Genomic DNA, 61,044 nt, shown 5'->3' on the forward strand with positions numbered 1-61,044 from the left:
CAGTGAAAGGTATTTCAAATTTGTTAGGTTTTTAAATGGAGTTACGATTTTTGAGGTTATGTTGGTGCCACAGCTCAAAAACTGACCATTTACAACGTGGTTCATGATTATTGTTTCCATTTTTTTGTTCAAACTGCTCGCCGCCTTTGTCAGACCATTCAATCCTAATTCAAAATTTTCAGACAAATCAAGATAAACCAAATGCGTCATGTTTACAAAAGCGTCTGCTGCAATATCTTTTACGCCACATTTTAAAACCGACAAGTGTGTCACGTAAATCAAATTTTCAAATGACGTTCTCAATATGTCTGTTTCACAAAACTCCAAGTATCGCCACGGCGGTAGAACCATATCCCCCGATATCCGCACCGTATTAAGCTTTGACATTTCTTGAAACACAGGACCAAATGAAATATTTGTCATACCATCAAGCCATAGTTCTTCCAAACTGTTTTGAAGCTTCGATATGGCCATCTCAGGGTAACCGTTTCCAAGAAGGGCTCCCGTTGTTGCGTACATTCTTAATTCTTTTAGTGATTTTAAATGTCCAAACAAGTTCTCGCTTGTGTTAGTTGTCAATGTCATCTGGTCGTTGTTTGATATATTTAAATACAATAGGTTTTTTAGTCCTGTGAAAGTTGTGTTTTGAATTGTAGCGTTCTTTATTCCCAATGTTGTATTAAACAGATCTAATACTTTGAGTGACACATAGTTCTCAAATGGCGTGCTTGTATAAGTCACCAAGTCTTCGAGTCTTGTGGATGACATATTTAGGACCAGGGTAATAGCAGCTGGTATCTGCGTCGGCACATATGTTACGTTGGTGAATGAGCAGTCCACGATAATACCATTTTCAGTTGGGTGTTTCTCGCAGGCGCAGAATGTGTCATTGCATGACAAATCACAGTAAACAAATTCCACTGACAGGAAGATCACTAGTAGAAGGCTTGCAATCCACATCGCGAATGATCTGAAAGGCGATGATTGTCTTTGTTATAATTAAAATAAAATGCGAAATCAAGTTCACATGATGTAAGATGTATCCTTTACTTGAAAAACAACCATTTTCAGTTGTGTTATTATTTACATCGCACTGATCAATATGCACTGTGTTAAACAAAGATGGTTAAAGAAATACCAAAATAGAAACGAGGCAGTAAAGAATTATACATTAAAAGCTACATGTAAAGCGCGTTTTTCCTCACCATCCCATCGAAACTGTAACCAAACGCTAGTTTGATTATTATAATAGACAGGAAGATAATGATGAGTGGCTAGTTGAACTTTGTGCATTACAAGTTCAAACTCGCATTTAATTTCCTTGATTTTATTGTTCAAGGTCTTAATACTAAAAATAAGACTGGTGGTTTATTTCCTGTTCAATTTTCTAATTTGAACGTGTTTTTGTTGTTGTTTTAAAAGGTCTGTATAATTTTAATATTTTTTATTATTTGTCTATTTCGGCCAAAATGGAAATTAAAAAATAAATAAATGATAATGTTGGTCGTAATAACATCTATCCGTGTTGTTATACGTATTAAAGGGACTCGCTCATGATTTTTGATATTTTTTTCACGGTATTGCTGAAACCACTGATATTATAATCATATTCTCTTTAATACCGATATTCAAGAAAAATATTAAATCTAAGTATAAAAACGCTGGTTTAGTTGGGGAGCATCTCCACGCTGGAACAGTCAAGAACAAATTTGAAAACTGACAACAAAACTCTCGCCCACGAGGACTCATATATAACCCCAGGGATGAATTAACCTTGAAGCCTTTTGTTGTAAAGCGTTACCAACGCTATTCAAAATCGTGGACAATATTAGATCATCAACTTCAGTAGCTTAATGTCTTAACAATCCTATTGACTTTCCACTCATAGAGTCGTCATAAAAAGTGCAGTTTACAAAACATGAGCGAGTCAATTTAAAGCTATGGGAGAGACCATCATTCCTAAACTAATAAGGACAACTTAAATCGTTGTTCCTTTTGATCTAATTAAGATTAATATCAAGCGCTAATCCATTTGCTTAAGCCGACAGCTCAATTTTGGTATACATTTGTAGGGATAAAGTTCAATACAATTATAAATACCCAAATAATCGGAGATTAATATATTATAATATCAAAATCAGCTCATTTTTTTCAAAATGGAGTTTTTAAGAGGATCAGTTTTCTAAAATGATACACTTCACACAGTTAAATATAAGCATCCTTTCTTCAATATGAGTATTGGATGGACGATACCAGATGCACAAAAACGAATCGAGCCTTGGAAATATGAAACATTTCGCGGTTATTTTACGGACATCCGTCGCGCAGCTAGGAAATCCTTGCCTAGTCATCCCGACAAAGATCTATGCAATTTGCTATGTTTGTCAACAAGGCCTGCTGAGTTAGCCGCTACACGTGTAAAAGTTCCCCGCCACGTGGACCCTGTGATAGTATCGCCGCCAAAAGATCTAGTTCCGGTCAGCAAATCTACCAGACGACCACGGAATACACCAAGAGTAGATAGAAGGCAAACGGTTAGTATACAACAATATAACACTTACTGTGCATTTATCTTTTTTTATCTTACGTTTATTTCTTTATTCAGGATTTTTGGGATAAGAGTGAGGTTTGTGCACGTAAACTGGTTTAAACCCTCAGTAAGTTTACCTTTTAGGGACCGTTCCAGGGCGGTACCTAACATCCCTTGATAAACATACCTAGTTTTTTATATCATATATATGCGCTGTGCTGTTTGTGGACTTTTGTGCTGTTGTTCCATGTTTGTTGTTTGTGACTTTTTTGTTCTATGTCTTTTGCGTTTTCCCTGTGCCATTAAACGGGGTTAATGTTTAAACCTTTGGCTTCGGAACTGGTTTCTGTAGTTTTTTCCACAAGATTTATGATTTCAGGAATTATTTCCAGAAAGCAATCGTTCATGTGGGCGAATTATTACTAGTATACGATACAATGTTTCGAGATTAATCAATCATAATACACACTTTACTAAAAATAATCTTAAATATCGAATAAACATATACAACAAGATTGTATGTTAAGTAAATCTAAATATTTCATTGTTATCGATGCATATATAATTCAATATGACAATACATGTATAAGTACGTACAACTCATTGTCTTGTACGGTTATGGTGTTTGTATTAATTTAATGTGTTGATATACATTTAAAATTACTCGATAACTACAGCAATTGTTCAACTGATATAGTAGAATGTTAAATACTTGTCTCTTTAGTAAAAAAAAATATATATACATGCGTCTCAATTGTATTAAGTAGAAACATTGAAAAGGGAAACTATTATACTTTCAGAGAAGGTGGACGGATATTAAAGATGCCCTCCTTTGTAGAAAGGGAAATGAAAACGACCAATGTACACAGAGAGAAAAGGCGATATTTGGTTTCTCTGTTTACTTCGCCTTTGTCACTATCATCCTGCTGATAATCATTATCATTCTAGTTTCGACTTTGTCATCAAACAACAGCAGTGTAAGTCTACATGTCCCCATTACAGTTTTAGACATGGTCAAGCTAAGCTTGCATTAAACAAGCACACAGTGTGCAGTTCTGAAATCTTAAACAACCCCCTTATTAAGTGAAGTAATGTCGACAATTTTAAGTAAATTAAGGTTATTGATTGAAATTTAAAGGCCATTTTATCAAATCGATTAAAATAGTTTTGGATATGTATTGACCGACGCAATCGTTTATTTACAGAATAATTCCTCTGCAAACCATGGATCAATAACAGGCCCCGAATTACCTGATTTGGGGTCAACGTCAAATCCAAATGACGGTAAAACAAACGTTTATAGGACTACAGCCGACAAATCAACAAACAATCCAATTACAATGTCAGCAACATCGGAACTCGCCAACACAAAGTCATTAAGCAACATGAAAACAAGTAAAAATGCACCAGATATTGAGTCGACCGTATCGCATTCCTTTTTCGCCAATATAAGTTTGCCAAATTCAAACCTCACAACGGAAGCTTTTACTGAAACTAAAACTACTGCAACAACCTTTCACACTCTTACAGAAGTAAAGAACAGACTATCAACGCAAAACAGTCCGCGAAGTAATTTCACAAAGTCACCCATAACTCAATTTAGCAAATCATCTACATTTAAACCACCGTTAGCTCATACGACAAGTTCTCCCTTAATCACAAATAGTTCTTACGTTTCAACAACAATGTCTCTTACTGTTAACACAACTATTCAACCATCAAATGTAACAGCTGTTCCAATTGAAAAACAGATGGTATCTCCATCCTGCTGGAACCATGTGTGCAATGCAAGCAGAGAAACTTTGAGCAAAGTTGATTTTTCAACGTCTCCTTGTGATGACCTCGTTCAGCATGCATGTGGGAAGTGGGAAGACAATGTTCGCTCATCAATCGACGTTTCTTCCAATAGCCCTTCAACCTCTGTCCGAGTAGAAATACAACATAACATGCTGCCCTATATAAAAGGTATAACCCTATTAAAGCTCTTGCAGTTTTCTGTGTACCACTTTCACAGGCTCAGGTTATCATTAGATTCGTATTTATGATCCTTGTTTATTTGTTAATATTATATTTTAGAAATTGTTGAACTCCCGCATTCGGAAAAAGATAGCTTTGCAGTGCTGTTGGTCAAGTCTGTCTACAAACGATGTATGCAAGCCAACACAGAGGGAACAGGAATCCCGCAACACGACGGTAATACTATCATAATTGGCATTCGGGGCAAATCCAATGCATGACTAGATAAATTTTCATGCAAAACTTAATGTAATGGAAATGAATGTGCATAAATACATTATATTTTTATTATATTTTTTTTTATTATATATTATATTAAAACGATTTTATTAAAAAAAGAGGTATAAGCATGTGGAATCAAGTTGCTTGCTTGTAAAGTACCGCATCATACTACACTTCTACTGAACAAGTATATTTTATGAAGTTGCGCAGGATCGACTGTAATTTTTCTTTGATATATTGCAACCTGTAACATTCTTACACACACACACTCGTTTTATTGATCATATAGCAATGCAGGATGTAAGGACCATAATTGCCGTAATAGACTTGCACAAAAACGCTTCGCTTGATATCAGTGTTCCGGAATTACTGAGGGTTGTGCTAAATAGATTTCGAGTCACTCCTTTCTTTCAACTATCATACCAACCGTTGTTCAACTCAAAAGATCAGCAGGAATTCGGTCTAAAGGTACTTGTACCAAATCACGTTTGTATTGCTACAGTTACATCTCGATTATTAGAAGTAGTGCATTTTGCAAATACATGGAAGGCGATTCATAATGCAGTTGTATATATGGAGCAAGTCCAGCAAGCAACTTTATAGGGATCTTGGTTAACAACACATGTCATCGTTAAATCATCCTGTATGGTAAAGTGTTTTGTAATTATACTCTTCTTCCGGTATTCAGATTGAGCCTCCAACAGCAGACGCCGACTTGGAACTACACGTCGTAAATGGGACTTTAGTGGTAACACCCCAAGACTCTAATATAACTTGCAATATCAAATATATGCATTGGCAATGTGAACAATATAGGCATATCTTATGCGGTCAAGGAAACTGTTCAAACAAACAATATACATTACGAGTATGTGTAATTCACATTTAGTTTGAACGCTTTAAACGAAGTAGATGATTCTAATTACTCGTGGAAACAAACATCAGCAAATGCAAGTTATCGTGTTTTATTATTATAAATATTATTATAATTATTTAGCTTGCTGTTTTTGAAAATGTCTTCCACTTAATGTCCAACAGTTTATTTGTAGTTTATTGCATGCAGACAACTTGTCTTTGATTGGACATCATGAATGCATGTCTTAACTGTTTTCAGACATCAGATACCTACATACACGGTGTCACAACAATAATCACCAAGTTTCTTCGTTCTGTTAATACAGGTCAACAAGGTAAGCCACACACTTTGTTTCATTTAGAGTTCTCAATGCCAAAACGGCTAGATTTGCTGAATTTTCTATCCAACTGTAGTACTTTCTTTAGTAAAAACAGAGTATATTGGTCTTTGAAATGCCAAAAAAAGTTGATTATTTTCATGTTTGTCTTATTGCTTTGCAATATATTGTTTTTAATAGAGACTCCATTCTATTTGTAGATGATATAACAAGTAAAATAGCGGCAAAGATGGCTTCTGCGTTCGTCTACATAAAATTGCAATTGGTAAAGGTAAGAAATATATGCTTAAGAAGTCATGATAATGCTTGTTTCGCAAAATATATAGGCATCTTCGCCTAATTATCACATATTTTTGTGTTTTTAGTTGCAATTATTTGGTTTGGTTTTGCAAAATAATTCATATTATCTAAAGCAGACACTTATGACTGTTTTAATACATTCCAGGTTCTGAATAATCGGGACATTACAGTGAAGCGTCAACATGGTATTAAGTTAGAAACAACAACTGTGATGGCATTAGACTTAAATACTATGTTCCCTTTTTTCAATTGGAGTTATGCTTTAGATATGGAGGACGGAGAAGTGTTAGTAGAACTTATAGACAGTGGGTACTTTGCCGAACTTGAATCTTTACTTGCCGATGTAGATAGGGATGAAGTTAAATGGTACATCTTCATTTCAGCGTTGTTGGAAATGTGGAAATTCGTTCCATACGAAGATAAACTAGATATTCCCAGTGTTAAATTAAACAAGCAGTTAACAAGCGTCGATTGTGTTAATGTTGCACATGAACTAGCCAAAGAGGAGATGCATGCCGCATTCATCTCACAGTTCACAAAGAAGGTTTTAGATGATCGCTTAATTATTACAGTTGTTCACCAGTCAGTGAGCCAAGCCTTCCAACAGCTGCTTTCAGAATCCACATCCGTCCCGCCAACTTTCGTACTGGTAGCATTAGCGCTGGCCAAACAGCTGAGACTCTACTTTTCACCCTTAAAATCCAACATTCAAGATACACCTATACTGAGAAACAACTTGGTTTCTTTTCTTGTTTTTGTTGCGAATTTGAAACAGCAAAATCATAACGTCGAGCACAGAAAACTGGGCAGTCGATTGAACCAAATTGAAATGGACTGGTCTGATTCTCATATGCACTATGATCCACAGTTTCATACATTGGGTAGGTATTTGATAAAACTAACTATTTTCACTTATGGATTAGTGTAATATGTATTTACGTTTGCGAAGCCGTAGAAGTTTATGGTTATCATGATCGTAATGCCATTTTATAAAAGCAAAGCAAAATCAAACGGTTACTGGTAAATTCGTAAAATAAGTAACACATTACTTGGTAAACAATGAAAGTAAAGTTTATAAAATTATTTCTTACAGGTATTCCGACAGGTGTGACGGTGTTCCTTGAAAAACACAACCCAGACTTTTTGACATATGGTCGCTTGGGAATGTTGATGGCAGAAGAATTCATAAAGATTCTGACAGGTACAATATAGTTTATACATGAAGTAGTTTTTTAGCTCGACTGTGCAGATTGCTGTTACCTTAAATATGAGTTACTCTCAGACTAGAGTCAGTACTAGATATCTTAAGAGAGGCCAAGAGAACATGCCTCTAATGTGGGTTGAGCCCAATTATGCCAATACCTCTTGAAAAGGTGCGTATTCCTGTACCACGAGATAACTCAACAATTAGTGTATACATGTACATTTACCGACACCTGTACGTTATTTAACATTTCGAAATACTCCAATAAATGTCCTTATCGATTTCCCTACCCTACGTCAGCAGGCATAGCTTTCAAGTGTGTTCCCATTTTATTATTGTAGTGTGTGTCGATTATCTAAGTCAAGATTTGAAAAAGCTAAACTGTTACCCCATTCACTTCCATCAGGTGATCTTGACGACGGAGCGCCACCTACATGGTGGGGATCAAGCAACATCTTGGCTTTTCAAGACACGTTGGGGTGCTTTCAGAACCAGCGTACCAAAATCATGGTAAACAAACTAAATTAACAGATATTATTTTTGGAGTTCTTGGATCTAAATGTTCAATCTTCTATACACCTTGTTTGCCTGACACGATGCTATGATACCAACAGTAATTCGGACATGGACATTGGTCAGTGATGGGGATATATTCAACAACACTTTAGATTTAGCTTCATTTTAAGATTAGATTCCAAGTGTTTTGATTGGACTGTATAAATAACCGACCAATGGTATGATATGAATCAGTAAGGTATATCAAGTGATAAGAATAATAATTATATTGAATGTTGCCCCGATTGTTTTATTTGTAGGTATATTTTAACGAAACCAGTCAGAACGTTCTTATTGACGGAGCGTTACAAGTTGCTCACAAGGTACTTGTTGTTTCCATTTTGCCACTTGATTGTATTTGAATATGCGTTTTTGTCAGCTGGTGGGTAGCTAAAATACAAATGAAAATGACAGAGCCAAGGTATGCTTGCGTATTTCTGAAACCTTATTAAACTTCCAGTGGTCTTCTTATTTCCTTTTTTCAGGCTTATGTTACACAAAGCACAGCAAAGGATTCGGCTGTTCCCGTAAAAAGTTTAACGGAAGAGACCCTTTTCTTTCTTAATGCGATTCAGGTATGCACGGCTTCGTTATTTCGTTGGCTATTTGATACAAAAGAAATAGGGCCGATCGTTCAAACTATCGTGATTTACAAAATTGCTGTAACCTTTTAAACGTGAAACACCTGATGATATACTCATATATTAAAATAAAACAAGTACAGCTGAAATGTTTGTCTCAAATCTAGTAAGAATTACTGCAGATCACATGTGTATCGCTTCCAGAGCAGAAAACAGTTGAACATCAATGACGTTAACAGCGTTGTTAGATTGAACTAAGTGCAGGACCACAAAGGCTCATTGCTGGCACCGCAAATTTGAAAGAATGAAAGTTAATGTTGTACTGATAAAATGAATATTTTGGTTACGCTTTAAACTACAAACGAAGGAATAGTTCATTAAAATAAGGTACAGATGGCATAGAAACTAGTGTTTTTGCCATTTTCATAGAACTCGTGGGTGTGTGTGCGTGCGTGTGTTCGCGCGCGCGGATGTGTGTATGTGTGTGTATTTCTTCTGCTAGTGGCTGCAAACTTCAACCGCGTTCATATTTTCTCACCTATTGCGAATGTGCTGGGCTAAATATAAATATAGCCACTACCCCGTTCAATATTTATTACTTGTTTATGTACGACATATTGCTTTTTTCAGATACACTGCAAATTCCACGGAGATTCACACCTGAATATTTAAACAGAGAAAGGTTTGTATTTTGCGTGGACGCTTTGTTAGTACTCAAGCTTATATGATTTGCAATTCATTATTTAAAACCTCCCTGTACAAGAAAAATATTGTCAACGTTTATATTTTAGGTTGAAGAATATAGCGAAGAACCGGGTGCCTTTCCAACTCTTCAACTGTAAAAGGAACTCCAAAATGATTGTTACCGATAAGTGTTCCTTGCTATAAAAATGAAAATAAAATATCAAAACGTACAGTATCATTCACTTTGTTTTTTGACAATAGTAAACATATATGGAATGTATATGTAAAATCGTAAAACACATAATATAAATGCTTATAATTAATGTGTATATAACATAAATGAACACGCATGCGGACAAAGCATCACAAATATAAGTATCACAAGTCAAATGTATGAATGATACGAGTATTTTAACACTCAAGGGCTATCACATGTTATGAGATTCTCAGACTGGAGAATGATTGAAGATTGTATTCCGCTTTGATTGACGCTCTGTCTTGGCAGACACGTGACCTACGCTTCAGCCGTCCCGTCCTGAAAATATGAATTACTACTAGTACCATTATTTGAGAAATTAGCTTCTACTACTATGTTAATGCGATAATCATTACCGAGTACCCACAACGACAACCACGTATAGTAATAAAACTATTTAATGAAAAAAAATTAAAAAATATTAACACTATAACCGGGCGTCAAGGTTTCTCTAAATGCAAATACATCATCTGCTCTCACCGTGACGCCGTGCATGTGTTGTATGGTTACAGTGGGTGTGTCGTCAAGGTTCTGGTAGGAGAACGCCACCCCGTGGTTCTAGTCCTCCGGATCCACGATGAACCCCGGAACGTGCTTCACCAACTTCCGGTGCTATACCAGCGCTGGGCCCCACTCCCGCGACGGCCGCATTAAATGGCGTATTCTCTGAGAAAATAATTTTAAAATATTTATAGAAATACGCTTTGCATGACCTCTAGTCGTCTGTTTGAAGAACGGCCAGCGTGTAACCATTTCTAAATCAGTCCCTCAAAAAACTAACAACATGCGCAAACGCACAAAATATCTCGAAAAATATCAAATTAAAGGTTGACATTTTATGTCGGTCAAACAGACCTAACTCTTGACAACTCAGACAGGGTCGAAATTAAAACCGTCAGAACCATCAGATCGACGGTTTTCACGATCCCTGGATTACAACTATGGAATCGCCTTTTTGGAGAAAAGACAACGTGTAACAACGTAGACCTCACAATTGTCTGATATCTATACCATAGTATTCCTTTTTAAAAAGAGATGCCAAGGACATGACGCTAAATTGCTGTAACCCTTAAAGTCATTCCGTAGGAGAATGAGTTCTTAGTTATAAAGAATCACAAAAAGATTTACTTCGCCTATTGACATATCCTTCTTATAAGTAGCAACTTTGAACACAGCGACGATGGGTACTGAAGATGTTGCAGCAAATGATATAAGCCAGCCAAGGTTCTCCGCCCAGGCCGGGTAGAAGTACGTGTTGTATGACACAGGCCGGTAGTCGATCCACGATATCAGCAAGATAAACTGGAATTAAAGACATAAATATTATGTACTAACATTGTTAATATCATTTGGTAGATGTCAAGATCCGACACTTTCAATATCGTCTTGACATTGTATTGCTTTTTTCCATGTTCGAATTTAAAATGGCGCGAAAATAAGGTCTAATAAAATCTATAAAATGCAACTTTACCGAGATAAACCCTAAAACACCGCGGAACTATGAAGGATAACACTGGTGTATATATTTAATAGATTTACAGTTATACTCACAATGGTTCCAGCCGGAGTTATGAAGACCCAACATAGTTTCCAGTACCATGTCCGCCATGGGCCGATCATTACCGCCAGTTCCGTGCAGAACCGGTCTACACCTGCAAATGAACAAACAGCATGTGTGTGCCGTTTGAAATAACTATATTTCATTTGTTTACGAGATCATGCGTACACGACATCAGTTTGAGCGAGAATGTACATGTGTGCGGGGAATGTACTTGTGTGCGAGGAATGTACTTGTGTGCGGGGAATGTACTTGTGTGCGGGGAATGTACTTGTGTTCGAAGGATTTACTTGTGTGCGGGGAATGTACTTGTGTGCGAAGGATGTGTATGTGTATTTCTTCAGACCTTGTGGTCTAGCCCCCACACACAACAGTGTACAGGTGGTTGTGGGTTCTAGCCATGCAACAGGCACTTTCCATACAGGTTAACTTGACTGGTGTTGAAAGTAAAAGGCCAGTGTGTCTGCAATGGGAGAAGGAAAATATTGTATGCTGTTGAAAGAATCGGCCTCCCTGTTAGGTGAATTGGTTATTATAAGTGTTACTATGGTTGTGATTTGAACCCCACACGGGGTGTACCTCTCCTCGGGAGGTTAAACTTAACTTACTATTTTGAGAAAATACACAGATCGTTCTCACACTAAATGGAGTTGCAGACATTCTCTAGTCATGTTATATATTCTCAGACTTAAACATTAATTCTCATCAGGATAGTTGAATCAAAGAAAACGTCTCAATTATGAGATGTACAAGTACAACAAAATCAACCAATAATTTGTCAATTAAGTATCAAACACATAAACTTACTAAGGGTTTCAGAAAAAGTCAAGATGAGAATCTTTATGATAATATTTTTCACTGCGAAATAGAGACACAAAACTGTAAAAGACAGAGATGAGCGATTTGTAAGTATGAAGTATACATGGAAAATCAGTATATTTATCATGTTTGTAGAAAAATATTTAATAGTATACATGTTGATTAATTTTAATTCTCATTTATAGTGGCAGTTCTGCAGATTTTTCATATATCATCTGAAAAACTGTTTGTGTATTAAATTTACATCAACACTGACCACACAACTATATAAATGAACTTACTCTTAACTGTTTGCAAACAAGCAAAGCGTTCTGGTCAATAAGTTAAAAAAAAATCATTTTAAAAATGTCATTTGGCTATGAAAACTTCATGAACAATATGAAAAACAACTGTCAGAATTTTGTTTATTCAAGCATGACGTAGGTCAATTTTCAATGGTGTTACTTATGCTTTGAATAAAGCATTCACTGTCATATTTTTAAATAACTGACAAAAGACTTATTCTTAATAATTTGTTGATATTTTATATTGTAACAAGCATTTTGTTCACATTTCAAATAAAATTAAGTTGTTCGATGTCTGACCCAATTAATCTTGAACAAGGCCCTTGAAGCGACGTTAATTGGTGAATTGTATTTATGTCTTTATAATTTTGTTTCATATATTTCAGTGCTACTATATTGGAGGGGCTGAGACCTCAGCAACAAACATCCTATAGATTATGTCTTCACCGTTCAAGAACCATCTCCCTCTTGTGAAAGTCTGTGAAAAATTGCAAGACGCTGACCCTCAGATATATGCTCTGAAATATGGTGAGAATGCTTGAACTCAAACAAGAAATAAGATGGGCTTTAAACAAAATCAGTCTAAGAGACATTGATATTACAATCATTAAGATCTGTTTTACTTTCACTGCAAGATTAACAGTTATGCAGTAAAATTAGTGAAGTCAGAAAGGTGCATGAAGACAGAAGTGTGCACATGCTGGTCTCCATGTGGGCAAAAAGGTGCTCATACTGGTCTCTATGTGGGCAAAAAGGTGCACATGCTGGTCTGTATGGGGGCACTAAGGTGCACATGCTGGTCTCTATGTGGGCAAAAAGGTGCTCATGCTGGTCTGTATGAGGGCACTAAGGTGCTCATGCTGGTCTGTATGGGGGCAAAAAGGTGCTCATGCTGGTCTCTATGTGGGCAAAAAGGTGCACATGCTGGTCTGTATGAGGGCACTAAGGTGCACATGCTGGTCTGTATGGGGGCAAAAAGGTGCTCATGCTGGTCTCTATGTGGGCAGAAAGGTGCACATGCTGGTCTGTATGAGGGCAGAAAGGTGCATATGCTGGTCTGTATGGGGGCAAAAAGGTGCACATGCTGGTCTCTATGTGGGCAAAAAGGTGCACATGCTGGTCTCTATGTGGGCAGAAAGGTGCACATGCTGGTCTCTATGTGGGCAGAAAGGTGCACATGCTGGTCTGTATGGGGGCACTAAGGTGCACATGCTGGTCTGTATGGGGGCAAAAAGGTGCACATACTGGTCTCTATGAAGACAGAAAGGTGCTCATGATGGTCTGTATGAAGACAGAATGGTGCACATACTGGTCTTTATGTGGGCAAAAAGGTGCTCATGCTGGTCTGCAAAAAGGACAGAATGGTACACATACTGGTCTGTATGAAGACAGAAAGGTGCACATGCTGGTCTGTATGAGGGCACTAAGGTGCACATGCTGGTCTCTATGTGGGCAGAAAGGTGCACATGCTGGTCTGTATGGGGGCACTAAGGTGCACATGCTGGTCTGTATGGGGGCAAAAAGGTGCACATACTGGTCTCTATGAAGACAGAAAGGTGCTCATGATGGTCTGTATGAAGACAGAATGGTGCACATGCTGGTCTTTATGTGGGCAAAAAGGTGCTCATGCTGGTCTGCAAAAAGGACAGAATGGTGCACATACTGGTCTGTATGAAGACAGAAAGGTGCACATGCTGGTCTGTATGAGGGCACTAAGGTGCACATACTGGCCTCTATGTGGGCAAAAAAGTGCTCATGCTGGTCTCTTTGTGGGCAAAAAGGTGCTCATGCTGGTCTGCAAAAAGGACAGAATGGTGCACATACTGGTCTGTATGAAGACAGAATGGTGCACATACTGTTCTCTATGAAGACAGAAAGGTGCTCATGATGGTCTCTATGAAGACAGAATGGTGCACATACTGGTCTCTATGAATACAGAATGATCCACATACTGGTCTGTATGAAGAAAGAATTGTGCATATGCTGTTCTCTATGAAGACAGAATGGTGCACATACTGGTCTCTATGTGGGCAGAATGGTGCACATACTGGTCTCTAAGAAGACAGAATGGTTCATATGATGGTCTGTATGAAGACAGAATGGTGCACATGCTGGTCTCTTTGAAGACAGAAAGGTGCATATGCTGGTCTGTATGAATACAGAATGGTGCACATGCTGGTCTCTATGTGGGCAGAAACGAACACATGCTGGTCTGTATGAAGACTGAATTGTGCACATGCTGATCTCTATGTGGGCAGAAAGGTGCTCATGCTGGTCTCTATGTGGGCAGAAAGGTGCACATGATGGTCTGTATGAAGGCAAAATTTTGCACATGCTGGTCTCCATGAGGACAGAATTGTGCACATGCTGGTCTCTATGTGGGCAGAAAGGTGCTCATGCTGGTCTTATTAGGGCAGAGAGGAACACATGCTGGTCTCTATGAAGACATAATTGTGCATATGCTGGTCTCTATGTGGGCAGAAAGGTGCACATGCTGGTCTCTATGTGGGCAGAAAGGTGCTCATGCTGGTCTTATAAGGGCAGAGAGGAACACATGCTGGTCTCTATGAAGACATAATTGTGCACATGCTGATCTCTATGTGGGCAGAAAGGTGCACTTGCTGGTCTCTATGTGGGCAGAAAGGTGCTCATGCTGGTCTCTATATAGGCAAAAAGGTGCACATGATGGTCTGTATGAAGGCAAAATTTTGCACATGCTGGTCTCCATGAGGACAGAATTGTGCACATGCTGGTCTCTATGTGGGCAGAAAGGTGCTCATGCTGGTCTTATAAGGGCAGAGAGGAACACATGCTGGTCTCTATGAAGACATAATTGTGCATATGCTGGTCTCTATGTGGGCAGAAAGGTGCACATGCTGGTCTGTATGAGGGCAGAAATGTGCTGACAAAAAAGGACAGGGTGCAGCACCTTTTCATAATTCTTTAGTTAAATGTTTAACTCTATTAGCTATTCCATTTGTTTTTCAGAGAAGAAGTTGGACCTTTCTGAGGTTGAATTCAAGAAGCTCAAGGTTAAGGACCTGAAGAAGATTCTATCCGACTGGGACGAGGAACGAGCATGCAGGGGCTGCTCCGAGAAGTCTGACTTTGTACGAGCTGTGAAAGAGCTTATGCCCAAACATGCACCCGAGGCTTATGCTAAACTTAAAGCCAGGGATGAGCTTTGATGACTGCTTTATTAGTGCCTAGGTTTCTTAAATATGATTATAGCGGGAATTGGAGATCCATAACTCAGTTTGCAGTAGTCATATGAAATCAAAGCAACTATAGAGTTTATACAGAATTATAAGAGTTCTATTTTGTTTCATGCACTCTCTATAATGACGGATCTTTTAATATTCTCCCGTCCAGGTGGTCAATTTAGCAAAATTATAGACATACATGTATGAAAAAGACTCAAATGTGAAGTGTAATTACTTCTTTAAAATATTATCACATTTGCTCTGCATTCATTACCAACAAGAGTAAAAACATTCCTTTTTATATATTCAGTTAAAACTATGGTATTTTAGTCTAACATGTTAAATTAACTTCATTAGTCTAAAAAAAATTCATAAGAATGATATTAGGTTATGATTAAATTTGTGATGAGGGTAGAATTATATATATGAATTTAAATATTCGAATAATCTTTAAACAGTATATTGATTTTAATGAATATAAGTTGGAAAATGCGAATTTATATAAAAATGAATTTATAATTGACCAATGCTTACCATTGTCTTCAATCATTAATCATTGTTATACTCCACCATGGAAGATCTTCATGTTTGAACTTCAAATCATATGATAACAAGTGTGTGTTACATTACTATGCACGTTATGTTTATGTATGTTGTATTTTAAAATAGCAAATTTGTTAAAACTCCATTAAACAAAATGTAAAATGCTTTATGTTGAATGTGTTGTTACCTGTTCTTGAAAAATGAGTTATGTGGAAGGACATCAGTTGTCAGGTCTTCGAGTTGTTAGTTTTTCCTCAAGGAAGTTTGACACAAACTAGTTGAGCCACTAATTTTTACAATAAACCATTCATTACTCAGGCCTTGTCAGGTGTCTATATTGCATAATGTTTTCTCTTGATTTAATATATATAAATATAATATAAATTGGACACTGTGTACTGTAATAATCATCATCGTGTTAAATCTTTGCGAATTTCTTTAGTGACCACTTTTTGTACAGGGTGATGACAGTATACTACATTCAAATGATTCAATTAGTATGTTTGTTTTATTGTATTGTTTACATACATACTCCTTCTGACATGAATATTTCCAAGAAAGTAACTCGATACAAGAAAAGTAAACTGTATCATCGTGTACAAATCATGGGACCACATGGTTGATATTTCCAATTATAATGAATTATGTAATGCAAAGTGGGTAGTCCTTCATGTAAAACTGTGTGTATTGTACTGTCAGAGTGAGTAATGTATGTTCAAGTATTTTGCTGTGACTGTGACATGTAGTACCTGAAGCAATGTCAATAAGCTGTAAATGCTGAATGTTTTCATTGCTGTACATGTATATTGTTCCTAATTGTTATTTTGAAGATAGATATTTATGAAAATAAAATGAGAACAAATTAATATACTTCTTTAAACAATTTTCTTTCAGTTCCATTTGCAATTAAGCTGGTCTTTTCAAGAGAAGAAAAGTCCCTTATTATCACAAAATTGAGTCGTCGTCTTTATACACCACTGCTTCACAATGAGAAGTGGGGGCTATATTGGAATCATACGCGTCCTCACGTCTGTCCGTCAGTCGGTCCATCCCGTTTTTGTCCGCTCCATATCCGTCTCATTCATGATGGCCAGATCTTTTTTATTGATAGGCGGAAATGACCAACATAGCATGAGTGCAAAATACCAGTGTGACAGTGTCCCTATCTTTAGATCAAGGTCACAGCATCTTTCTGGACTTGGATTGTGTTGCTATATAACTGGGTTCCCATGGTCAGGGAAGTGGGGTTTTTTTTACTTTTTCAAGGTCAAGGAAAATTTGGTATATTTTATTTGTTTAGGGTTATATTTAACCTGAGACCGAGGGTCGTGGAAATGATTTGGAAAATAGCGGAAAAAAGGAACTAAATTTGAAAAAAATAACAAAAAATGGTGACTTAAAAAGTCTATATATTATACAAGGAGAGGTGGTCAGGGTTTGTTGGCGTACAAGACCCGAGCCCCTTCAAGGAAAGGTCACATTAACTTTCTGAACTTGGTGTGGTCCATCCCGTTTTTTTACTCTTTCACGGTCTGATTTAAGCATTATTTGGCAGAAGTGACCACCACAGCCTAAGATGTGTCCCGCACAGGACCCATGTCCTTGCAATCAAGGTCAAGGTCACAGCAAATTTGTGAAATTTGTATGTTTTACAATATAAGCCATACTGATAATAGTTATATCCGGTTCATATCTTTGTATACGAATGTCCGACTTTAAAATTATTAGAAGAAGTGACCACCATAGAATGAAGACATGTTGGGCACAAAACCCGTGTCCCTACCTTCGACGTAAAAGTCACAACGACCTTCTGAACTTCGTATGGTATGTCTGTCGGTTTCTCATTTATGACAGAAGTGACCACCAGACCAACCTTCTGAATGTACTATGTTTTGCGTTTCCTCGTTCATTTTAGTATATATATATATATATATATATATATATATATATATATATATATATATATATATATATATATATGAGGGCATTACTCAAAATGTATTACTTATTTATTTAAAAGAATATTAATACAAAGCATAACAAGCATGGTATGGAAACTATTGGACGGATTTAAATTTTGAACATTGATATATAGTAATGTCAAATTGTTCATACTGCAGGAATTGATACTTTTGGGACACACTTATGTCATGTTATCTCCCTTTGTACGTAGATTTTATTGCATGGGGATGTGCACCTTGCAAGAAAGATAACTCTCGGACCAATTGTTGCAATCTTAACACGTGAGTTTGTGCCCTGAAAACAAAATGTTTGTCCGAGTCAAACCTTAGAACCAACTTGAAGGAATTGAATAATACTGGACCAAATGTTGCAACATAACCTCGCCTTAATTCTTGATTTCTTAATAAATAAATTGTTGCATTTTATTCCCCTAGTGTTTTTTTTCGGCACTCCATGCAAATTTGCTTTTGCTATAGCATTTCTTCAAACATGGCAAATTAAATTAAAGGCATATATCATCTTTTCGTTTGCGGCACTTGAAAAAGAACAATTGTAGTTACTTTGCGTTTTCCCCTTGTTCGGCTTTATAACAAACTTTCTTCAAAAGCGTTTGTCTGAAGCAAGAGAACGTGAGCACAGGGAGAAATTGAAAGAAACTTTGAACACCAATAGATGGCAATGTAGAGGCGCGCGCTATGGAGAAATTGTTATTCTTAAATGGACTTTCTTGAAAAGTTATCCAAAGCGATTTTCGTTATTAAATTCAATGTAACTTTGGGCAGGGGCTGATCCAGGATTTGACGGGAGCGGGGCGTAACTTAGGGGCGTATTGTTTTTACTTGCCACCTCCCTTCCTCAGAACATAAATTTATTTGATTTAAATGTTGGCAGGTGGGATTAGGGTAGTCCATATAAACAGCTGCGTCAGAGTCTTTGACGATTTTTTGATTTGGCGACAAGATATATTTAGGGAACAAGATGAATATTCAAATGTAAAAAGGTTCCCTAAATTTGCATTCTTGTGACTAGGTTTGGCGGTACTCTTTTCTTTCAGATATATTTTGGCTTCACATAAATGTTATTATATTTAGGTCGACTTTTTTCCCAACTTAACAACGTCATCTGCTTTAACTCATCTCCCTTACTGTTACTACAGTGAATTTGCACACTATGCCAGACGAACAGAAGCTGAAATTTTAATTACCTTAAGTCTATTTTACTTTTGGATATACATGAAAACATTTATAAAAGCATTTTAGTTATTTTATTTATATAATTTACAATTTACCTGTAGTCTACAAGTTCACCCAAGACTTTTGTAACACTGATCGAAGAAAAGGATGAAAATATTTTGATTTGCATATATACACATATTTACATTAAAGACATTAGTTTAGGCATTATTTATGTCATGAAGATACATTGGAACAACACAAAGTATACATATACAGTAAGAACTCGCTATTTCGAAGTCGTTGGGGCCTCGATAATGACTTCGAGGTAACGAACACTCGATATAACAGAAATACAATCAGTGTATGACTGAGCCCAAAATATTAGAAAACAGTTTGACAAAACCATAACATCGAAATAACAGAGTTCGACATAGCGAGTTTCCACTGTGTCATCATAAGGATAGAGGAGATAGGTTACATCTCATTTTAAAACCACTCCCTTGTTGTAATATATTTCAATAAATGATGTTTACAGTATTAACAAAAGTAAATCAAACTGAAGAAGGCATTACAGAAATTGTGAAATTCCATTATTTGTTTTAAATATTTTAGCCTATGAAAAATGAAATCAATTCGGATCCAACGTGAAATGGTTGAAGGTATGGGTGGGTTTGCAAGCTTTTTGTCCAGTATAAGTAATTCCTTATAGTAGTAGAGTTACATAGAATGTATAATAATACACTTTGTCTTGGACGAGATTTGATAGATTATTCCAGAAAGTTGTCTTCTTGTTACACATGGTTCTCGTCGTGACTTCAGTATTTCAAAACCAAACCTCCGAAGCAAGTTGAGTTCCTCCAGTGAAAATTATGTGTGCATCAAGCTGGACTTTCTCAAATAAAGTTTTATTTAGTAGTGCCGGACACATTCCAAAGTTTGTCTTATGAATGACTTTCACATTATGTCAAATGATTGCCTGTCAATGATGGATTTTAATGACCTCAATGCATGAACAAACGACATTAAGTACAATGAGGCCAAGCAATCCCATGTTTATGCGCGTTATTCATGCGAACGGGAAGTTGTCTATTGTGTGGCTAATTAATGCATGTATATCCATTGTTGGAAGAAGTGTTTCTGTTGAATAAACTTTGGTTTACAGCAATCGGTGTGTCGTCTATTTTTTCAATAATGTCAATCAGTTCTCTCCAAAAGGCAATCATTTCCTGACTTCCGCCCCTTTCCGGAAAGTCCAGATAGCACCTCCTTTTGATTTCCAACGTGTCCTTTGACCAGCCAGAATCCGGCGTGGACTGCAAGAAAAGTCCAAAGAACATTGGTTTTCCCCGTCTCAAAGACTCCTCCTGTGCCATATGTAGGGCAATCTTCCATTCGTCTTCAGATTCGCACCTCTTGGTTATAACAAACAGCGCCGCTCTGCTTATATGTATAGCATTCGCAATTAAACTGTACTTGTTTTGCCCCGGCACAATATAGTCGGGGAGGAACAACTTATAGCCATCTCTTGTGAGATGGGGCTCTAGGGTCTCGCTTACAAAAGTGTTGGTATCTGCATTGGATGCCACGTACACATGGTATCGGAACTTGTTCACCTCTTCAGCAATGCTGTCAATGGACGTATAGCCAGCTCGTTTGACTATTTTTCGAGAAGTCACATAGTACCAGTAGCTTATTTTCCATCTGAACCTATGAACTAACACGCCGACAACTATTACAATTACAATAATCAAAAGTATTGTGCTGACTATTATGACATCAAGGTATGATTTACATTGCTTATCAAGATATATAATTTTCTCTTCCAGATCATTCTTAGAATTTATTACTTCTTTCGTCATGTTGTCGTTGTGAAAAAAGTTGCACTCAGAAATATTCACGTACAGAGTGGGACATGAACCCATATGCTCTAAAACCCATTTTAAAAAATCAAGATTTTCACATGTGCATTTGATGTGGTTGTTTGTCATGTTCACATGCATCCGATTCCGGCCGCTAGAGCTTGTCTCTGAAATATTCTTCAGTGCGTTTCTTACACTCTGTGGGAGAGTCCATATGTGGTTGTTGCTCATGTCGAGCATTCGCAAGTGTTTCAAGTGCGAGATATTCAGACCAAAAGATGTAAATATATTGAAGGACATATTGAAAACTTCCAGGTCTTTTTGGTGTTGGAGTAGGTCAGGTTCCAAACTTTCAATTCTATTGAATGATATATCCAAGTCCTTTAAATGTGTGTTGTTTGCAAATAAGCGCGAACCATTCTTCTGAATCGGATTGAACAAGAGATTGCCATGAAGATTCAATCTTTTAAGATTCGGAAAACCATCAAAGAAATGTACATTCACTTGTGTTGCAAAATTAAGGCTAAGGTCAATATTTTCAACTTTTTCCAAACCATGGGTTGGTCCTTCCCAACAAAACAGCAACGAGCACGCCGCGGATATAGTTTTCAACTTATTATTTGGGTCAAAACATAATTCAAAAATAGGGTATCCAATTTTACTGTAACTTATATCTATTTCCTCAATTTTCGGTGGGAGAAAACCAGTGACCGAACATCTAGGAATGAAATATTCTGGAGTCGGGCAGGTGTTCGGCACTGGAACATGATGTCTGTAATTATTCATATGCACCTGCATGTCTGCAAAGAAATCATGCTCAGCTGCAGTAGACGATAGATATGCCAAATTGTTGCGTGAGGACGCATGTGCTTCCGTCGTTGTCATGCGCGGATTGTGGAGCCGGCCAGTTGTGCGAACATGCTTCTTCGGACTTAACGAACTCCATATTCCTATATCATCATTGAAAAAGTTAAAAGATACGTCGAGCTTCTTTAAATTTTTCATGAAGTAAACGTAAAAAATGTAAAATCCAAGTTCAAACTCGTTTCTTGAAATATTAATTTCCTCAACTGACGGCAAAAGTTGGAATACTTCCTTTTCAACGTTGTTCACTGCATTATATTGCAATGAAAGGTATTTCAAATTTCTTAGGTTTTGAAATGGAGTTACGATTTTTGAGGTTATGGTGGTGCCACAGCTCAGAAACTGACCATTTTCAACGTGGTTCATGATTATTGTTTCCATTTTTTTGTTCAAACTGCTCGCCGCCTTTGTCAGACCATCCAATCCTAATTCAAAATTTTCAGACAAATCTAGATAAACCAAATGCGTCATGTTTACAAAAGCGTCTGCTGCAATATCTTTTACGCCACATTTTAAAACCGACAAGTGTGTCACGTAAATCAAATTTTCAAATGACTTATTCGTTATGTTTGTTTCACAAAACTCCAAGTATCGCCACGGCGGTAGAACCATATCGCCCGATATTCGCACCGTATTAAGCTTTGACATCTCTTGAAACACAGGACCAAATGAAATATCTGTCATACCATCAAGCCATAGTTCTTCCAAACTGTTTCGAAGTTTCCATATGGCCATCTCAGGGTAACCCTTTCCACGATTGTACGTTCCCGTTGTTGCGTACATTCTCAATTCTTTGAGTGAATTTAAATTTCCAAACAAGTTCTCGCTTGTGTTATAGGTCAATGCCATCTGGTCGTTGTTTGATATATTTAAATACCGTAGCTTTCCTAGTCCTGTGAAAGTTGTGTTTTTAATTGTAGCGTTCTTTGTTCCCAATGTTGTGTTGAACAGATCTAATACTATTAGTGACTCATAGTTCTCAAATGGCGTGCTTGTATAAGTCACCAAGTCTTCGAGTCTTGTGGATGACATATTTAGGACCAGGGTAATAGCAGCTGGTATCTGCGTCGGCACATATGTTACGTTGGTGAATGAGCAGTCCACGATAATACCATTTTCAGTTGGGTGTTTCTCGCAGGCGCAGGATGTGTTCTTGCTGACACAGGCACAGTCATTGCATGGCAAATCACAGTAAACGAATTCCACTGACAGGAAGATCACTAGTAGAAGGCTTGCAGTCCACATCGCGAATGATCTGAAAGGCGATGATTGTCTTTGTTATAATTAAAATATAATGCGAAATCAAGTTCACATGATGTAAGATGTATCCTTTACTTGAAAAACAACCATTTTCAGTTGTGTTAATATTTGCATGGCATTGATCAATATGCTCTGTGTTAAACAAAGATGGTTAAAGAAATACCAAAATAGAAACGAGGCAGTAAAGAATTAAATATTAAAAGCTACCTGTAAAGCGCGTTATTCCTCATCATCCCATCGAAACTGTAACCGAACGCTAGTTTGATTATTATAATAGACAGGAAGATAATGATGAGTGGCTAGTTGAAGATTGTGCATTACAAGTTGAAACTCGCATTTAATTTCCTTGATTTTAATGTTAAAGGTCTTAAAACTAAAAATAAGATTGGTGGTTTGTTTCCTGTTCAATTTTCTAATTTGAACGTGTTTTTGTTGTTGTTTTAAATGGTCTGTATAATTTTAATGTTTTTTTATTAATACAAATGAAGTCTATTTCGGCCAAAAAAAAAAGAACAGAAAAAATAAATTATGATATTGGTCGTTATAACGTCTATCCGTGTTGTTATACGTATTAAAGGGACTCGCTCATGTTTTTGATATTTTTTTTCACGGTATTGGGTCTAAAAACACTTATATTATAATCATTATTCTCCTTAACACCGAAATTCAAGAAAAATATTCAATTTAAGTATAAAAACGCTCTGGTTTAGTTGGGGAGCATCTCCACGCTGGAACAGTAAAGAACAAATTAGAAAACTGACAACAAAACCTCTCGCCCACGAGGACTCTAATATGACCTCAGGGGTGAATTAACCTTGACGCCTTTTGTTGTTAAGCGTTACCAACGCTATTCAAAATCGTGGACTACAATGACAATATCAGACCATCAACTTCTGTTTACTGGTTCCAGCACTCAGTAGCTTAATGTCTTAACAATCCTAATGACTTTCCACTCATAGAGTCGTCATAAAAAGTGCAGTTTACAAAACATGAGCGAGTCAATTTAAATCTATCGGAGAGACCATCATTTCTAAACTAATAAGGTGAACTTAAATTGGTTGTTCCTTTAGATCTAATTAAGATTAATATCAAGCGCTAATCCATTTGCTTGAGCTGACAGCTCAATTTTTGTATACATTTGTAGGGATAAAGTTCAATACAATCATAAATACCCAAATAATCGGAGATTAATATATAATAATATCAAAATCAGCTCATTCTTTTTCAAAATGGAGTTTTTAAGATCAGTTTTCTAAAATGATACACTTCACGCAGTTAAATATAAGCATCCTTTCTTTAATATGAGTATTGGATGGACGATACAAGGTGCACAAAAACGAATCGAGCCTTGGAAATATGAAACATTTCGCGGTTATTTTACGGACATCCGTCGCGCAGCTAGGAAATCCTTGCCTAGTCAGCCCGATAAAGATCTATGCAATTTGCTATGTTTGTCAACAACGCCTGCTGAGTTGGCCGCTACACGTGTAAAAGTTCCCCGCCACGTGGACCCTGTGATAGTATCGCCGCCAAAAGATCTAGTTCCGGTCAGCAAATCAACCAGGCGACCACGGAATACACCAAGAGTAGATAGAAGGCAAACTGTTCGTATACAACAATATAAGGTGTCTTCCTGAAACCCCCACTTTTCAAATTTTGATATAAAAAAGTGGGTGTTTCAGGAATTTTGCTTTTTCCAATTAACACCTTCCTACGGCCTTAGGTCAAATTATAGCTATAGTCTGTTTCTTAGGATGATTTAATAAAACAAGACAAGTTTTTTTATACATTTATATCATCTTTTTTTTGGATAATTTAATGGATTTTATTTAATATTATAATGTTAACTTATAAAAATCTTTTTTATATAAAAGAGGCAATATTATAATTGAACATTAATAGAATAATTATAGTTTTCTTCTTTTTCTTCAGGGTTTCAGGAATATGAAAATTAGAAAGTTTTTTTAATATTTTACATTTATATATATTTTCTATTGTCACAAATATATACACACGTATGAACGCATGTTCAAGTCAATAAACACAGATTCATCTGCAGTACACATCAGTCAATCAATCACTAATGATGTTCAAGAAGTTGCGATGCTGCGTCAGAGTATTCCATCGCCGTCATGTCTCCGTTTTCCAAACGTGTTTTCAGGGCTGCTAGTCTTTGCTCGAGCTGACGATACTTTCTTTTTTTGACTGGACGAACGCCCCCTGCCTGGTATTGAAGAACCCTAATGTAGCAAGCAGCTTCAATCCGCTTTAGTATGGAAATGATACCGAAGATGTTTGGATGAGCATGTCGTACGGCCTTCTTCAATTTACTGTGCCACCCTTCACAATGGTTTGTTGTCCTGGGACCCACAGTTGTATAATGATTCAAAATTGGCTTATCACCCTCAACCCACTGTTCTGTTACGTAGTCTGTGAAGGCAGTAACGCTCGCAGGAAGATCCTCCTCCCCTATGGGATAAACATACCAAGTTTTTTTATATCGTATATATGCACTGTGCTGTTTGTGGATTTTGGTGCTGTTGTTCCATGTTTGTGATATTTTTGTGTTCTCTGTCTTTTGCGTTTACCCTGTGCCATTAAACGGGGTTAATGTTTAAACATTTGGCTTCTGAACTTGTTTCTGTAGTTTTTCACATACGTATTGATAAGATTCATGTTTTTAGGAATTATTTCCAGAAGGCAATCGTTCATGTGGGCGAATTATTATACGATATATATATATATATAATTCAATATGACAATTAAGTACGTATAACTCATAGTCTTGTACGCTTATGGTGTTTGTATTAATTTCATGTGTTGATATACATGTAATATTACTCGATAACTACAGCAATTGTTCAACTGATATAGTAGTAGGTTAAATACTTGTCTCTTTAGTAAGAAATTTTAAATTGATACATGCGTCTCAATTGTATTAAGTAGAAAAATTGAAAAGGGAAACTATTATACTTTCAGAGAAGGTGGACGGATATTAAAGATGCCCTCCTCTGTAGAAAGGGAAATGAAAACGACCAATGTACACAGAGAGAAAAGGCGATATTTGGTTTCTCTGTTTACTTCGCCTTTGTCACTATCATCCTGCTGATAATCATTATCATTCTAGTTTCGACTTTGTCATCAAACAACACCACTGTAAGTCTACATGTCCCCATTACAGCTTTAGACATGGTCAAGCTAAGCTTGCATTAAACAAGCACACAGTATGCAGTTCTGAAATCTTAAACAAACCTCTTATTAAGTGAAGTACTTTGGAAGTAATGTCGACAATTTTAAGTAAATTAAGGTTATTGATTGAAATTTAAAGGCCATTTTATCAAATCGATTAAAATAGTTTTGGATATGTATTGACCGACGCAATCGTTTATTTACAGAACAATTCCTCTGCAAACCATGGATCAATAACAGGCCCCGAATTACCTGATTTGGGGTCAACGTCAAATCCAAATGACGGTAAAACAAACGTTTATAGGACTACAGCCGACAAATCAACAAACAATCCAATTACAATGTCAGCAACATCGGAACTCGCCAACACAAAGTCAATAAGCAACATGACAACAAGTAAAAATGCACCAGAGATTGAGTCGACCGTATCGCATTCCTTTTTCGCCAATATAAGTTTGCCAAATTCAAACCTCAAAACGGAAGCTTTTGCTGAAACTAAAACTACTGCCACAACCTTTCACACTCTTACAGAAGTAAAGAACAGGCTATCAACGCAAAGCAGTCCGCGAAGTAATTTCACAAAGTCACCAATAACTCAATTTAGCAAATCATCTACATTTATTCCACCGTTAGCTAATACGACAAGTTCTCCCTTAATCACAAATAGTTCTTACGTTTCAACAACAATGTCTCTTACTGTGAACACAACTGTTCAAGTGAAAAGCACAACTTTAGTAAATATTGCCACAGATACATCTACTGCACATGTTATACCATCAAATGTAACGGCTGTTCCAATTGAAAAACAGGAGGTATCTCCATCCTGCTGGAACCATGTGTGCAATGCAAGCAGTGAAACAAAGCAAAGATCAAAGTTGATTGTTCAACGTCTCCTTGTGATGACTTCGTTCAGCATGCATGTGGGAAGTGGGAAGACAATGTTCGCTCATCAATCGACGTTTCTTCCAATAGCCCTTCAACCTCTGTCCGAGAAGAAATACAACATAACATGCTGCCCTATATAAAAGGTATAACCCTATTAAAGCTCTTGCAGTTTTCTGTGTACCACTTTCACAGGCTCAGGTTATCATTAGATTCGTATTTATGATCCTTGTTTATTTCTTAATACTATATTTTAGAAATTGTTGAACTCCCGCATTCGGAAAAAGATAGCTTTGCAATGCTGTTGGTCAAGTCTGTCTACAAACGATGTATGCAAGCCAACACAGAGGGAACAGGAATCCCGCAACACGACGGTAATACTATCATAATTGGCATTCGGGGCAAATCCAATGCCATGACTAGATAAATTTTCATGCAAAACTTAATGTAATGGAAATTAATGTGCATAAATACATAATATTTTTTATTATTGTTATATTTTGTTATATACTATTTTAAAACGATTTGATTAAACAAAGAGGTATAAGCATGTGGAATCAAGTTGCTTGCTTGTAAAGAACCCATCATACTACACTACTACTTAACAAGTATATTTTATGAAGTTGAGCAGGATCGACTGTGACTTTTCTTTGATATATATTTCAACCTTAACATTCTCACACACACACAATCGTTATATTGACCATATAGCAATGCGGGATGTCAGGACCATAATTGCCGTCATAGACTTGCACGACAACGCTTCGCTTGATATCAGTGTTCCGGAATTACTGAAGGTTGTGCTAAATAGATTTCGAGTCACTCCTTTCTTTCAACTATCATACCAACCGTTGTTCAACTCAAAAGATCAGCAGGAACTCGCTTTAAAGGTACTCGTGCCCTTTCACGTGTATATTGCTTTATGACATCGCGATTATTAGTAGTGCATTTTTCAAATACATGGAAGGCGATTCATAATGCAGTTGTATATATGGAGCAAGTCCAGCAAGCAACTTTATAGGGATCTTGGTTAACGACACATGTCATCGTTAAATCATCCTGTAAAGTGTTTTGTAATTATACTCTTCTTCCGGTATTCAGATTGAGCCTCCAACAGCAGACGCCGACTTGGAACTACACGTCGTAAATGGGACTTTAGTGGTAACACCCCAAGACTCTAATATAACTTGCAATATGAAAATATGCATTGGTAATGTGAACAATATAGGCATATCTTATGTGGGCAAGGAAACTGTCCAAACAAACAATATACATTACGAGTATGTGTAATTCACATTGAGTTTGAACGCTTTAAACGAAGTAGATGATTCTAATTGCTCGCGGAAACAAACATCAGCAAATGCAATTCATCGTGTTTTATTATCATAATTATTATTATTATTATTATTATTATTATTATTATTATTATTATTTAGCTTGCTGATTTTGGAAATGCCTTCCTCTTAGTGTCCAACAGTTTATTTGTAGTTTATTGCATGCACACAACTTGTCTTTGATTGGACATCATGAATGCATGTCTTAACTGTTTTCAGACATCAGATACTTACATACACGGTGTCACAACAATAATCACCAAGTTTCTTCGTTCTGTTAATACAGGTCAACAAGGTAAGCCACACACTTTGTTTCATTCAGAGTTCTAGACTCAATGCCAAAACGGCTAGATTTGCTGAAATTTCTATCCAACTGCACTACTTTCTTTAGTAAAAACAGAGTATATTGGTCTTTGAAATGCCCCAAAAAGTTGTGTATTTTCATGTTTGTCCAATCGAACTACACTTCTGTTTTTACTAGAATCTCCATTCTATTTGTAGATGATATAACAAGAAATATAGCGGCAAAGATGGCTTCTGCATTCGTCTACATAAAATTGCAATTGGTAAAGGTAAGAAATATACATACTAAGTATATGCTTTAAAGGTATTGATATTGCATGTTTCACAAAATATAAACGCATCTTCGCTTTATCACATATTTTTGTTTTTAAGAAGCAAATGTTTGGTTGTGTTTGGTTTTTGCAAATGTAATTCATATTATCTAAGGCAGACACTTATGACTGTCTTAATTCATTCTAGGTTCTGAATAATCGGGACATAACGTTGAAGCCTCAACATGATATTAAGTTAGAAACAACAACTGTGATGGTATTGGACTTAAATACTATGTTCCCTTTTTTCAATTGGAGTTATTCTTTAGATTTGGAGGACGGAGAAGTGTTGGTAGAACTTGTAGACAGTGGGTTCTTTGACGAACTTGAATCTGTACTTGCCGATGTAGATAGGGATGAAGTTAGATGGTACATTTTCGTTTCAGCGTTGCTGGAAATGTGGAAAATCGTTCCATACGAAGATAAACTAAATATTCTCAGTGTTAAATTAAACAAGCAGTTAGCAAGCGCCGATTGTGTTAATGTTGCACATGAACTAGCCAAAGAGGAGATGCATGCCGCATTCATCTCACAGTTCACAAAGAAGGTTTTAGATGATCGCTTAATTATAACAGAGGTTCACCAGTCAGTGAGCCAAGCCTTCCAACAGCTGCTTTCAGAATCCTCATCCGTCCCGCCAACCCTCGTGCTGGTAACATCAGCGCTGGCCAAACAGCTGAGACTCTACTTTTCACCCTTAAAATCCAACATTCAAGATACGCCCATACTGAGAAACAACTTGGTTTCTTTTCTTGTTATTGTTGCGAATTTGAAACAGCAACATCATAACGTCGAGCAAAGACAACTGGGCACTCGATTGAACCAAATTGAAATGGACTGGTCTGGTTCTCGTATGCACTATGACCCACAGTTTCATACATTGGGTAAGGATTTAATGAAATAATTAATTATTTTCACTTACGGATTAATGTATAATTTATATACGTTTGTGAAGCCGTTGAAGTTTATGGTTTTCATGACCGTAATGCCATTAAAGCAAAGCAAAATCAAACGGTTACTGGTAAATTGGAAAATTAAGTAACACATGCATGGTACTTGGTTAACAATGAAAGTAAAATCTATTAAATTATTTCTTACAGGTATTCCGACAGGTGTCACAGTATTCCTTGAAAAACACAACCCAGACTTTTTGACATATTGTCGCTTGGGAATGTTGATGGCAGAAGAATTTATCAAGATTCTGGCAGGTACAATATCGTTATACATGTAGTAGTTTTTTAGCTTGACTGTGAAGATTGCTGTTATCTTAAATATGAATTACTCTCAGACCCGTTTTCTGGGCTAGAATCAGTACCAGTGACCTTAAGAGGGGCCAAGAGAACAAGCCTTTACTTTGGTTTGAGCCCAAAAGTTCATCTACCACGAGATAACTCAACAATTAGTGAATACACGTGAATTTACCGGCAACTCTAAATTATTTAAAACATCGAAATACTCCAATAAATATCCTCATCAATTTCCCTACACTGCGTCATCAGGCATAGCTTTCGAGTGAGTTCCCGTTTTATTATTATAGTATGTTTTGATTATCTAAGTCAAGATTACAAAAAGCTAAACTGTTACCATTCACTTCCATCAGGTGATCTTGACGACGGTGGGCTACCTACATGGTGGGGAGCAAGCAACATCTTGGCTTTTCAAGACACGTTGGGATGCTTTCAGAACCAGCGTACTCAGATCATGGTATACACATAAGGCTTGTTTGCCTGACACGATGCCACGATAACCGCAGTAATTTGGACATGGACATTGTATGGACAGTGGTCATACACCGTTCCAGGGGATATATTCAACAATCACCTTAGATTTAACTACATTTTAAGATTAGATTCCAAGTGTTTTGATTGGACTGTAAAAATAACCGACCAATGGTATAAATAAAATCAGTAAGACAAATATCCAATGATAAGAATGATAATTATATTGAATGTTGCCCCGATTGTTTTATTTGTAGGTGGATTTTAACGAAACCAGTCGGAACGTTCTTATTGACGGAGCGTTACAAGTTGCTCACAAGGTACTTGTTGTTTCCATTATCAGTGTGTGTATACCACGTGATAAATGACGTAATTAATGCTAAGTCGGAAGGTCCCTTTTGCTTCGAATAAAGACTTTAAATTTTATTTAACTTCCGTGAAAACTCGGTACTTTTCACCTGTAACTATGTTCATGGAGCATTTTAACCCAGGACCATTGATGTGTCTCAGGATTTTCTTATTTCAGCCTGTAACCATTGGGGGTATTTCTGAGGTTTTACTTTCTTCAAACTAAGACCACTGGAAAGAGTCTGAGGTTTTTTTCTGATTTCGTTTTTTTTTCAGGCCTATGCCACACAAAGCACAACAAAGGATTTTACTTTTCTCGGAACAAGTCTAACTGAAGAGGCTCTTTTCTTTCTTAATGTGATTCAGGTATGCACGGCTTATTTCGTTTGCTATTTGTTACAAAATATTAGGCTGACTGTTCAAACTATCGTGAATTACAACATTGTTGTAACCTTTTTAACGTGAAATTCTTGATGATATGTTCATATATTAAAATGAAACAAGTACAGCTGAAATGTTTGTCTCAAATCTAGTAAAAAAATACTGCAGATCACATATTAAACTTCCAGAACAGAAAACATTTGAATGTTAACATTGATGACGTTAACAGCGTTGTTGACTTGAACTAAGTTCTGACCAATCGGCCAACTGAGTATGTACCTTAGGTTAAGTGCAGGACCACAAAGGCTCATTGCTGGCACCGCAAATTTGAAAGAATGAAAGTTAATGTTGTACTGATAAAATGAATAGTTTGGTTACGCTTTAAACTACAAATGAAGGAATAGTTCATTAATATAAGGTACAGTGCATAAAAACTAGTGTTTTTGCCATTTTCCTTGAGAAATCGTGTTTGTGTGTGCGTGCGTGCGTGCGTGCGTGCGTGCGTGTATGTGTGTGTGTTCGCGCGCGCTGATGTGTGTATGTGTGTGTATTTCTTCTGCTAGTGGCTGCAAACTTCAACCGCGTTCATATTTTCTAACCTATTGCGAATGTGCTGGGCTAAATATAAATATAGCCACTACCCCGTTCAATATTTATTACTTGTTTATGTACGACATATTGCTTTTTTCAGATACACTGCAAATTCCACGGAGATTCACACCTGAATACTTTAAACAGAGAAAGGTTTGTATTTGGCGTGGACGCTTTGTTAGTACTCAAGCTTATATGATTTGCAATTAATTATTTAAAACCTCCCTGTACAAGAAAAAAATATTGTCAACGTTTATATTTTAGGTTGAAGAATATAGCGAAGAACCGGGTGCCTTTCCAACTCTTCAACTGTAAAAGAAACTCCAAAATGATTGTTACTGATAAGTGTTCCTTGCTATAAAAATGAAAATAAAATATCAAAACGTACAATATCATTCACTTTGTTTTTTGACAATAGTAAAAATATATGGAATGTATATGTAAAATCGTAACGCACATAATAAAAATGCTTATAATTAATGTGTATATAACATAAATGAACACGCATGCGGACACAGCATCACAAATATAAGTATCACAAATCAAATGTATGTATGATACGAGTATTTTAACACTCAAGGGCTATCACATGTTTTGAGATTCTCAGACTGGAGAATGATTGAAGATTTTATTCCGCTTTGATTGACGCTCTGTCTTGACAGACACGTGACCTACGCTTCAGCCGTCCCGTCCTGAAAATATGAATTACTACTAGTACCAGTATTTGAGAAATTAGCTTCTACTACTATGTTAATGCGATAATCATTACCGAGTACCCACAACGACAACCACGTATAGTAATAAAACTATTTAATGAAGAAAAACAATTTAAATAAATATAACACCATAACCCGGCGTCAAGGTTTCTCTAAATGCAAATACATCATCTGTTCTCACCGTGACGCCGTGCATGTGTTGCATGGTTACAGTGGGTGTGTCGTCAAGGTTCTGGTAGGAGAACGCCACCCCGTGGTTCCAGTCCTCCGGATCCACGATGAACCCTGGAACGTGCTTCACCAACTTCCGGTGCTTTACCAGCGCTGGGCCCCACTCCCGCGACGGCCGCATTAAATGGCGTATTCTCTGAGAAAAAAAATAAAAAAAAATATTTATAAAGATACGCTTTGCATGACCTCTAGCGAGTCGTCTTTTGAAGAACGGCCAGCGTGTAACCATTTCTAAATCAGTCCCTCAAAAAACTAACAACATGCGCATACTCACGATGTGTCTTTCAAAAATATCTCGAAAAATATCAAAATAAAGGTAGACATTTTATGTCGGTCAAACAGATCTAACTCTTGACAATTCAACTCAGACAGGGTCTAAATTAAAATAGTCAGAACCATCCGATGGACGGTTTTCACGATACCTGGCTTACAACTATGGAATCGCCTTTTTGGAGAAAAGACAACGTGTTACAACGTAGACCTCACAAAAGTCTGATATCTATACCATGGTGTTCCTTTTTAAAAAGAGATGCCGATAAATTGCTGTAACCCTTAAAGTCATTCCGTAGGAAAATGAATTCTTAGTAATAAAGAATCACAAAAAGATTTACTTCGCCTATAGACATATCCTTCTTATAAGTAGCAACTTTGAACACAGCGACGATGGGTACTGAAGATATTGCAGCAAATGAGATAAGCCAGCCAAGGTTCTCCGCCCAGGCCGGGTAGAAGTACTTGTTGTATGACACAGGCCGGTAGTCGATCCACGATATCAGCAAGATAAACTGGAATTAAAGACATAGATTGTATGTACACTTATTGTTAATATCATTTCGTATATGTCAGGATCCGACACTTTTAAATTCATCTTGACATTGAATTGCATTACTAAAATGACGTGCGAATAAGTTCTGATTAAAGCTATAAAATACAACTTTAAGAATTAATCAAAAACACTATGGAAATATGAAGAATAGCATTGGCGTATATATTTAATAAATTTCCAATTATACTCACAATGGTTCCAGCCGGAGTTATAAAGACCCAACAGAGTTTCCAGTACCATGTCCGCCATGGGCCGATCATTACCGCCAGGTCTGTACAGAACCGGTCTACACCTGCAAATCAAATGAACATACAGCGTATTGCTATATACGACCATATGTCAATGGAACGCAACATTTAAAAAAAACTCTTCAAATAGCAAGAGACCTTTCCAAATCAGTTGGTGATCTCTGCAATTCAAATGAAGATAACTCCAAAACAACTGAATTAAAGAACTGCACTTGAATTATAGAGCTCTCTAAATCAACAAGAGACCTTCCTTATTCAATTGGAGATATCTCCAAATCATTATTGTATATTGTTTTGTTTCAAATTTAGCCGAACTTATGCTCGCAACAATTGAATTAAAGAGGTAATGGCATCAATTATTGGTAAGTACGTTTTTTTATAACTGAAGCTGTTTGCCCTCATTAATATTGAATAAGAGCACTCTGCAATTCATTTGAAGAGCTTTATAATTCTTTTTGATTGAACAATTGAATTGTTGCCTCTTCAAACCAATAAAAAAATCAATTAATTTGAAGAGGTCTTCGAGTAACATTTAAGCGATGTTGGTTATAGCATATTGGTAAAATGTGTCCTGACCATTGATAGGGGCTAGACGCAAGATGATTCAATTGAAAGAAAAAAAATGTCAAAAACTAATATCAAATTGACATCGTTTTGTACAACGCATTGAATCGATCTTACTGATGACTCACATCGCTTACAATACATGCACCTTTTGCGCATTTTTCCAAATCGAAAATTACCAGGATTTTCTAACACGTACATCCAAGTGAGTTGTAACACTTATTTATATTTATCTGTACTCATAAACAGATATGACAAACTGGGAAGCCATTGTGCGCTTTTTTAAAGGGGAAATACAGATGAGACAGCAACATGATTGTTGTGTTTATTATTTTATCCATTTAAAGTTATGTGTAATTGGCCTCCTACATACTCACATTGACAATTCTAGGCTGGTTCCATTTTGAGTCTAGCCCCTTTAATCTCCCTCTATAAACTTTGTTCTCACCGTATATATATGAGATCGCTATAACCTCCACCAGGCCAGTGAGCAGCACACCCCAGGCAGCCCCATAGTAGTCCACCAGCGTCACCCAGTAGATACCGCTCTGAAAACAAAAGCATAGCAACATAAAAACACCGTTGGAATCTATGTTATATGCCATGATAACCAACCACTGACAAAGAACACTATGACCATTGCGTTGTGCGTATAGGCCATTGACATATAACATAATTCGACAAAACGGCAAATTCATTTTTGCATAAATGGCCTCGAGTTTTCGACATTAAATACCAAATAATCGCACCGACCAGTGGTTCGTTCATTAAGTCGATCTAGAGCATTTACTATGACGTCTAGTTTTCTCCATCCCCACTACTCCCCAACATCGCTTACCCTGGTAGTAAATGGCAGACCCAGCAGGAACATGGCAATACAGATGATGAAGATGGCGATGGTTTTGTGTTGACGGTATCTGGGAACAATGTCCAACAAACCCGTCAACAGGGCCTCCACAGAGGCAAACTGAAATGTTATCTCCTGCATCAACTCACTGAATGCTTGTTTACAAGAAGGTTTTCCATCAACACGAGACAAATATGTCCATTTCAAGTTACTCACCGCACATCAATTTGCGATATATAACTATTAGTATTGATATCATTTAGTATGACCAGTAAGTATGTACAAATGAAAATTTCATTCTACTGTATTAATAAACAAACATTTAAAAGGCGTGGTATGTAATTCGTACTCTACCATTCCTTACTCATTTTTCAATGAACAAGCAGTCGAATGTAAAGGGAGCATACCTGACTATCCAGGCCGAGAGTAATGAGCATAAAGAAAAAGATGACAGCCCAGAATGCGGGGGCCGGGAGCGACTGCACTGCCTCGGGGTACACGATAAACGCAAGACCAGGGCCTGAAAGTCGGGTGATTATTAAGATATAAAGGCAAACTCTGGGTAAGGCTTATAAAGAACAAACATCTACGTCCCGATAAACGAAACTGTTAACCTATCTGTGTAGGAGCACTCCTCACAACCATTACAAGCAGGTATTTACTATTATAATATAACAATGTGTTTTTCAGTTTAAAACAAAATTAAACGATATCGAGTTATTAAAAAGTGCCTACCCTCATCAGCCACGTGATCAACACTGACGCCCAGCTGTCCGGCCATGTGACCAACGAACGAGAAAATGACGAACCCGCCGAAAATACTCGTCATGCAGTTACCAAGGGAGACGATCATGGAGTCTCTGGTAAAACAAAAGTTATATTGGTGAACAGAGTTCAAACAAACAACCCACACCAGAATCCAAACAGCAAGAAGATAACAGTGTTCGACGCTGTACTGTCCAAGTGGGGCCATCACAAAAACAAGTTTCGTTGTTGTTTGTTGTTGTTGTTTTTGTTTGTTTTGTTGTTTGTTTGGGGGGAGGTGGGGGGTGGTGGGATCTAACCAACGATCGTATCGTAAGATCAAATTTTCTTATCAATTATTATTTGTTGTAATGACATATAATTTTGGGGGCTGGAACTATTACTCTATGCTTATTTAGAGTTCCAAGTTAAATCTTTAATTTAGTTTCTTACACTCGCGTAGTGTTCAGTTGAAAATCGTGATCTCACGACGATTTGCCATACACACGTTGATAACATGATTGATCAGCCGTAATAACCTCAATTATCTTAAATCTGTAAAAACGTCACAAATGGTAATATATGGATATTCACATCGGTTTTTGTATTTCCTCTACTCTGTGTATACATATATGTTCAATGTCGGCTAAAGTTCATTCACACAAATATGTAGCAATATAATAAAACTATGACACTAAAGTCATTTCAATTTACGAGTAAAAAAGATTTTTTCTACAACGCACCCTCCGGTCTTTATCGAATCATTAAAATGCAATTATAAACACAACCATTTTAGACGGTCGCAATTTAAGGTAATAATGATTTTAGAATGAAAGTCATGCGATGAAAACTGATTGTAACATATTTGTTTTAAAATATGAGATTATAAGTATCTTCCATGGCCGAGAGTGTAAGATAGGTTCATTCCGACCCGAGCGTATGGTGTTTTGCGGAAACGAGGTTTACCGAGTTTCCTCAAAACACCCTGCGCGAGGGTCGGGATGAACCTATCTTACACGAGCGGCTATGGTAGATGCTTTTTCTCCCACCTCAGTTAAACAAAATAAAGTAAAAATGTATTTTGTGCTGGAACTCTTTTGTGCTTAGTGAAAATAACTGCGTATGGATATGCGATATCACGTGGTTGTCATGGATATGCGCGCAATGATCAAGTAAATGTTGATAGACAAATCGGTCTTTTTAAATAGTTCTAAGGATAATGAAGCATTATTTCTTGAATGGTGCGTGAAAACTGTTTTATGGTGACATTTGAAGGGAGAAATAATTAAATAGCGTTCTAAATATACCATTAAACAAGATTTCCTTGATGCTACTGACGACAGTCTTCAACAAGGGAGGTAATTACAATGTGGTGACCATTAAAAGGAGTTCCATACGGGCATTTTATCTTCGCCCGTGGGCAAGATAAGAATATCTAGCATGGTTAAATTATTGGATCTACTTATCTGAGGTGGGAGAAAATCTGATCCCTTAGAAGAATGTCTAATGTATATATATATTATTTTTTAAGGCAATCACTGAGAGAATTGGTAATGCTTTACATGTAAAGTCAATGATAATGTTTGAAGTATTTACCTATATATATTATTGTGAAATCTGTTGTAACTCGACAGAGCTATTATGCCGCCCCAGCAGGGCCCCATAGAGTAAAATATCTGCACAGCGGCTGCTTTCCACACAGCAGTGTCGCGCAGTTTTATAAAATCCGGTGTCACGTAAAATTCGATTCCCTTTCCGGCGTTCTCTAGCGTCACCCCGCGGAAGAACAGGATTACCAGGATTATATATGGGAATATGGCGGTGAAATATACAACCTGAAAGATAACGCCATTGAATTAAACATGCGCGTAATTAAGAACCCATTTCTTCAGTATTGTCTAAAACATAATCGTACGTAAATGACACTCAGGTGGAATGAGTTTGGTTATAATATTATAAGAAAATGTATCGTCTTAGTGAGCTTTTGCGTTCTTGTACATACATATTAAATTGCTACCTTGCCTGCGGACTTAATGCCCTTGATGAGGCAGAGGAAGACGAGCGTCCATGAGAACAGGAGACAGAGAACTAGGCGCCACTGGGGCTGGCCTGTATCCTCGATTCCGGCGCTCTGACGTAACACGTACCGCCTGCAATATCAACGACTCAACGTCATATTCCTGTGAGATGACGTTATGCAAAATCAGTTTATACAGCGAAAACCATGAAACAATGAATCAATTCAAACAACATAGCAAAATCTGTTCATTCTTGCGTTATGGAGCGACAACGTATATAAATCTCCAACTATCAGTGACCAGACCTTGACACGTTCTTGTTCTTGTGACAGTAAACATCATTTCAAATCGTTGTAAAGTAGTTGTATGGTTAAAACAAATCATAGCTCCGAATACTTACTCCCAGTATTCCCTGGTCGGCGCAACTCTCTCGCGACCTGTGACGTTCTTAAACATAGTGTAGTTCCAGATACCCGTAAAACTGCCGTTACCAGAGTGACACGTGCCGTTAGAACTTCTGACGTCACCAACATCTAAACACGTGACGTCCGGCAGCCTGTCCCGACAATCTGATTAATAAGAATGCTGAATAACATGAATACTGACGAGCTGACTTTCAGAAAAAAACACGCATGCTCGGCTATTCGAGAAAAGTAGACGTGTTGGTGTATAGCAATATATCGATATAGCATGTTTTCAAGAGGTCGCCCGAGACAACGGTGCTCTTCGTGACAAGCAGTAAAACCATAATTTACCATCTGTGTTCCACCACTGGTAACAAGTGGTCCAGGGCAGGTCACTGGTAAAACTTGCGAAGAAGTAGAAGTGGCACCAGGCGATGATCATGCAGTAATAACCGGAAGTGATAAACGACGATATCATCATAGCGATACCCAGCCCTACAGACGGAGAGGGCAGAGGTCAGTTGCATGGTTATTAAATCGAATTTATGGATATATTTATGCTGATTAATAATATACAAATTATAAATATCGTGCAAAATACGTGTTTGTATACACGGGCTTAAATAAGCAAGTACAAAATATAGTCTGATGCCAAGAAATAAAAGATGTGAAACGCGTTACATCCGATCAGAGTTGTTCTTGGACTGAAAACAAAAATGATTAGTTTAATTTCTAGTTGTCAACGTTTCTACCTTGCAGTAGTGGGGCAAACCCCCAGCAGGTCGTGGGCCCACAGCTGGTTAACTGTCCCAGGGACGCCTCCATATAGAACAGGGGGATCCCCAGAAACGTCATGAACAGCAGGTAGGGCAACAAGAACGCCCCGCCCCCATACCTATGGGTACAAATGGCAGTTGCAATGGGGTTTTATTGATTGTTTGGTAAACCACTGCATTATGCATCCCTTATATGACATTCGGATAAAACAGCAGTTTCATAAGCCTTTACAAAGTTTCACAGTATCACAGTTTCAAAGTACATCTGGAAATGACAGCCATGCCCGCTTATCGTCCCCTTTCTATGTACTCTTTTTTATTTTTTGAGTTGTTAGCGGAAACACTAAACCTTTGTTACCAAGGATAAGTTAAATACGTTAATTTTCCGGTATCATAGTTCGCTCTATCATTTCGTACCTATAGCAGAGGTATGGGAACCTCCAGACGTTCCCCAGGCCCACGGCGTACCCGAGCATGGACAGCAGGTACTCGAACCTTCCGGTCCAGTTTCCACGCTCCTCGTTCTCGTCCACACCGAATACCTGCTTTCGCGTCCACACGCCGCTCCGAGGCTGCTGGCTGCCGGCACTCTCCACCGTTCCATAGTCGGCGGAGAAACCCTGGGGGAAAAGATTCACGGAGCTGTTTGTACGACTCTTATCACAGGTGAATGGAGTTATGATTTCAAAATATTTAAACACTACTATATCACATTGACTAAAATGAATAGTGCATATAGCGAGTGCCTATGTCTTCAGGTCAGAATTGTAATTTTAAATCAGTATGCACAACATAGTATTATACAGTCTAGCAAATGCAATCGCAGAACTTTAACGCATCCTAGAGAGATGTTTTCGTTCGTCGGATATACCGCAAATACTTTTCAGAAAATGCAAAGGAAAAGTAGAATTTTACTTAAATGCGAGTGGCCCTTTTTTTTAAAAAATCAGAAACATTACAAAAGAAGTCTTCATGTAAAGCAGTTTTGCGTCTCCCAACGCAAAAAAAACATGAATGCAACTGAATGTCTCTGAACACTTTCGGAAGACTGAAACAATTCTATATAAAATAAATTCTTCGAAGCCCTATATAATAACATTACCTACTGAATATATTCCCGGCTGGACTGAGCTGACGATATACGCGTCGTCTGTTTTGCTGGCGTCACCGTTGGTGAATGTGACGTCACTGAGTGACCGTGGAGAGTAGGCACCGGCGTGTTCCGCTTGCTCGTTCGACACAAGTGGAGCCTTCATCTGTAAACAGAAAGTTGTCGCTCTATATGAGTAGACTATTTGTATATACAGGATTGTTTTGTTTTGTTTTTCTTAAAATCAAAATGATGTAAAACTAGCTTTTTAAGGATGTAAAACTAGCTTTTTTAAAAAATCCCTTCACTAAAATACTTGTTTATGAAATGAATCTGACATTTTCATTTTCTTTGTTTTATGTCCAAGAAAAATTCCAAGATATTGTTGTTATTATAACTGTATTGTTACAAATGTATATGTGTGGTATGAACACCTTTAAGGCAAATCGATTACATAGTCGACAGTCATTGTACAGGTGACTGGAAATATTGAAGACCAGAATATTTTTTTGAATTAATATGTACAATAAGATATGGGAACTCAAATTATTCAATTAACCCTAGGCCAAAGACATGAGTCGGACAAGGGCAACGTTACATACGTATTCATGTATGGCTACAACTGTCATGTATTGATTTGAACTGGAGCATATCATGATACTTATTTAGACTGAATAAGTTATCGATCAAAAACAAAACTACATACTTGCATGTTACCAATTTCAAACATATCAGAAATAATTACTCACCCCACCATCCATGGTAGTTTCCTATCTTCCGGGGTTATTAAATGTATGGTTTGTATACATATACCGCATGAATAAATAATTAGTCACGTGATCAATATTCGCACAGGTGAGAGATCGAATTTCAGGGGGAGTAACAATGTTGGCCTTATATGGCATTTTGCTCCGGTAGTGTACCTTGGTTTAACAAATCCAAACAAAGCAAAAATGATCAAGAATGCAATATTTTGACGTCAAAAGATCCCCCTTGATTCCTTCTGCATGGCCATTTAATGTTATACTGGTTAGGGACCACTTCATTACAGGATTTACCCCCTTTTATACCTATATATACTTAACTTATACGTTCATGTTGTTAGTACCGTGGTTCGATTTCATTTGAACGTATTTTCCATTGATTTAAAGAACAAAACAGCAACTGTTGCGGAAAAACTTACATTGTATTTCAATAATTTGGCTCACTCATGGGTAAATCGTCATGATAGCAATATCACATACTGCTTGTAAAGCAAATGAAATCGAACCACTGTGCTCACATCATATACGTATAGGCTATTAAGTATATAAAGGTAAAAAAGGAGGACATTTCTGTGATATTGATAATTTATATGTATGGAATAAAATGGAATCGAAAAGAGCACCAACCAAAAAGTTGGCTGAAAAATGGCGACGTCCTTCTGTATCAGACGACGTAACTACGTGCAAGATCTGCTCGCGTAATCTCGTGGAACCTCGCACGTTACCGTGCATGCACTCGTTCTGTGAGGAATGCATCCTCGTGCTACTGCAGTGCTATGAGAATCAGAATAAGCTAGACCGGACGTTTAACTGCCCGACCTGCCGCGTGCGGACACCGTGTCACGTGCTTGGCAAGGTGTCCAGGCACTGGATCAAGATGTTTCCCAGGAAACAGATTCTTGACAGTATGAAAGAAGCCATATTGGTCGTGGAGGAGATGTGCAACCCGTGCTCTATGACATGGAAGATCACCCCGGCCTCCGCCTTCTGCACGGAATGTCACGTGTACACGTGTGCTGCGTGCCAAATCGACCACAAGAACAACCCCCAGACTAAACATCACCACATGGCGAACTACGTTGTCAAGGAGATGAAGAATGTACCAGTAGCGAATATATCAAAATTTAATTGCAAACAACACAAAAATCTCAGGTAGCGTTAACGTAATAAAGTAATCCACTGTAAAATAATAATGTTGTTGAAGTAAATTTAGAATTTTGTCTCACATGACCGCGATGATTTTGAATTTTGAAATGGTTTTTATTCTACATTAATCGTTTAAGTAAATCAGTCCTTTGAAAGTATTTGAGCAGTTTTTGATGATTTCCACTACAGGTATACTTCCTTCTGTGAACTCCACAAAGAATTCCTCTGTAACACGTGCCGAGAGAGTGTCGCTCACCGGAACTGCCGCGTGACAAAGCGTGTGATCGAGGCGACGGGGAACATCACGAAGGCAGAAACCAAGCTGAACGTTATCAACACTCTCAAGCGTGACGAACGCAGCCAGGGAAAGCACCTGCTAAAGCTTATTAAACAGGTTGACGCCATCCAAGGGAAACTTGAGCGTTGCCGTCAATATCACGTGGAGCTATATTGTAACTACGTTAGGCAGGTGCGCGCTTTAATATCATGTTTTTTTTTGTACGTCTGTAATGTTCGTGGACACGTTGCATGTAGAGAAATAGTGTAGAGATATTGTAAAATGAAAGGTATTATTTTATTAAGCTATTTTTCACAATAAATTTCTCAAAAAAGGTTTTCTGACATAAATAGGGAAATCAAGACTGGACAAAAGCATTCTGTGATATGCCGTGCACATCACAACGTCGTTGTGACGTTCACACTTCTATTTCCCATCAATGTTGACTATAGTTTCGGAACAAGTTTCCGCACACGTGTTTGTGTTTTAAATAAACCATTTATCATGCAACATCAACAGCACCGCGAACTATCACAAATGGATATACAAACATGCACGTCTTATTTATTTCAAAGAATTGTATTTAAATCTCACCAATGAATGTGCCATCAATAAATAAAGATATTAACCATGGCCCAAACACCATGGTAACGTTATATATGCACTCTTTTCATCTTAATACTTTTTTACTGCTCAAAACATTTGCCCATTGACTTTCGCGGTTGAACATAGTATTTCTGGACACATCTCGTATTTTATCCCAACAAAAATAGCCGGTAAGTCAAGGCAGCGGGACTATGGACCGGAATGAATTGATCAGCATTTTTTGTTAACTGTAATGCACAAAATAGGGTTCGTTCACAGAATATGACGTATCTCTCATGGACGCCGGAACAGTTGCATTTATCGATGACAAATTAACGCTTTTGTGCACGCTTAACATGACCGTCAACGTATTTTGACCAGTGCAAAATAGATAGCGCCATTGAAGTTTGTTTGTAGGAACAGATATCTATTTTCCCGTTTCCAGGCAACTATTACCGAACAAAAGACAGAGGCGGTCGATGCCCTCAAAGGAAAACTGGTGTTCGATAAGACGCACCAGGATCATGACGTCATCAACAACACAATGACCAAGGTCGAGGACATCCTTACACGTTACGTGGACGTCTTCTATGACGTTACAGATGCCGAGGAAAAGGCTATGAAATCTGAAATCAACAAAGGGATATTGGATATTGAGAAGATTCTTGCCCGGCCTGCTTTCGGTATGTCTGTTTCAAAACGGAATGCAATTGCAGTGCTTTTTACTAAATATTCACCCCCATTTAAAGTCTCAAATCTCTTAGTACGGAACGTTATGTTAGAATACTATCTAAGGCTCTTGAAATACTTCAGATCCCAGAGCTCAAAGAGGCATTTGCTCCCTGCGTCTCCTACAAAGGAACTGGGTAAATTCACAGTTTTAAGCATTCCCTGACATTTCTTAAAGGGACTGTGTCACAGATTGGCACCAAAAAAAGTTGTTGTTTTTTCTGTAACGAATCTCAGGACAATTATCTAATAGAATGTGTTACGCTTTGATATCATAATTGTAATAAAAGTACCAAAATGAAAAAAAAAAATTGTGTCGGAGACCGGGTTCGAACCCGCGTCGCCAAAATTTGATCCAGCGTCTTACTCACGGCGCTACAAAGGCTTATTCTAATCGGGTGACATAATTAAGCTATACACCTACCTCGGTAATATCACGTGATAACACCGACTAGCCAATTACGCATAAGGAATGAATTCTACCTGATAGACATACCCAGTAATCTTTTTAATGGAAAAATACGAAATAACTGCTAAACTTTAAAAAAAATGTGGTACTTCAGTTAGTAAGTTTCAATGCATTGTACACATCGATGCCAAGTTTATGTCAATTTTCGACAATTTTCTTTTTTTTTCGCTATTTTATCATACGTGGGACAGCCCCTTTAAGGCTCTGACCCGACTCACAATGTATTGAGTGCTTTGTAGGAACGTACTATGGTGTAACCCAAACTTGTAGTTAAGCGCGATGTGTTACGCGGTATGCCTGTCTGCCTGCCTGTCTGTCTGCCTTTATGTCTGCAAAATGGATTGAATCCAAAATACATTCCTAGACTATGACTATTCATATAAATCGTATGTTAAAACAAAATCAGTTTTGTTTTCAACAGACGCGTTCATTGCAAAGAAAGACCCATTGGTGACGGAGAAGCCGGCAGCAGCTAAGAAGCCCGGAAAAGAAGCCAGGGCTGTAGAGATCCCCTTAACGAAGACCCTTCCTCCTGCCAAGAAAACGGACGGCAAGATAAAACTAACTAATTTGAAAAACCTCGTCTTATTATGTTATTGATTTGTTAAAATGAACATGAAATGATCAAGTTTCAAACCATCCATCCATCCATTATCCATCCATCCATCCATCCATTCATACATCGATTCATTCATTCATTAAATCCAGAGCTTGACTTGGAGAAGGAACCTCTGCATATGTGTAAGAAGCACATTGATGACACGTTGTCAGAGGAGGCATTCCGGCGGCTAGGCAGCCAGTTCCTGTCGGTTGGCGCCATTGTTCACGGAAAGATGGCCGGTACCGCCTTCCGGGTGGGATCCAGCTATGTCATGACGGCCGCGCACACTGTCCGGGATATTGTGGGTATGTTGATTTAATAATAATAATAATAATAATAATAATAATAATAATAATAATAATAATTATAATCTTATTATTATTATTATTATTATTATTATTATTATTATTATTATTATTATTATTTTTATATTAAATGATTGTATATGCATCATATAGCTAAAGTCGGGAAGCAAAATGTGTATACATGTAAGAGCCTTTGTCTACACAATTAATTCACTAGTAGACAAGTTCTGGTCTCTTCTATTCATTCTTCAAGACCCAGACCGTAAAGGGAATGCTGACTGGACCGCTCTGGATGATCCTGGAGTCTTCTTGACCTTTGACTCCCCGATGACGTCACAAGGTCATAAGTACCGGTTGAACCCGCATGTGTGTTTTCTCGACGACGACCTGAACGTAGCGGTCCTTGAGGTGATGATGGTCGACGGCGAGCCACTCCCGCCTCCGGTCGTTCTCACGCGAAAAGACTTGCTGTCTGTCGGAGTTCCGGAAGTGTCCGTTATCGGGTACGGACACGTTGGTTCTCACAGCAAACATTTGGACGTCAAATGTGGCGTCTTAAGGCGGGATTCCGATAGAGTTGTAGAGGTATGAGTGAATATAAAAGTTTGAAATGGTTGCACTTGCCGTAAACATGATTTTTCTAAAAACTTTAAGACGCATATTCATATATATTACTAATAAGCAACTATTAGATATAACGGATAGGGTAGTCACCATGTATTCAAAGCAGAGTTGCATTTTTGGTTTATTAATACATGTTTGTTATTATATTCGTTTATCCTGAAGGCCCTGCTATGGTTGAAGAGGGAGGAACGAAAGCATAGGTGTAACCTGTTTGTGCGACAAAAGGACGCCACTTCCGTCACGTGGAACTATAACGAAATGCACGCGCATGGCCGGATAGCACTTGACTGCTGTATGGAGTACCGGGCACTCGGGGCTCCCGTCATTGTCGACACGGGTAATTTAAGAACATTTAATGTTTTACAATTACTTCTGATAAAATTAAAAACTTATTTTCAAAACTCACAACTATGAATTCAACAGATGCTTTACAGTCGATTTAGTTAGTTAAATGACTTTTGATTGCCATAATTATATATTATGTAAACTTTGTATATCAACTATTTTCGTTAATTTCCACTTGCTTACAGGTCCTTCCGGTGTTGAGGTTCTGGGTGTTCTCACCGACAGTACACCCGACTGTATAACCGAGTGGCCGCGCTCCATACAGGATCGCTACAACGAGTACAGGTTCGAGATCGCCACTATGACGTCAGCAATTTACGAGAAAATGCGCTTCGAGACAAGATCTCTCGCAGACGACATTTTCATACGAGATAAAAACTATTATGACTATTCCAAGTACGAGCGGGAATCGACTGCTACATCTGATGGAATAGGAATGCTGTCTTTTTCCGATACGTCAGAAGAAACTGTGACATCAGCGACACCAGACAGAGTGAAGACATCATCCACCTTGACGTCATGAATGAACCAATGATAGAAACTCAGGAGTATTTACCATGTAACAAATGTATTCACTTTCAATGGATTCAAGATGAAAAAGAAATCGACACTACAATGATATTGATCATTATTTATGTGTTAGAATGTTTTATTTGACATACTAGTATGATGATACATTAAAGTGCAATGAAATGTACAACATACTCAATATGGATTATCCTAATACGTTAGAATTGAGATAAACATTTGACAATCGTATACACCATACAGTACAATGGCTTAAAATGTACATGTGTATATTAACAATCTTATTTATTACACAAGAGTGAATTGATAACAATTTCATTGTATAACAACTTCAAACACATTTCAAGGTTGCACGTTACATACGTGCCAGATTGTATATTACATAAACTTGCAACGTTCAAGGTCGTACATTGCAAACTATCGCAACGTTCAAGGTATACATTGCAAACACTCGCATTGCAAACACTTGCAACGTTCAAGGTCGTACATTGCAAACACTTGCAACGTTCAAGGTCGTACATTGCAATCTCTTGTCGAGTTCAAGGTCGTACATTGCAAAAACTCGCAACGTTCAAGGTCGTACATTGCAAACACTTGCAACGTTCAAGGTCGTACACTGCAAACACTTGCAACGTTCAAGGTCTTACAGTGCAAAAACTTGCAATGTTCAAGGTCGTACATTGCAAACACTTGCAAAGTTCAAGGTCGTACACTGCAAACACTTGCAACGTTCAAGGTCTTACAGTGCAAAAACTTGCAATGTTCAAGGTCGTACATTGCAAACACTTGCAAAGTTCAAGGTCGTACACTGCAAACACTTGCAACGTTCAAGGTCGTACATTGCAAACACTTGTCGAGTTCAAGGTCGTACATTGCAATCACTTCGAACGTTCAAGGTCGTACATTGCAAAAACTGGTAACATTCAAGGTCGTACATTGCAAACACTTGCAACGTTCAAGGTCGTACATTGCAAACACTTGCAACGTTCAAGGTCATACATTGCAAACACTTGCAACGTTCAAGGTCGTACATTGCAAACATTTGCAACGTTCAAGGTCACACATTGTAAACACTTGCAACGTTCAAGGTCGTACATTGCAAAAACTTGGAATGTTCAAGATCATACATTGCAAAACCCGCAACGTTTAATGTCGCACATTGCTAAATCTCGCAACGTTCAAGGTTGTACATCGCAGAATCTTAAAACGTTCAATGAGGCACCTTGCATAAATTTTTAATTTATTAACAGTGTAATAACAGAATACACTTGGAATTTATCATCAGTGTAATAACTTGCAACGTTCAATGCTGTATATTGTATAAGCTTTGGATTGCCTATCGGTGAAATTCATGGTGCTCCAAAGACAATCAACACCATTTATAGTTTTATTATTTAAAAAAGACAGACAAAATGAACTTTGCATTATCAACAACCTTAACATTAAGTATGAAAAAATACATATCATTATTTCCGATTAAAAGTGTATATAAATATTAAGATCTATTACAAATAAACTTGTACAATAAAACAAGAAATTAATTTACTGATATGATAACGATGAGATTTAAATGGTATAACTATGTACATGTTTTATGCATATTGTATGAGTGGTGTATAAAACTGGAATTCTACCTTACTGAAAGACGGCAAGTACATCACATGAAGTTGAACACAATTGTTAGAGTATTGTAGAAGGCATTTACACTGCATTAAAACGAAAAAAGGAACCATATAAACGTGTAAAATACAAAAAGGTAAAACAAAGTCCCTATATTACAGACAATAATATAAATGCACGACAATGTTTAAAATAGTGTGATTTGCATCTTCATCAAACCCTTAATATTTAATTGGCTTCAAATCCATTTTCGTCAAATCTGTGATTCGTATGTGACCCGAGAAGTCGCTGAAACTCCCGAACGTCCGGTGGACAGAGAGCGGGTGCTACCAACCATGGACGTCCCACTTGGGTACCGCTGAAGGAAACAGACATTTGCTCACTGATTGTGATGTATGCTTAAATAAAGGATGCTTGCAAATAAACAAAGGGTTGTTTTTTGGTTGTGAATGTTGATCATTAACGACTTGTATGCGATTGTGACATATTTACCCTGACACTGTTCCCATTGGCTATATGGATGCTGCCTAATGAGCTGCCGGAATATGCCCTGTTGAGCTGGCCCTTTTCCGTGAACGGGTCCACCACAAACCCCGGCACGCGCTCCACCAACCTCCTGTGCTTCACCAGGGCCGGACCCCACTCCCGGGAGGGGACAGTAATCAGTCGTAGTTTCTGTTTATGAAGAAGGTAATTATCATAGTTACAGTGCAGGGGTAATCTGTATGAATAGCCAGCGCTCGTGGATTTGAAAAGCTGGGATTTTGTTCAAGTATAAAATTTCCCATACTCGATATAAGTGCCCGAGAACTCATTACGTAAGATTATAATGAGGTTGTGATCAGCTTCATTTTACCCAAGCATGATACAAATATATTGCTGGGTACTACAAACTGGCTTTAGATTTATTGCAAATCATTTAAATTCTGTCCTCCAGGGATGGACTAGTAAATACAGAATACAGTTTTAAAGGGTGGATAATAAAATGCGTTTGATCGGAAGACTATTGCCAGGTAGCCTATGCTATGGTTTGCATGAAAAGACATAAGACTGATAATTTACTAAGTTGAAACCTATGAAGCAGTACACTTGATTGTGATGCAGTTTGTTTGTAGGGCGCTTGATGGGTTCGGCTTCATGGAATTGCCAGTGTACGCATGACATACAAGATGACATGCATGCAGTCAACACGAATTTCAACCCGTAACTTGTTGCGTTGTTGGTTTAGTTCTTACAACAACCTGCGGAATGGGTTAGATTCATAAGATCTCAAATGAAGTTACATGTTTATTCATTCATACCCAAGCATCAAGTGAAATACAATACTACAGGCATAGCTATATAGGAAACATAGTATTCAGTATGAATAACTGCAATAGAGAAATATGCTGTAGTATATAAAGAATTGTGTCCCTTAGATACATTAAGATTAAGAATGCAACATAACTTACCCCTAGCAGTGTATCATCATCGTCTTCCTTGTACAGTTTGTATATGGCGACACCCGGGATCCAGATGACGGACACTAGCGCTAGAAGCCAGCCCACCCCGTCAACCCAGCCCGGGTAGACGTAATCCCCGTACGTCACCGCTGCGTAGTCCACCCACGCGAACACCAGAATAAACTTAACGAGAAATGGAAGGGTTTTATAATATCTGGAATAGTATGAATGGCGGATGACATAGTTTCAAGAATTCATTTGGAATCAAAAACACTGGGAAGCGAACGCAAGGCTCATCAGATTGGTTGTTGTTGTTGTTGTTTTTCAGTCGAACACGGGGCATAACTCGACAATAAGTAAAAGTCAGGGTTATTGGCCTTGCTGTTCGTGTATCTGCCAACATATTAAGCATGTTTCATTTCAATATCTTGCACGGTTGTTGAGTTGTTGCCAAAGTTAAAGTGTTTACACTACGACAACGACGACACCACCGCCGACGACGACACCGACGACACCACCGCCGACGACGACACCGACGACACCACCGCCAAGGACGAAAACGACGACACCACCGCCAACGACGACACCGACGACACCACCGCCGACGACGACACCGATGACACCACCGCCAAGGACGACACCGACACCATCACCGCCAACGACGACACCGACAACACCACCGCCGACGACGAAAACGACGACACCATCGCCGAGGACGACACCGACAACACCACCGCCGAGGAGGACACCGACGACACCACCGCCGACGACGACACCGACAACACCACCGCCGACGACGACACCGACAACACCACCGCCGAAGACGACAACGACGACACCACCGCCGAGGACGACACCGACAACACCACCGCCGACGACGACACCGACAACACCACCGCCGAGGACAACACCGACAACACCACTGCCGAGGACGACACCGACAACACCACCGCCGACGACGACACCGACGACACCACTGCCGAGGACGACACCAAGACTACGACAAAATATTTACGTTCTTTCTTCGTAACACAGACGAGCTTAAAACTAATCAAAATATGGCCTCATATATTTGGATATACTTTAAATTAAAACAGGTATGTGGTACATTTATGTTCAACAGCACAGAGTAGTTCATTAGTTATTAGTTTGAATAGCAAGTGGCCAGTACTCACAGCGATTCCAATAGGACATGTGGCCATCCACGTGACCTTCCAGAACAGCGCCGGTGGACGCCCGATCATTAACTCTATGTCGTCACAAAACCGGCGACAACCTGGGGAAGAAGGTACAGAATAATGTTTTTGTATTTTCGTTTAAATTTCTGCTTATATTTCCGTCATTTTAAAAGGTTGGTTACAACATATATAAAAAACTTGTAGTATTAATGAAGTAAGTAATAAGGCGTACCGTACACGTATGTGACCGCTAATACTTCAGTAAGTCCTATAAATAATAAAGACCATCCAGCCACATAGTAGTCGAGGATCTGTAGAATATACACTCCTCCCTGCAAGTGAATGTAGCATATTGATAGAGCAAACAGGCATTATGGACGAGATACGGCTGTTATGGTTTATCTAAACAAGGAGTAGGACTGAACAATGTGTTTTCTGTAATTTAAATATTCTGGTAATTACGTATGCATGCATTCAGCGTGGTTACGTACGTTTTCAACTAGTCAAAACAATGTTAACGTCAGTATCATATACTCTAGTACGTGTTTTCCCATGTATTAACGAAAAAAATCCACCCACCGGAGTGCACATTGGGAGTCCGAGTAGGAAGGAAAAGAAGCAGAGTGCGCCGATGATGGGCGTCTTGTACTTCCGGAGGCCCGGGAACGAGTCACAGAGGCCCGTCATCACCGTCTCCACAGTCACAAACTTAAAGAAAGAAAATGGTTTAAGTAGCAACCGGAAAGGTGAACGAATATTTACACCATTATGTCAATAAAACGATAAAAGAATAAACTGGAAAAATGAAAGAAAGATATTGATACCTTTCTGTCAATCAAAAATAAATCAGTACCAAAAGCATTAATCTGAAAAGCGACTTCGGTAATGTACGGGAAAATATGCCTACAGGCAAAAGGCAAAATGATAAATGTCCATACCTGACTGTCGAGTCCAAGGGTGATAAGCATGAGGAAGAAAATGATGGCCCAGAAAGTAGATCCGGGCAGGTTGTTCAGGGCCTCTGGGTAGATCACAAATACCAGCCCCGCCCCTAGAAACACATTTAAAAAAAGTGGAATGATGCAATTTTATAACAGAACACACTTAACCATTGCAAATATACTCTATCAACCAGATATCTATTTCAACGTTCTATCTTTAATGGTTGCCCTTTTGCTATAAGCTTGGTTGCGGTTCTTTGACTTTGAACGGGCTACAGCTCCACTTATCGTCATTGGTGATCTTGTCCATGGAAATAAGGTGTTGGTCGCACTTACCGTCGGTGGCGACCTTGTCCACCGTGACGCCCAGCTGGCCGGCCATGAATCCGATATAGGAGAAAATGACAAACCCGCCGAATATACTCGTCATGCAGTTGCCCAGCGAGACGAATAACGAGTCCCTAGAATGATATTAAGGAGTGTATACTTGTAGATGCAAAATTATTAGAAATTGAAATCAATATCCATACTAGTTTGAGAAATAAATAGTTCACAAAGGGGTTGCTTAACAAATGCATGTTCGCATTCTGACATCGATTATATAAAAAGCATTGTGACCGAGTAAATATTTATATAAAGTGAATGGAAGCGGGAATCAATGGTCCGTCGATCCGATTCGCTAAATCTTGATGTTAAATAACACTAAGCAAGAACGTAAGTCAGTATTATTTGAATATAATACACAATTAACAAGAGCTGTCGTAGGACATCGCGCTCGATTATACGCCGCATTGTCTTAGAAATGAATATAATGAAAGTCCAAAATGTGTCGATTTTTAAGGTAAACAAGAAACGTCGGAATGCGACGGAACCAGGTTTTTAACATTCTAGAACTTCTCAACCGTCGTTGTGAGATTCAGTTTCAACTGCTTTTTTTCTTTTTTTATTTACAGTGGCCTTGACCTGAACCCTGATGTCTTCCATAAACTCAACCGACATACCACGTTTGGTCACATTATGTGAATCCTAATTAAGGTTATTCAGTACCAACGGTTAACTATTTTAAGTAACAGTGACCTTGACCTTGACACTAGAGGCCCTAAACACAATCCAATGAAAGATCTCTTAGTAAACTCTTCCTTTTTACTTAGTTTCGTTGCAATATACCAACCCTAACTCAAGTCATTCAGCACCAACCAATTTTCTACTTTAAGAAACAGTAGCCTTAACCATGTCACCTAATTGTGTGGTAGCTTTTGTGGCTATTGTGTAAGGCTTGAATACCATTGAATGAAATGAACAGTATTTGATATGAATGAAGGGTATAGAAGAATTTATCGGAAACCCCAACTTGCCCTTAAACTTTAACCGGACACAATGTGCCCTAAAACTTTAACCTAAGTTCCTCAGTCTTTAAGGGGCCACAATTTGTTTAGGATGAAATTGTGTTATGTTACCTAATTGCAAGAGTGTCGTCAATATTTGTGTGGAGTAATAAGTCAATTAAATAAAGGGTATAGCAGTAAAGCACCCAACTTGCCCTAAAACTTTTACCTTACACAATGTGCCCTTAAACTTTAACCTAAGTTCCTAAGTCAATCAGGAGCCATATTTTGGAAAATATGGAGTTATGTAACCTCATTGTGTGATGGTCCTGAACACCTGTGTTATGTATTAAGTGAATTGAACGTAGGGTTTTAGAGTTATATGTGTAAGTAAATTGTAGGCCCTAAAACTTTAACCGGACGCCGACGTCGATGCCGAAGTCGGGTCGAGTAGTATATCCTCATCATTATTCGAATAGTCGAGCTTAAAACTAAATAGTTAAGGTGTTGGCTTACCCCACGTGATTGTTATGGAAACGGTTGTAGCTAGAGAGGGCCAGGATGCCGCCCCAGCCCGGCCCCATTGAGTAAAAGATCTGTACCGCTGCGTCCTTCCACACCTGGGGGTGATAACAAGGGGTGAGTTGGAAACAGTATCAGTGAGTTTAAAGTGTTGTGATCTGAAAACTTCATATATTGTTAAAGAAACAGCAGATAATCTGTATTATATTTTGGTGGGTAGTTCTTTGGAACATCAACATAGCTGAAATCAAAGGCAAACCAGAGTACCGCGTGTAGACACCGACCTATTCTTAGTTTACCACGGGAAAAAAACTCAACAGACAGTTTGCTGGCTGATGACAAAGCTGTGCCATTATCGGGCCAACATAAACGTGCTCGCAAGTCATGAGTAGGACGACAACACCTACAAAAACGGTACTATGGCAAAACCTCGTAGTTTGTTCGAAAATCATACGACCTACTAGAGTCAAGATAACAGTACCTTTGCGTTAAGCAACATTTCAAATTTGGGGAGAATGTAGAACTTGATGCCCTCCCCGGCGTTATCCAGGGTCACCCCGCGGAAAAACAGGATGAGAAGCATGATGTACGGGAATATTGCCGTCACGTACACCACCTGAAAAAACAACATTCAGCCAAGCTATTATCATTTAGTGTAGTTGGCTGTTGTAAGCGCAATTGAGAGTCAATAACAAAAAATGGAATACAGTCTATAACATGATTAAGATCATGTATGACTTATAATTCAGAAGTTCAATTAATTTTGAATTGACCTTCCTTAACAAACATCATTCATCATTATAACTATTAGGAGATTATGCCATCGGATTTATATTGAGGGAAAAACTACATTACCTTGCCGGTTGTTTTAATGCCCCTGATGAGACAGAGGAAGCAGATTGTCCAGGCGGCCAGCAGGATGAGTGTCAGCTGCCACCGCGGCTGCCCCACCTCCTCAACGCCTGAGCTAATACCCAGAATGTACCCACTGAAACAGGAAATCGTTTTTCAAAATTTCATCTTGTGCGTTTGCAGCGCCGCCTCCACTCTATAACTAATCGATTAAAATGAAACAGAATGAAGGGAGAGAGTGCAAAGTTAAGTTAACGCCTACTTTATGGCCGTCTGTGTAAGTGTTATGTTTGAACAACTCATATTTGTCAACGTTTAAGATAACGTTAATATTAACGTTGACAGCGTAATATTTAACGATGATAGTTAACGTTAAATCCTTAATGAAAGTTTTGAACAACCTGTGCCTCTTAAAAACATTTAGACACTTCTGTGTCTCTAACGTACGCCAGTATTTCAAAGTCGTGTAAAGAAATTGATCAAACATAAATGTATCAACTAATGACCCCACCCTCACCCCGATATCTAATCCGCCCAGAATTTTTAATCAAAGTCAAATCTGGAAGTTTTGTAATCTATAGATTACCAAATTAAAACAAAAAGTCGTACTTGTAATACTCTTCCGACGGAGACACACGTTTTCTGCCGGTTGCCTCCGTGAATAAAGAATCGTTCCACAGTCCCGTAAACGCGCTGTCAACGTAACACGTGCCGTTCACGTGTTTTACGCCGTCATCACAACTTACTGATGGCAGTTTTAAGCGGCAGTCTGTAAGATCAAACCTAGCTGATGTTTACCATCTTCAACTGCATGACGCGCCTTGAATTGTCGTATGTTTTAGAGTGTTAAATATTCCTTTGAAGCTTTTGACGGAGCTTGATATTCAACCATCAGAGAAAATCATACTTAGCAATTAGACGACTATTTGCAATCATTCAATGTATATAAACTCGGGAGTCAACATCTGTGTTCCAGTCGTAATCACTGCCGTCCCTGGGCAGAGGGTGTTGGCAAAGCCACCTACATTCTGAGTTTCAGTCGTTATCACAGCCGTCCCAGGGCAGCGGGTGTTGGCGTAGTCACCTTCCTGTTGTGTTCCAGTCGTTATTACAGCCGTCCCAGGGCAGCGGATGTTGGCGTAGTCACCTTCCTGTTGTGTTCCAGTCGTTATCACAACCGTCCCAGGGCAGCGGGTGTTGGCGTAGTCACCTACCTTCTGTGTTCCAGTCGTTATCACAGCCGTCCCAGGGCAGCGTGTGTTGGCACAGTCACCTTCCTGTTGTGTTCCAGTCGTTATCACAACCGTCCCAGGGCAGCGGGTGTTGGCATAGTCACCTTCCTGTTGTGTTCCAGTCGTTATCACAACCGTCCCAGGGCAGCGGGTGTTGGCGTAGTCACCTACCTTCTGTGTTTCAGTCGTTATCACAGCCGTCCCCAGGGCAGCGGGTGTTGGCGTAGTCACCTTCCTGTTGTGTTCCAGTCGTTATCACAGCCGTCCCAGGGCAGCGGATGTTGGCGTAGTCACCTTCCTGTTGTGTTCCAGTCGTTATCACAACCGTCCCAGGGCAGCGGGTGTTGGCGTAGTCACCTACCTTCTGTGTTCCAGTCGTTATCACAGCCGTCCCAGGGCAGCGTGTGTTGGCACAGTCACCTTCCTGTTGTGTTCCAGTCGTTATCACAACCGTCCCAGGGCAGCGGGTGTTGGCATAGTCACCTTCCTGTTGTGTTCCAGTCGTTATCACAAACGTCCCAGGGCAGCGGGTGTTGGCGTAGTCACCTACCTTCTGTGTTCCAGTAGTTATCACAGCCGTCCCTGAGCAGAGGGTGTTGGCATAGACACCTACCTTCTGTGTTCCAGTCGTTATCACATCCGGCCCATGGCAGCGGGTGTTGAAAGGAGACAAAGAAGTAGAACATGCACCAGGCGATGATCATGTTGTAATAGAGTGATGTCAAACCGGACACCATGCACATCGCAATACCCAAACCTGCAATGAAAATGTTTACAATAGTAGGGGCACCAGACTATGATCATCTAGTAATAGTGAGCCGTCAGACCGTAAACCATGCACACATGCAGTGAACATGTTTACAGTAGTAGGGGTGCCCGGCTACGATCAAGTTGTAATAGAGGGCCGACATACCTGACACCATGCACTTCGCCATACCGAGACCGACAGTGAATCTAACACCTTGCAAATCGCAATTTCGAGACCTGTAGTGGACATGTTTACAGTAATAGGGATACCTGGGCCGACAAACGAGACACCTTGCACATCGCGATACCGAGACCCGCATTGAACGTATTGACAGTAGTATGGGTACCAGGCTATGTTCATGTTATAATAGAGGTCTCTCAGCCGGGACACCATGCACAGCGCGATACCTAGACCCGCAGTGAACGTATTAACAGCAGTATGGGTACCAGGCTAGTATGTTCATGTTATAAAAAATAATGTCAATTGAAAGGTGTTCTGGTTACTTGTCTTCATTGAAAAATTCGAATAAAACGTCATATTCAAGAAATAAATTGTCATTTGTCTTGAGATCGGAAGCAACTATTGCTTAAGACCTTGAAGTAAAATTCCGCAATTTACCCGAGAATATGGGTGAGAATCCCCAGCAGGTTGTAGGCCCGCAGCTGGAGTATTGAGCGAGGCTGGTCTCCAGAAAGAAGAGCGGAATGCCCACGATCGACATAAAGATGAGGTAGGGCACCAGGAACGCCCCGCCCCCGTTCCGGTAACACAGGTACGGGAACCGCCACAGGTTCCCCAGCCCAACCGCGTACCTGGGGGTAGTGGTGGGTCGTTATAGTCACATATAAGTCATTCGTTATTTCAAAAGCGTCCGCTCGAAAGAAAGGAATACCAATCAAAAGTAGTTTATTCATAATCAAAATGGTCACTATTCGATTATAAGTCCATAATGAAATATTCCACGATATCTAACGACCGGAAAGCAAATGTTTTTGCTAGCCCTATTTCTGATTTATTCATCCTGTCATAAATGCAAAACATTCTCATAAATCATATTTTACTACCTTTTGGTGGTGAATGGGGTAGACTACTGATGTTGCAATAAGTAACTACAAGTACATGTCCTATCCAAGAAAAGAGAGAGAGAGAGTATAAAATCGAGCCTGCCAGTCCAGTTAACTCGGGCTTAACCCAGAAAAAAGAATATAAAGTCGAGTCTGACTGTCCAGTACCCTCGGGCTTACCCCAGAAGAGAGAGTATAAAGTCGAGCATGACAATCTAGTTCCCTCGGGCTTACCCTAGAAAAGCGAGCATAAAGTCGAGCACGCCAGTCTAGTTCCCTCGGGCTTACCCCAGATGAGAGAATATAAAGTCGAGCATGCCAGTCTAGTTCCCTCGGGCTTACCACAGATGAGAGAATATAAAGTCGAGCATGCCAGTCTAGTTCCCTCGGGCTTACCCCAGATGAGAGAATATAAAGTCGAGCATGCCAGTCTAGTTCCCTCGGGCTTACCACAGAAGAGAGAGTATATTATCGAGTATGCCAGTCTAGTTCCATTAGGCTTACCTCAGAAGAGAGAGTATATTATCGAGTATGCCAGTGTAGTTCTCTCGGGCTTACAACAGAAGAGAGAGTATATTATCGAGTATGCCAGTGTAGTTCCCTCGGGCTTACCCCAGAAGAAAGAGTATATTATCGAGTATGCCAGTGTAGTTCTCTCGGGCTTACCACAGAAGAGAGAGTATATTATCGAGTATGCCAGTCTAGTTCCCTCGGGCTTACCCCAGAAGAAAGAGTATGTTGTCGAGCATGCCAGTAAAGTTTCTTCGGGCTTATCCCAGAAGAGAGAATGTAAAGTCAAGCATGCCAGTCTAGCTCCCTAGGGTTAACCCCAGAAGAGAGAATATGAAGTCGAGTCTGCCAGTCTAGTTTCATCGGGCTTACCCCAGAAGAGAGAATATAAAGTCGAGCAAGCCAGGCCAGTTCCCTCGGGCTTACCACAGAAGAGAGAGAGAGAGAGAGAGAGAGAGAGAGAGAGAGAGAGAGAGAGAGAGAGAGAGAGGGAGGGAGGGAGGGAGGGAGGGAGGGAGGGAGGGAGAGAGAGAGAGAGAGAGAGAGAGAGTATGAAGTCGAGTCTGCCAGTCTAGTTTCATAGGGCTAACCCCAGAAGAGAGAATATAAAGTCGAGCTTGCCAATCCAGTTCCCCAAGGCTTACCCCAAAAGAGAGAGTATGAAGTCGAGTCTGCCTGTCCAGTTTCCACGAGCTTCATTCTCATCCACCCCGAATGTTTGTGATCGGTCAATATCGCGGTTACTACCGTCTATATCCTGGTTTCCAGTATTTCCGTTTGAGGGCCTTAGCTGAATATCGTCGTCGATATTGAACACCTCGTGCTTTGCTTTGTTGTTTTCATTGATCTACAGATTAAAGCTAAACATACACTGCTTTCCCGTACATACGGCTCTCCAATCACAAGACAAAATATAAGAGGAATAAAGGTACATCGTTTATTTTTAACCAAAAAAAAATTGTATTTAAAAAGATTCAGATGAAATAATGACCAGTATTTCTCCTTTACAATTTCATTTCAATTATTGCAAAACGAAGTATAGTAATACTGACTTAATACTAGCACTACCTTGTTAGTGTGTTTCTGTTTGTTTGAGTTAGATGGAGCTTCCGGTGAGTTGACCACATAGACGCCGGGCTGCACGGGACTGATATAATATTTTGGTGACTCCAAGGGCCCGCTTTCGAGATCATCCGGCCCTATGTCCGTCCGCACGGTCGGGGCAGAAACCTGTTGTAATTCAGTTATAATTATCTTGTAAGTCTGGGGATAATATGGGCCATCTTATCAACGATTGTGTGACAGAACACCATGAACAGAGTACATTGTAAGGTCCAGAAATTCAGCTGGCGTTTCCGAAGAAAGATTAAAAATATAGAATTAATTAAAGAACCACTATTGTACAATTTCCAGCCAAACTTACGTTACAAAAGTATACATTTCATTACAGCCAAGAATTAAAGAAAAATCGATCTGTCATTGGTGCAATCAACTTTTCTTATCTTTTCTTTTGTTTCCATGTTTGACAATATTGTTTGCAGTACAATTAATTCATTTTGAATGTTATGTGCTGCACTATTTTATACATAAATATGCATGCATATAAATGGCATAAATACATGCTTTATTATTTTAAACTAATAACCCAATGATGTATATTCAAAATGGTCGGGTTTTTTATCAGTTTCCATAAGCAGAACCATGCGATCGCTGGAGCTTTTGAAACAGCTTTGTTTATGTGTGTGTGTTAACTTTTATGGTATATTTGTAAACTGTCATTCAGTTTTAAAACGAAAAGTTCAAGCTTTAAGATCTAGTTTTACCAAACTTACTTAATGACTGATGAGTAATTAATATACAGGTATGTTAAACCCGAAAAACTGAACAGCCAGTGGTATAAAGGTACATAATCATATCATTCATAGGATGTGTTTATTAATTTATACAACTACTAATAAAGAAACAATAGTCTTACCCCTCCAGCACCGGTCATGTTTGTTTATGTTTAAATCATTTCTTTCCGGGTTAAAATTCTCGCTTGACTTTTCATGGCCACGCACCGTGACGCCAATAAAAGGTCGTGTAAGGGAGGTTACACTGTCGCACCTGTCAGGTAAAAAGCCAAGCTTGGCTTCATATAATCAAAGGCATTGGCACTGCTTTTGGTGCAACAAATCTAGTAGGTGGGACCACGAATGTTTAATATCAGCATCAGTGAAAAGGCAAATTTGTCCTCATACAAACAATAACATGGTTCAAGCCTTTAGAAGGTTTAATACGAATATACTAATTTATATACAACTAATTGCCTCGCTCTTGCAACATCACTCAAAACTACAAAACTAAGTCTACGACTAACGGTTGACTCTCCCCCCTCCCACACGCACACATCCTTGTCTTTTATCTACTCATAGTAAGAGTGGAGCCGGGGTATGCAACAAACTCACTCAAATAACTAATGGGCTCTTAAAATAATATAATATAGATCTCTTCAGTTCAATTAAAGAATGAATGATAGCGTGAGAGCTTTACTTTTCATGGAGATATTTCAAAATCATCTCAATTGAACAGCTCTTCAAATGAATTAGATCTATCTCCAAAATAATTTGAGACCACATTATTCAATTTTGAGATATATCCAAACACAG

General features: G+C 38.5%; 5 protein-coding genes across 8 annotated transcripts in view; 1 reads left to right on the forward strand and 4 right to left on the reverse strand.

Annotated features, from left to right (window-relative positions):
* LOC128215789 (toll-like receptor 4) overlaps positions 1–1,330 on the reverse strand; it is a 3,910-nt gene extending 2,580 nt beyond the window's left edge. Inside the window, exons 1-2 of one of the 3 annotated variants that reach the window (XM_052922379.1) lie at positions 1,206–1,330; positions 1–970 (exon numbers count right to left, since the gene is read on the reverse strand). The exon at positions 1–970 is cut by the window's left edge and continues 2,580 nt beyond it. In XM_052922379.1, the coding sequence (XP_052778339.1) occupies positions 1–960 (960 nt within the window). In that variant the 5' untranslated portion in view covers positions 961–970; positions 1,206–1,330. The other 2 variants (XM_052922378.1, XM_052922380.1) reach the window with 2 other exon arrangements.
* Positions 1,331–19,175: 17,845 nt separating this feature from the next.
* Positions 19,176–23,355, reverse strand: LOC128216476 (toll-like receptor 4). Its single transcript, XM_052923052.1, has 2 exons — positions 23,276–23,355; positions 19,176–23,063 (listed from the first exon to the last, which is right to left on the reverse strand). The coding sequence occupies exons 1-2, from the start codon at positions 23,299–23,301 to the stop codon at positions 20,183–20,185; spliced, it is 2,907 nt and encodes a 968-aa protein (XP_052779012.1). The 5' UTR covers positions 23,302–23,355; the 3' UTR covers positions 19,176–20,182.
* An 8,819-nt stretch (positions 23,356–32,174) lies between these two features.
* On the reverse strand, positions 32,175–41,420 carry LOC128217697 (sodium-dependent proline transporter-like). 2 transcript variants are annotated; one of them, XM_052925018.1, is made up of 16 exons: positions 41,339–41,420; positions 40,606–40,755; positions 39,917–40,119; positions 39,476–39,618; positions 39,075–39,218; positions 38,720–38,888; positions 38,319–38,451; positions 37,898–38,136; positions 36,293–36,417; positions 35,965–36,077; positions 35,549–35,677; positions 35,159–35,258; positions 34,090–34,190; positions 33,684–33,857; positions 33,023–33,208; positions 32,175–32,817 (listed from the first exon to the last, which is right to left on the reverse strand). In XM_052925018.1, the coding sequence occupies exons 1-16, from the start codon at positions 41,348–41,350 to the stop codon at positions 32,797–32,799; spliced, it is 2,142 nt and encodes a 713-aa protein (XP_052780978.1). In that variant the 5' UTR covers positions 41,351–41,420; the 3' UTR covers positions 32,175–32,796. The 2 variants fall into 2 exon arrangements, with proteins under 2 accessions (XP_052780978.1, XP_052780980.1); XM_052925020.1 differs by lacking the exon at positions 41,339–41,420 and having other exon boundaries at positions 40,602–40,736.
* A 453-nt stretch (positions 41,421–41,873) lies between these two features.
* Positions 41,874–47,822, forward strand: LOC128218533 (uncharacterized). The gene is made up of 8 exons (XM_052926219.1): positions 41,874–42,505; positions 42,689–42,968; positions 43,807–44,044; positions 44,981–45,109; positions 45,268–45,465; positions 45,719–46,050; positions 46,252–46,426; positions 46,620–47,822. Exons 1-8 carry the CDS (start codon positions 41,958–41,960, stop codon positions 46,955–46,957), a joined length of 2,238 nt encoding a protein of 745 aa, XP_052782179.1. The 5' UTR covers positions 41,874–41,957; the 3' UTR covers positions 46,958–47,822.
* Positions 47,823–48,336: 514 nt separating this feature from the next.
* Positions 48,337–60,445, reverse strand: LOC128218532 (sodium-dependent proline transporter-like). Its single transcript, XM_052926218.1, has 17 exons — positions 60,372–60,445; positions 59,465–59,626; positions 59,041–59,243; positions 57,441–57,634; positions 56,688–56,831; positions 55,452–55,611; positions 54,846–54,978; positions 54,472–54,606; positions 53,985–54,088; positions 52,480–52,604; positions 52,141–52,253; positions 51,782–51,910; positions 51,435–51,534; positions 51,200–51,300; positions 50,034–50,207; positions 49,075–49,257; positions 48,337–48,940 (listed from the first exon to the last, which is right to left on the reverse strand). Exons 1-17 carry the CDS (start codon positions 60,387–60,389, stop codon positions 48,836–48,838), a joined length of 2,283 nt encoding a protein of 760 aa, XP_052782178.1. The 5' UTR covers positions 60,390–60,445; the 3' UTR covers positions 48,337–48,835.
* Between the last annotated feature and the right edge of the window lie 599 nt (positions 60,446–61,044).

This window comes from Mya arenaria, chromosome 14 (assembly GCF_026914265.1).
Source record: "Mya arenaria isolate MELC-2E11 chromosome 14, ASM2691426v1".
NCBI lineage: Eukaryota > Metazoa > Mollusca > Bivalvia > Myida > Myidae > Mya > Mya arenaria.

Coding starts and splice junctions, on each gene's coding strand:
- LOC128217697 (XM_052925018.1), bottom strand. Junction 34,191..35,158: donor AGCGATCTCATATATATACG/GTGAGAACAAAG, acceptor TTTGATTTGCAG/GTGTAGACCGGTTCTGTACA. Junction 32,818..33,022: donor AACACATGCACGGCGTCACG/GTGAGAACAGAT, acceptor TCATATTTTCAG/GACGGGACGGCTGAAGCGTA.
- LOC128216476 (XM_052923052.1), bottom strand. CDS start 23,301: ATGATGAGGAATAACGCGCTTTACAG. Junction 23,064..23,275: donor AGGAATAACGCGCTTTACAG/GTAGCTTTTAAT, acceptor ATCGCCTTTCAG/ATCATTCGCGATGTGGACTG.
- LOC128218533 (XM_052926219.1), top strand. CDS start 41,958: ATGGAATCGAAAAGAGCACCAACCAAAAAGTTGGCTGAAAAATGGCGA. Junction 42,506..42,688: donor AAACAACACAAAAATCTCAG/GTAGCGTTAACG, acceptor TTTCCACTACAG/GTATACTTCCTTCTGTGAAC. Junction 42,969..43,806: donor ATTGTAACTACGTTAGGCAG/GTGCGCGCTTTA, acceptor TCCCGTTTCCAG/GCAACTATTACCGAACAAAA.
- LOC128218532 (XM_052926218.1), bottom strand. Junction 51,301..51,434: donor AGCGGTCACATACGTGTACG/GTACGCCTTATT, acceptor CTTCTTCCCCAG/GTTGTCGCCGGTTTTGTGAC. Junction 49,258..50,033: donor ATGATGATACACTGCTAGGG/GTAAGTTATGTT, acceptor CTTCATAAACAG/AAACTACGACTGATTACTGT.